At 33.0% G+C, this 69725-nt stretch overlaps 1 protein-coding gene, 1 long non-coding RNA gene and 1 pseudogene across 2 annotated transcripts; 2 read left to right on the plus strand and 1 right to left on the minus strand.

The window, feature by feature from the left end:
- The first annotated feature begins 2957 nt into the window (after positions 1-2957).
- LOC120173565 lies at positions 2958-6043 on the plus strand (annotated as a pseudogene).
- An 11313-nt stretch (positions 6044-17356) lies between these two features.
- LOC120173570 lies at positions 17357-36435 on the minus strand. Its single transcript, XR_005521082.1, has 5 exons — positions 36356-36435; positions 33771-33777; positions 24968-24978; positions 21237-21240; positions 17357-17367 (listed from the first exon to the last, which is right to left on the minus strand). It is a non-coding gene; the product is annotated as an uncharacterized LOC120173570 (long non-coding RNA).
- LOC120173568 (sm-like protein LSM5) lies at positions 36301-37977 on the plus strand. Its single transcript, XM_039180686.1, has 4 exons — positions 36301-36413; positions 36488-36611; positions 37403-37475; positions 37692-37977. The coding sequence occupies exons 1-4, from the start codon at positions 36380-36382 to the stop codon at positions 37722-37724; spliced, it is 264 nt and encodes an 87-aa protein (XP_039036617.1). The 5' UTR covers positions 36301-36379; the 3' UTR covers positions 37725-37977.
- The last annotated feature ends 31748 nt before the right edge of the window (positions 37978-69725 follow it).

Genomic DNA, 69725 nt, shown 5'->3' on the forward strand with positions numbered 1-69725 from the left:
TCCATAACTAAGATAGAGAGATAAGGTAAGAGAGGGTCTCCCTGTCGAAGGCCTTGTGTTAGGATTTTCGGAAGCTCGAAACGACAACCGGAACGATTTGCAAAGAGGGGTCGGAACGGTTTTGTGTTTAGGGAGTAAGGAGATTGAAAGATAGAGAATTGCACAGCGATTTATAGTGGTTCGACTTTCTCAAACAAAGTCTACGTCCACTACCTTAGCTCCTCACCAAGGATTTTCCAACAAATTCACTAATTTGTTCTTTCTTTTGAGGATAAAGAGTAACCTTACAAACTCCCTAGTTTTTCCGGGCTAAACTATAACCTTTCCCTAGCTTTTACACGGGATAAGCTAGAACCTTTCCCCTTTACAAAAGGATAAAATAAGTAAACAAGAAAACCTCTCTAAGGTAGGTGTTTACAAGATTGAGCTCACAAGAACAAAATATTTACAAGAGAAAGATGAAATAAGATTGAAAAACTCTTCTCTTGTGTTTGATTGCTTGGATAGTTGTTCTCTTACTTCTTCAAGTGTCCTTAACTTGTATTTATAGCTTGGAATGAGTTTGAAGTCGTATCTAGCCGTTGGGGATGTTTTGGAGCCGTTTGGGAATGATTTTTCTACTCAAAAAGGCTGCCCAGAATGGGGGGAATCGGTACCCCTTCATAGGGAATCGATACCCCTTCATAATATTCAAATATTATGACCGTTGGGCTGATGAACATTGAGGGAATCGGTACCCCCTTGGGGGGAATCGGTTCCCCTTTTACAAACTGGAATTTTTGAGCCTCGGGTTACTGTTCAAACAGTGATTTACTGTTTAAATAGTAATTTACTGTTCAAATAGTAAATTCTATTCATAAAAACATTTTTGTGCTCAATTTTAAATTAAAAGAACTTTGAATTATTTTTGTAAATTTTGAATAATTCAATTAAGTCCAAAACATTTTGTAAATTCAATTCAAGTCCAAAAACCATTTTGTAAATTCAATTCAAGTCCAAAAACCATTTTGCCTTAAATTGTTATATCGAAACATAGTTCAACACCTTGTTTTGGGTTTATGCTTTCAGTCCTTTCTCCGTTCCATAACGGTTCGATAGTACTTCATCTAATGCAGAACATGATTATATTGACTGTTTCTTTAGGGAGATTAGATTCTTTTAGGGTTTCTTGCAAAAACAGCCAATTCACATTATCATACGCTTTTTGTAAATAAATTTTCATAATTGTAGCTCCTTTACGACCTTGCAAATTCATAAGAGTATAGACAATTTCCTGAACGATCAAAACATTATCAGACGCGTTTCTGCAAGCTAAAAAACTGTTTTGGAACGGCCCTAGCAGTCTCTGCAAAGTAGGTCGAAGACGATTAACAAAATACACTTTTAGAATTTCAGTATCGATTTTCCTCGTACGAAGAGCCTCTCTTACAAACTAAAGTAGAGTGTTCTTCACATTGTCCCGATTAACTTTATAAATGATTCGCTGAATCCCATCTGGCCCGGGGGCTTTCAGGCTTTTCATAGAGAACAGGGCTGCCTTAACTTCCTCCAACGAGACTTCCTGATTTAAATCCTTCTGTTCACTATGAGTCATTCTGGGTCTAAATCTTTAATACGGTTTATCCAAAATAGTGACATCCTTCCGTCTAAATAATCAGTGTAGAAGTCCAAAATATGCTTAATAATATACTGTTTTTCAGATAACTCATTAATAATATTTTTATGTCAGAAATATATTATTAAGAAAATAAATATTATCAATTTTTTTTAACACTTGAAATTTAAGATAATATTTTAATTATTATGATTTACCACAATCACTCATTTAAAATTTAAAATAAAATAATTTAAATAATATATTTATTCTTTTAACCATTCTAAAATAAAAACTAAAAATATATTTTATAAATTTAAAATAAATTATTATTATTAAATATATCAATTTAAACTATAATAAAAATATAAAAATACAAATACAAATGTAATTATAATAAAAATATTTATAATAACTCACTATTAATATTTTAATGTATAAGTCATAGAATTTATTAACTTTTAAGTAATTAAAATAAATCATTAAGCAATAAATTATATTTAAAAGATGTTAGTATTAAATTATTGAAATAAAATGTAAATACATAATTAATAAAGGAAATTGAATTTCAAAGTTCTTTTCTAAGACAAATGAGTAGAACTCGTGTATTAGTAAGGATAAAAATATAAATTTACTTATACAAAATGAAAAAGCTAGAAATCTCAGCTTTTATGGTTATTTTGAAACCATCATTTAAAAAAATCAGTTTTTACTCGTTTGACATTGATTTTGCAGTCAAAATGAGCTTTTTAGTTAAAAGTACTTTTAGACAACATTACCAAACATATCTTCAAACTCAAAAAGTTGAAAAACTTATTTAAGTTTGTTGAAAAAATCGAATAACTCTATTCAATCAACTCGAGTTTTTTTATTTTTATGTAGAATTGAGTTTAATTCATCTATCTATATATATATATATATATATATATATATATATAATTATTATATATTAAAATATATAAATATTTTCTAACATGAAATTTTTTTTTAAAAAAAGAATATTTCCTTTTATCTCTAAGGTCACCCAAAGAATTCATTATCATACTAATAATTAGCTGTTGGAATTATCTAATGATTATAAAAATAAAATTGAAGTAAAATTTGAATTTATAAAGTTAATCATGTTAAGGTACCAATTTAATAATTTAGTCACATATTTCAGTTTCAGAGATGAAGCTCCGTGGGCAGTTGGATAAAGAAAATATGAAAAGAAAATAGAAGTCAAGGAAACACTGCTTCCTTTCTTTCGCAATAAAATCCTTTCAATTTCTTTCCCTCCCTCGAAGCAAAATCCTCGGTTTCATATACATAAAAATTGAAGACATCCAACTGATTCTATCTCCTTCCCAAATTACTTGAAGAGGCCGAACTAAGTGTGATGGGGCAACAATCGCTGATCTACGCCTTCGTGCACGAGGCACGGTGGTGATAGCCGACTACACCGAATTCACCAGTAACTTCCCCGCCATAGCTTCTCAGTGCCTCCAGAAACTTCTTGCTACCAACAGCAAGTTCACTTACAATTGCGATGGCCACACCTTCAACTATCTTGTCGATAACGGCTATAGTAACCTCCTTTCCTACCTCTCTTTATTTTTATTTTTTTTCCTTTAGTTATCTCTCTGATCTGTCTTTTTACTGCTTATTTGATGCAACGGCAAAGCTGTTTCTGTGTTTGTTCTCGTTGTTGCTGATGATAAATATTTATTCGCTGCTTACGCTTTTTTTTACATTTCTGTTGGCTTTTTTGAAGTAATTTGGGAAAGAGATAGTAAATGAAGTACGCATCTATTGTAGTGATATTTGAGTTAGGAAAGTCAATGAAATGTAAAGTGATTGTTTATTTAAATCTGTATTGTGACAAAAGCTTTCTTTGCCATATTTCGAAGCAAAAAGCATTAACCTCATTTTTTTTACACAAAAGCAAATTCATTATATTTTGAATAATAAAATATCAGAATCGAAAGATTTATAACTAACGAAATGCAGATTTATTATTCATATAAACAGTCGTATATGGACATGTTTCACAATGTAATAATCACTTGATCATTCTTATTTTTATAAACAGTATTTTAATTTTTATTGTTTACTTTTGAGGATTAAAAACGTAAATGGTAACCAAGCCTATGCAAAATTCTTTGCTATTGTTTTTCTATTCGTTTTTTACCCCTTTTATCATTTTATAGTATTTATTACAGTTTGCATGACTCTTCACAACTATGATACGCATAAGCTCTAAAGAACCAACATGAACTGAGCTAGAATGTTTAGAAACTTGCTTGTTTTCAATTCATCCTTTAACGTCCATAATTTTCCCTGGATTTCCTTTTTTGCTCAAATTATTCGTTAAAAAACCAATAGTTGTATATCTATTTACTTTGACGGAAAACATTAATTCTAGAACATCCATATTCTTAATTCACTTGCTTCACAAAATCTTGTAGTCATTAACGAGTTCGAACATGTTTTCCATTTTCAATTTCACTCCAGTGCGGGATGGACCAAGGGGGTGGGCGGGGCACCTGAAAATTTCAAATTATCTTATATTTTAGATATTTTCTATTTGTAATCTATTTTTGTCCCCCCTAAAATTTTACAAGTTTTAATGCTCTTTAAATTTTAGAAGTTCATCATCTAACATAAAACCTTGTGTCCGTCCCAATTCTGGTGTATTATTGAATGTTTCCAATATATGTAGATATTAATGGAGGGTTTTTTTACGTGTTATGTAAATGCATCGCTTTAGCAAATGGTTTATGTCCTTTGGTCACACCCCCTGTAATTGTAGAAGAGGCACGGTTAGTCCTTTAACGTTTGCTTGTATATTGAAAGAGTGAAAGCTTAATTGTTCATTTCCTTGTGGTGCCTGTATGATGTTTTTCTATCACAAGTTTTCTGCACCCTCCATTATGAAACAAGGCTATATCATTCCTTTCTTGAATAAAGCCTCCTTCCTTCCTCTTTGCAGCCTACTGCGTCGTTGCTGTCGAGTCTGCTGGCCGACAGGTCCCAATTGCCTTTCTTGAGAGAATTAAGGAGGATTTTACCAAGAGATATGGTGGAGGAAAAGCTGCAACTGCTTCTGCAAACAGCCTGAGCAAGGAGTTTGGGTATTTTCTATTCCTTGACTATTAAATACTTTGCCTTCTTTGTTATCAAGTACACTGATGCTGTGTATGTGTTATCATTGATCTAAGCCAAAATTAAAGGAGCATATGCAGTATTGCATCGATCATCCGGAGGAGATTAGTAAGATTGCCAAAGTGAAAGCTCAAGTTTCAGAAGTAAAAGGAGTAATGATGGAAAACATTGAAAAGGTGGTTATTTTCACAGTTGCCTTACATAAATGATGAGTGCAATTAAAGGGTTTAAGTAGGCTAGGAGTCCACTTTACAAATTTCTTGGGTTCTTTTTATTTAATTTTCTTCATTAACAATTTTATTTTACAGGTTCTGGACCGTGGCGAGAAAATTGAGATTCTGGTAGATAAAACAGAAAACCTTCGCTCTCAGGTCAGCAAAATATTATTACATATTATTCCCTTTATAATATGGGCAATATTATCTAAAACTGCAAAGCTTATAAATGGTTATCTTTTGGACGTGCAGGGGATATATTGGTGAGAGCACTCTAACCTCTGGTAGGAAAATAAATTACAAGCATTTTTCTTCAGATTTTATTTAGAATTGTTAGAATCATGGGCTAACTGCTTTTAGACTTTAGTTTGATCATACGTAGGGCAACATTTGGGCCAGTTATCTGACTAATTTGTAAAGCATTGATTAAATAAAGTACATTTCACGTGAATTGATACTGTTATATGTTAATCTAAACGTGGGATCTTTTCACATATGTTGAATTACCTCTTCATTCAATTGTCCCAATTTTCGTTTCTAAATGCATTAATCAACATGAACTTATTGAATGCTTCATCCCTTGGTTATAAAAGGGAATGTTTTTCTCCCTAAAGGATCTAGGTTCGAGCAGATGTACTTGCATCTGTAGGATGTGAGCATGTTGTCAATAGGCTAAAAAAAGTTCTAAACAGATATTACCTTATAATTACCCCATATGAGAATTTCAAGGGACTAGCTGAATAGTCAAATTCGAAACCCAAAAATTCTCATCGCAGGAATCTCCAACCGTGATTAAAAACGATAGGCAATGGATTTGGGTTGTTTGTCTTAGTTTACAGACCCTTTTATAACATGGATGCTTTTGGTTGGGTATTATAGGCACAGGATTCAGGCAGCAGGGAAGTCGGATGAGGAGGAAGATGTGGTTGCAGAACATGAAGGTAAAGCTGATCGTACTCGGAATCCTGATCGCCTTGATTCTCATCATCGTACTGTCCATCTGCGGTGGCTTCAAATGCTAAAGAAAGAATACCATCATCATCTGCTTTGGTATGGATTCAAATTCCACTTCATGGATCAGTATTGATGCTCGTCTAGTCACACGTTTATTGGTTACACTTGCTTTTTCTATTCTGTTGTATAGATCAGAAGACTGTGGCTGTATATTACAAATTGGATTCGTTTGATTGCATTAAGTACGTTGGTGTGTGGAAAATTAATTGCCCATCTTTTAAAACCCAAGTTTCATCTTAGATATGCTGTATGTGACTGCAAGTTCTTTAAGCATTCACGTTAAGTGTAAATTCTGTTTAATTTGGACATACTAAAGTGAGGGCAAAATCATAGTGTTTATTAAAAAAAATTATTAGAAAAAAGAAGTTTGTAAAAGGACGTGAAAGATAATTAAAACGGTCGTATCTGCTCATTTATTGTGATTATATTTGAGTTAATTATACGAATAAGGACTCTGATTTTAAATTAATTTTAAAATATTATAATAATCTTTAAATTATCATTCCATTCTAAATTGATGTTTAAATTTTAAAATGATCTGTATCAGTTTTTAATTTATCAATATCGTTACATTTTGATCCTTTTATTAATGTGTTATTACTTCTATCGATTTGAGTTTTGAAGATATTGAGAATTAAATTTGATACATAAGAATTTAATATATTTTTGAAATTTCTGAGGATTCAATTTATTTTAGATTTTTTTAAAAAATCACAAGTTTAATTCTCGGGATTTTAAAAAATATCAATTTATTTTACAATTGTTGGGAAAATTGCGTTATTTTCCACACGAACGTAGTTTCAAAATTGATCTAAAACGCCAAGATCAAAATTATCAAAGTTGCACAACTGATAAAACCCGTCAAACTATTAAATATTGAAACACAATAGAAAAACCAATAAAGAACAATAATGAAGAGAACATACCATATTTAAGAGATTCAATGAAATGTCGAATACTCCTCGGACACAACCAACGAATGATAATTTCACTATCAAGAAAACATTACAACAAATAGAATTCCTTAGAATTCCTAAAATATTACAAAGTGGGGGAATGGAAAAAAACAAATGGAGAGATGATTTTTTTGGGATGATTTCAAATAAAAGTGCTTAGGCCTATTTATAGTTGATTTTTAAGAACCAACTTACAAATAACCTAATAGTTTAGGGACCAAATGATAATTTTCCATGTACACTAGTTGACCACTTGCCAACTTGAATCAACTTGCCAATATTTGGTGTCTATCATAGCCACTTGTCAACTTAAATTTATTTTTGTGGTAGTAAATTTGAACATTGATGTTTACCAAATTTGAACATTGAGTTTATGCGTTACAGCTATGAGGACTTGGATTACTCTCACTTCCATAAGTTGCTTTGCTTCCCATCAGTGAATTCCAAATTGAAAACAATCCCACATCGGTAGGTTAATAGCGAGGGAAACCTTGAGTCTATTATAAAAGGCGAGGGGATACGCAGGTTTAAGTCATCTTTGAGCTTGGGGCAATGACGCAACTCATGAGGCCTTTTCAAGCTTCAATCGAGCTCGAGTCTTGAGCTTTAATTGAGCTCGAGTCTCGAGCTTCAATCGAGCTCCTAAAATTTTTTTGAGTTCGAGCTTTTTCGAGTTCGAGTTGAGTTTTAATATTATATTTCGAGTTCGAGCTGAGGTTGATAATTTTTAGCTCGTGAGTTTTCGAGTCGAGTCGAGCTTGCTTTTAAAGTTTTCGAGTTCGAGTCGAGCTCAGCAATACTCAAGCTTGACTCAGCTCTTACACCCCTACTTACAAGTGCCATACACCCGAAGGTGCTTTGAACTTTCAGGATGTTAATCAAGTTTGTTGGGATTTAGATGAAGCTTAATTGAACAATCGAATATTGCCAAGAACTGGTTAATTGACTTTGTGAGTTTATGGAGTAATGAGTATAAAGGATAGAAAAATTTGTACAATGATTTATAGTGGTTCGACTTCTCAACTAAGTCTACATCCACTACCTAAGCTCCTCGCTTGGGATTTTCCAAAAAATACACTAATTTGTTCTTTCTTTTTCAATGATAAAGAGATAACCTTTACAAATTCCCTAGCTTTTCAAAGGCTTAGCTAGAACCAAAATCCCTTTACAAGAGGAAAAGAAAGTAAACAAAGAAACCTCTAAAAATTAGGTGTTTACAAAATTAAAGCTCACAAAAACACAAATATTTACAAGAGAAAGAAAATAAAGAGTGAAAAACATTTCTTGTGTTTGAATGCTTGCTGTTGGGATGATTTGGAGCCATTGGAGATGTTTTTCTGCAAAATAAAACTGTCCAGGACAGGTAATATTTCCTTTGTTATTTTTAAATAAAACTAGTCGTTGGGCCTGACGATATCGATACTACTATGTAAAATAGTATCGATACCCCTTTGGGTATCAGTGCCTATTTTGCATTCTGGAATTTGAGCAAGTTGTTAGTATCGATATACCTTGAGAGTATCGATACTCTTACCTTTGGTATTGATACCCATGAACAGTATTAGTATTATTCATATAGTATCGATACTGTAGGAACAATATCGGTTCTTAGTACTTTGAAATCATTTTATGCTCAAATTCTAGTTTTTTGGATTTTGAATTATTTTTGAAAACGTTGAACAAATTCAATTAAGTCCAAAACTTTTGCCTTAATGTGTTATATCAAAACAAAAATGGTTCACAATCTCCCCTTTTTGATATAACAAACATTTGAAAAATTGTTTTTAGCAAAACTCCCCCTTAAAAAACATTTAATGAAAAAAGATACATATTTGGAAAATGTTAAAGCTCACCATTTTTCATTATTGAAAATGAATTTTTCAAACTCATACTCTCTCTTTTTTGTTATAAAAAATAGTTCAACTTTAAAGTTCAAAAATAACATGGGGAGTAAGTGATAAATTTGACATTAAAATTATTTGAAAAATCAAAGCTCCCCCTCAATAAAAACATTCCAAACAAGAATTTGACTTTAAAAGATTGACAAAAAAAAAATTCAACAAAGATGAACAAACATGTTAGTAGCACATGAAATTCTATATATCGAAGTCTAATAAACTTCTTGTAAACCAATTGTTGAATTTAAGTGCATGTGCATAAAGCTATCCAAAAATGTTATGCATTAAAAATTTGATATCAATGGTTAGAGAGATGTCATTTACAATAAACCACATGTATAAACATTTAAATTATGGTCAAAAATTAAAAATTTGTAAAAAAACAAAGCATTTGAAACATTGATATCAATTGTTAGAGAGATCATTTGCATTTAAAACCAATTTTGACCAAAATTCATTATAATGAACTAAAAATTATGAAAAATCATTAAGACTTTAGAAAATGTTCATCGTGACATATTTTCAACATACATGAGATGAAAAACATAAATTTATTTAAAATCAAAGCTCATGCATGCTTAAACCTAAATGAGCAACCAATTAATCAAGACAAAAGCATTAAGCTTAAAGGTTACCCATTCATTTTCAAGTGTGGCTAGAGCATTTGAACATCTTCATTTTCATCGACATTGCTCCTAGACACCTACAAGAAACATTCATTTAGATTTTGGTATCCAAATTGCTTTAGATCCTTGGACATTAGTTTAGATGCCCCTTGTTCCCTTTGGAACCTATACTTGTTTAATTTTAAAATGTTTTCCTTTCTTTAAAGGACGAGTATGTTCCAAATGACCATGAAAATGACAATGTGAGCATATTGTCATTTTTAACATAGATGATTGTTTTTTTTACTCTCAGATCAAGCTTTGATTCCTTCACATAATAAAAAGCAATGGATCCAAATACATGTAATGAATCATAATATGTAGCAGGTTTTCCAAACTATACCTCCAACAAATTTGTTTATTTGTGATCTCTGAAATATTGTCACTGAAACTTACATTTTCATCACTATTTTTATTTTGTGACGTAAAATTTGATGTCACAACAAACATCACGCTAGGTGTGTCACTAAATGTCAAATGTAACGATTTATATGTTTTCGTCACATATTATTAAGCTTATAATGATGTAAATGTATAACATCACCTTATAATTTGTATTCAACGACAATTAATTATATCATCAAATAACATTAAATTTTGCCACTAATTACTCATATATTCACCAATAATATAGTAATTTAATCGTACTAATCGTCATAGTTTTTATTAAAAAATAAAAATATAAAATTATAATAAAGGCCTAAACTTTTTAGAAATCATATTAAAGGACAAATGTGTTAGGAATTAAAATAAAGGACCAAACTTTTTATAAATTATTATAAAGGACAAAGCTTTTTATAAATTATAATAAGGGACAAGGCTTTTTATAAATTACAATAAAGGCAAAAAAAATTACATAAATTACAATAATGCAAAAAAATTACATAAATTACAATAATGGCATACATATTTTAAAAATTATAATAATGGTACGTACTTTTAAAAATTATAATAATGGCCCAAAATGAAAGTCAAAGGAGCACCATGGTGCTGCTGTTGGGGTGCGTTGTTGGCGCTTGACAGGGTTGGAAGAAGCTCACCGGGTGGGGTGTGTGCGAAAGGTACTTGAGTTCATAAATTGTTGCTGAATGGTGGTTGGTCTAGTGATGAACGAAAGTGGCTCTAGAAGACTAGAGGATGAGCTGTGGCTGGTCGAAAAGGCAAACGACAAACACTACTGCTGACAAATGAAGGTGCACTGCTGCTACATCAGATATCTGTCCAACACTAAATTTAGATTATAGTGAATCTAAATTACAATCAAAATGAAATTAAAAGGAGTACAAACGTTAATGTAGATAAAGCAAATGCATACAAGGCAATTCCTCTCATTACACACTTACCGGTCATTTCTGAATTCTAGAAATTGTTCAAGGTTATCTTCTTCAATTAAAGAAACTTTAAAAGATCCAAAACAAGTTCATAGTGAATTTAGTGGAAGTGGAGATCCTCAGCAGGACATGTCATTACCCCATGGCGGTGGAGCAAACAAGTCTTTGATTTCTTCTGCTTTCAAGCGAGGAAGTTCCATCAACAAACGGGCATTTAACAATCTCCGAGAATGTTAGTTTGTAACTTGCAACCAAGAAACAATATGACAAATCAATAGCTTATTTTAGAAATACCCGCAAACAAATACATTAATCAAACGATTAACTAAAGAAGGAGAATAAATAAGCTATATTAAAATTAGTTTTGAAGCGGCTAATATTTTAAAAGGGTCACATAGAAAATGCTCTAGAAATTTGTCAAAGAAAGGATAAACACATCCTGCACTTACCAACACCATTAACGAAAGCTCCATTTTACGAAAACACTTCACGTTACGAGGCATAGTAATTTCCATTGAATCGAGACGTCATTGGCAACAAGTGTTAGCCTTTTTCCTTTTACATCATCACTTTTAACTGACAAAAAAATACTAACCCTAAGAACAAAAAATACTTACAATCCTCTCTCTAATTTATTTCCTTTCCCTGAATTACCCAAGGAATCAGAAAACAAAAGGATTAAATTAAAAGTGTTAGCTGATTATGAGAACCGCCACCAACACCTATCAGAAAAAAACACAGAATTCAGATCATGATATTTACGAGAAGGGAAAAGGTTTACCATGAAGTGATCGAGTTCTTCCTCTGAATGCGCACGGGCTGTTAAGGAATGGAGGTGTTGCCGCTGCCGTTAAGGACTGGAGGTGTGTTGCTATCGCCACTAAGAATGGAGGTGTTGCTGCTTCCATTAAGGAATGAAGGTGTGCTACTTAAGGACGGGAGGTATGCTGTCGTCACCGCTAAAGAATGGAGGCGTGCTGCTGCTAATAAGGCGACGACGACTAGGGCTTTCTCTTCGAAAACCTAGCCATTTGTTGTAACATAAATATTTATAGGATCATTAATAAAAACTAATTATGCAACAATCAGTTAGTCTATTAGATGAGGTATTAGGTGCATTAAGCAAAGTCAGAAGTTCGATCTTGGCATTTGTAAATGGAGCAGATTGGGTTGGAGGGTCGCCATGGCATTTACAGTACCCAATCTAAATTGATTGATCAAAAATTGAAATCAATGATTAATAAAAATAAAAAATAATTAAAAAAATTGTGATAACAAAGTTTAATTACTTATGTTTGCTAGATGGTTAGGTTACCCATTGCTTGTCATAGGTTATGGGTTCGTGTGGTACTTCAGACCACAATCTGCATTTCTTTTCTCAATATAAGCCAAAAGGGTTAAACTAGAGATTCGATCCTAGATTTGTTTAGACTTCACATTAACGGCACAAAACTTTACAAATTTTCAAATTAATTTGAAACTCAAAATTAATATATTAAAAATCAAATTTAAGCCCAACAAATTCGATAAATCCCGAATTATGTATTTGACATATGATTATCTTATTAGCACTCGATTTTGATATGATTAATTAAAGATTATTTTTAATGGTAAAAGGATAAATTTACACGTACATAAATATATTTAAAAGTTTTTTTATTCAAAAGGGTAAACCAAAGGTTCAGTCGTAGAGCAGTCTATAACTCACAAAATAGCTTAAATTTTCTAAAAAATATGAATTGATTATAAAAACTTTACAAATTTTCTGATTCAATATGAATTTCAGAATTATGGGTTTGTGTCATATATGATTATCTTATTAGAACTCGACTATGGCATGATCAACTAAAGATTATATTTTAATGGTAAAAGGATCATAAATATATACATATACATATAATATACATGTACATATTAACCAAAAAAATCTTAATATGTATACACATAAATATATAGAATACATAAGTTTGAAAATCATCACTATAAATTTCAAAATAGGGGCAAGATTTCTCTATTTTTTTTCATAAAAACTTTTATGTTAATTATTGGCACCAAATATACAGTGACAAAATCTCATGTTGTCTTTAAAATTGCTATATAAAAGACAAGAGATTGTGACAAATAATTATTTTCTTTATGTTAAACCTATTTTTGTGGAATAAAGCCATCTTTTATGTCTAGTAAATATGGCGAAAATATCACAAATAAACCTTATTAGTGACAATTTCAACGTCGTTAATTCAATCAGATCGTCATAATAATAAATTGTCGCACATACTTTAATTCATTAGAGATAATTTACAACATCACCATTTATCTAAATGTCGTTGAAAGGTTCCCACCAATTTTTTTGGAGGTAAATTTTGGCTCAAAAAAAATATTGACAAAAGTAATGACAATTTTAAAATTGTCATAAAAGATATAGTATCAATAATTAAATGTGATGAGCACAAAAAACGTCACCTTTATAGTATATTTTGTGACGTTATATGCAGTGTCATACATAAATTTTGTCATAATTGATAAATTTATTGTGGTGCGTCAAGAATGATCACTTCTATATTCTCCTATTGTCTATCCTAAGTCGTTTGATCTTTCTATCAGTCTGTTCTCGATCATATTTTCCATTTAAGGAAATTGAAGCACTTCATCTTTAGACTTCATGGATACACCCAAATATTTGAAAGTCATCACAGAGTTACAAATAATGTTTTCCTCCAAAGACATGTCTTAGTAGGACCCCATACATCTAAGTGATTATAATCCAAATACCTTTCGTATTATGGATTGTGGTGCCAAACTTCACTCTTTTCTGCTTTCCTAGACAAAATGCTTGTAAAATTTCAATTTGCAAGCCTTTTTTACCTTTTAACAACCCTTGATTTGCCAGAATTTGCAAGGATTCTCTTCAGCATGTCCCAACTACATATGCCACAATGGGTTGTGTCCAAATTGTCACCACCAAAATTGCTTGCAAACTCCAATAATTGTACTACCTTGTTAGTAATACAAATTAGTTTTCCTAATGCTTTCATAATCATAAGTACGCCAGATGTGACTTTCAAAACTTCATCCCTCATAATAACACTGAGCCTTTGGATTCCAAAGCTCCCAACGATATGAGATTTTCTTCAAACTGAGCACGTATGGATATATCAGTCACCTCTAGTTGATCCTATTGATTCTTCAGTCGAATTAAACATATCCCAACAGTTTACAAGCATTGTCATTGCACATATAAATAACTCATGCATTTAGTTCTACTAAATTGGAGAATGACTTTCGATTAGAGGACATATGATAAGTGCAACATGAATATAATATTTACTCATCTAAATGGAATGTTGATGATGAAGCAACCAATGATATGTCAGATTAACTAACATCATGCTTTGTAACACATGCATATGGAGTAGGTTTTTTCTTCTTCAGCTTCGGTAATCTTTCTTCCAATGGAATTTCCATGACAAGGAGAATGACTTTCGATTAGAGGACATATGATAAGGCAACATGAATATAATATTTACTCATCTAAATGAATGTTGATGATGAAGCAACCAATGATATGTCAGATTAACTAACATCATGCTTTGTAACACATGCATATGGAGTAGGTTTCATTTCTTCTTCAGCTTCGGGTAATCTTTCTTCCAATGGAATTTCTCATGACAAAAGGTACATTCATCTTTTCCCAGTTTAGATTCTGACTTTGATCTCACTCTCCTTTTTGGCATTTAGCTTTTTGAGTGACCTCTTGCCACCATGGTCTCCATTGCTTTTTTTTTTTCTCTTTCTTAGTTTTCTTCATGAGCTCATACTATACAAAGCACAATTAATCTTTAAAGGTAATTTTATCCTTACCATGAAGTCATGTCGTCTCAGGTGCTCAAATTCATCTGGAAGAGATGAAAACAACATTAAAGCCAAATCTTCATATTTAAAGGTTTCATCTGTGCCCAATAAATCTGCCATTAGTTCATTTAAGGTTGTGATGTGTTTATTCATATCGATGTCTGGTTGATAATCAAATCTGAACAATTTTTTCATGTAGAGACGATTTTGAGTGTTTTTAAAGAATTTTCCTTCAATACTTTCCATAACTTACTTGAAGAAGTCTCATTCTTGTAGTCATACTCTGCCATAGAAAGACGAGATCGAATCGTGCATGCAAACGATTAATTGCTCCTCATTCTTTCTCCTCTATATATGTGGGTTTCTCTTCCTCAATGACGATGTCTAGGCCTTGCTGGAATAAAGCATCTAACACTTCGTCTTGCCACATGTCGAAATGACTAGATCCATCAACAATTCCACTGAGAAGTTTGCATTTGACTCACCATTTCACCGGTCAGGATGAGAGCTGATGTCTTAACTGATTCGTATTATGTCATTTTTAATACGAACTTGATATTTTCAACAATGGGACTATCGAGATAACCTTAACTGGCTCTGATACCAATTGGGGAAACCGAGTTATTTCTCACACAAACGTAATTTTAAAATTGATCTAAAACATCAAGATCAAACCTACAATATTTAAACACAATGGAAAAACCAATAAAGGTACAATAAAATGCAAACATATTATACAAAGACATGTCAACACACACTATTTATATTAAATATTTGGCACTTGAAGCATTTATGTTTACAAGAGTGACACAAAAATATACAAGTATATTAGGTAAATGATATAACATAAACGATAAATAACGTGTATCACACATTTAAAGTAATTATTTAGAATGAAATTGACATTTTTTTGTTTTTTTTTCTTCTCTCAATTTGTTAATAATTCTTTATACATTTTAAATTTAATTTATTGTTTTATTTAAACTCAATAATTATAATTTATACCATGATATATTTTTCAACAATTTATACCATATTATATTATCATATAATACGAACAAGTAAATTTGGTTAGTTGGTCAAGCTGCTAATCTTTGTTCCCTTATATTCTCTTAGGTCATGAGCTCTAGACCCACTACGAGCACTCTCATTCATTCCCTAGAGCCCTCATTCCCTACTCCTCTAAGTAGAATTAGGATTAGATTTAGAATTTGTCAAAAAAATATTTTTATATAATACACATTAATGTTTACATAATATTTAACAACTTTTATAATGACTTTATTAATATGTGACATGATTATTATATATTGATAGTTTGATGATGAAATTGAAGCATTCAAAAGTTTATAAACCAATTTAGAATAAAAGTAATAGATCAAGGATGAAATTAAAATTTTTAATAGTTTGAGACCAAATTAGAATAAGAATCAAAATTTAAAGATGAAATTAGAATGTTCAAAAGCTTAAATATCAATTTAGAATGAGGATAATAGTTTAAGAAAATGTGGTGCAATTATCTCAAAAGATAAACCTTGATTGAGAAAGAATTCTGAAATTATAATATTTTTAAATAATAAGGTAAAGTATACAAATGATCACTAAACTAAAATAACAAAAAATTAGTGAAAATTTTGAAAGTTACAAAATAGTCATCAAACTTATTAACGGATATAAAATGATCACTACACGTTATAAAATACTAATAAATTTTGATAAGTTTAAGGACCATTTTGTAGTAGTTTGATAAGTTTAATGAATATTTTATGATAGTTTGACAATATTTAATGATAATTTTATAAATATTTTGTAAGTTTTATCATTATTTATAACTTCTGAAATTTTAATGACAAAAAATATAATTTAACATAGCTTAGTGACCATTTATATGTTTTACCCTAAATAATAGGGTAAAGCACAAATGTTTACTAATCTTTGAATAAATTTTTGTTTTTCTTATTGAAGTTTCAAAACAAACATATTGAATTAATGTTATCGACTTATAAAAAATCGATCATTCGACATTAATTGTCATAACGTGAGTAATGAAAATCTTACATTGTTGTTAATTGCTTATTTGGTAACAACCACTACATCAAAAGTGTTCTGTAGCGGGTTTTTAGTGGCGTTTGGAGAGTAAACACCACAAAATTTAAACATATAGCGGTGTTTACAATCCAAATGCCACAAAATGATACTTTAGCGGCGTTTTTCCAACAAACGCCACAATAGAGTGATAATTTAGCGGCGTTTGTAGCACAAACGCCAGAATAGAGTTATTTATAGTGGCTTTTTTCAACAAACGCCACAATAGATTAGTATTTTAGCGGCGTTTTTATACAAATACCGCAACATGGTAGTTTATAGTGGCATTTGTCCACAAACGATGCTATAGAGTAGTAATTTAGCGCGTTTATCAAACAAACACCGCAATAGTGTGTTTATAGGGCACAAACGCCGCTATAGAGTAGTAATTGTGGCGTTTGTTAAAACGCCGCAATATGGTTGTTTATAGTGGCATTTTAGAAAAACGCCACAATCGAGTTCATCAATAGTGGCTTTTTTTATAAAAATGTCGCAAAAACATGTATAGTGGCGTTTGTTTAAAAATACACACAAAAGGGTAAATATATGCTCTACCATTTCTCCTGCCCGATCCCTAAAATCATTTCAACATTGTTATCTTCAAAAGGGATTTCTCTGGTACAACAACGGCCCTCACACGATTCCAGACGACGTCGTCTTTGTCTATCCTGGCGACCAAATCGGCCCTCTTACCGGCAAATAGTTATCTCACGATTGCGGTTTGATCCCTTCTCTCAGTACTGAACTTTTCATTTATTTTTTGTTTGTATTATTAAAATGGGGAAAACCCATAAAACTAACGTAATGGAGAAAAATAATAGCTTTTGAATAGGAAAACATATATACATAGTGTTTTACTGGTTTACTTCTTCGGAGTAGTGTTTTTCTGCTTTCGAATAGAAAAATATAGCTTTCGAATAGGAAATAATAGCTTTTGAAAACATGAACAAATGGTTGTGGTACAAAGAGCAGGTGTTGCCTTGAGTAAGAGAAATTATCGTCGGAATGTCCATGTGGCATATTGCTCTGACGATGGATCAAATTATCGTTGGGGGCTATTGGTCCGTACTTGCCGTCGAAAATCGATGATCACCCGAAAGGAACTCCTATTGCTCCATACCCTTCCATGGACGATCTCCTACTTCAAGGTAATAATCACTAACAGTTTTTGTCGCTATATTTTTATTTTGTACTCTCAAATTTCATAGATCGTACGCTTGTAGGATGTTCGAAGCTTATTGAGAACGATGATAGAAGTGGATAAATACCCAATTTTTAGAACCGAATTTGGTAACTGTGCGTTGAAAAAATATTCAATTGCAAAAGCATTATATATCCTCAATGAAGACGACGTTGCCTCTACTGTTACTCCAAGTAAACGTTTCTATCATCTATTTAAATTTTTTTAATGTTTGATTCAGTTCCCAAGCCACCTCCAATCAAGTTTCATTCTGTAGGTGGAAGGTCGTTATCTGTTTCAAGTGAAGCACTGAAGCGCGCAAGGAGTCTTCTTGGTGACCGGAGGTTGGGGACTTATTTGGTGAAATGGATGAAGAGTTTCTCCATATAGAGTTTACACGGAGGAAAAACTTAACGATACATCATCAAACAAGGAAAACAACTTTCCTACGTCATTTCCCCACGAAGGATAAATGAAGACTAAATTCTAGTGAACAATATGGTGAAGATTGTTTATGCATAACTTCAATGTTTCTAAATTATAATGTATTTTGTTGTTAAGTATTTTTATGCATAACTTTTTCCTTAATTAAAATGTATGGTTGTTGTTAATTAGATAAAAGTACATGATAGTAAATTTAGTTTATGTAGAGCAGAAATGAAATATTTAAAATAAATTAATCTTATATAAATAAAGGTATTTAGTGGCGTTTTCAAAAACGCCACTATATACCTGACTTTTGCGGCGTTTATATCTAAAACAGCCGCAATATGGTTAATCTATAGTGGCGTTTATAACAAACACCGCTATAGAATAGTACATTGCGGCGTTTTTATACAAACGCCGCAATAGGTGTAACATATAGTGCGTTTTTTCAACAAACGCCGCAACATTTGTACTTTAGCAGCGTTTTTATAAAAACGCCGCGAAAGTCATACTTAGTGGCATTTTGAACACATACGCCGCAAAAGATTTGGACAGTAGTGGCATTTATAAAAACACGATATAGATAGTATGTTAGCAACATTTTTTTATACAAACGCCGCAATAGGTGTAATATATAGTGGCGCTTTTCAGCAAACGTCACAACATATTTGTACTTTAGCGACGTTTCAAACACAAACGCCGCAAAAGATTTGGATAGTAGTGACTTTATAACAAACGTCGCGATAGAGTATAACTATAGAGTGAATTTGAAACACACCGCAAATTTTTATTAAAACCCCAAATTAACACGATCCCAAGCCCTAACATCATTTCAGCCAGTAAATCTCTGCCTCACATCGTTTTCATCCGTCGATAGAGAGTACTACTTGATGCTCGTCGATTGTCGAAGATGTCCACACATCCAAGGTTACACCTCCATCGTTCGATTGTTGAAGGGTTTTTTTTGGAAGCCATCATTACTTAGTTTCCAGTACGTTCGACATGCACAACGCCTGACCCGAGAAAAAATAAAAAAATAAGGTACTTCTGGGATTATTATGCTTCCCATTGTGAATAAGGTGTAATGGTTGGTGTTCAAAAATGGGCTGCTTGTTTTTGTGTTTAATCTTTCAAAGCATTTGTTATGTTTGATATAATTTAGTTTAGTTTCATTTTATTTTCACATGCCAGTCAAATGTTTGAGGCAAAATGGAGTGCCTCAACTTAACATAGCTTAAAGGAATTCGTGGGATTCTTTACTCTGAGTTGCTCCGGTTTTGTTCAAAGTACATGTAGAGACAGTAAAGAAAAATGGTGTTCAATCCCGAGAGGTTTAATTTTGTTTTAGCTGTCTGTGTATTAGGTTCGATGAGAAAATCCACTTGGGAGAGAAAGCTTGATGTTTATAATTGAAGATCATGATTCTTTCCGTTAATCACTCAATCATGGAACACAATCACAATTTCTTATGCAGTTTACGCTAATGTGATTGATTTAGGTAGTTTCGTTGCATTTCATCTTCAATCTTCGATGTTACTGCTACCAAGTAAAATAGCTATTTTAGAGCTGATGTTTAAAGAACCACATCGAATAGTTACAACTAACACATCCCCACCATGTGATGGAGAAATGACAAAATAGATAAACAAACAGCTAGGATATCCATATCCTGTTAAACATCTATCCTTAAATCTGATTCGCTACTGCTACAATCCCACCCTTAATATAAGACACTTCCAAGCCAAATTATTACTGATCTAGGATTTCCAAATATGTCATCCATGAATGGTTTGAATAAAAAATACTTTCACTGCTTTTTTTTATTTTTTCATTATGTAACAAATTTTAACTTGTGTTCATCCAGGAAGCTGAGGCAATCTTAGAAGAATTAGTCCATCTCCAGTGCAGGTTCTTGGTTATGGTGTGGTAAGACTCAGGTTCCTTTTATGATATATAAGTTTTAATAGTATATGTACTAGCTAAAAGAAGGGTATTCTTATTATTACACTAGCTTGAGCAATATTCGAAGCATGTTTGATATCTCGTAAGGTGGTCCAATGTCATCATTATCCTCACTTGTAACAAGTTAATTATATCAGTTAAAACCCATAAAATGCTCATGTATCTTTGTGACAGGGTTCTGTAGCAGCAATTTACGCGCTGCTAGGTATGTATCTGTCCTTCCTTGAAACATATCAATTCCTTTTTGTTTTTTTTCTTTAAAAGAAATTGAAAACTGGAAGCATCATTTGTTGTTGGGAGCATAGGCGCACCCATGGCACAGCGGAAACAAAACTTGACGGTCTCACCAGCGATCCAAGTACGAAAAAAACGAAAAATCGGGAGGAAGAGATGCGAATACTTACAGTGGTTCCTTGAAACAACAAGAACAGCAGTGAATACGGTGGTGTAGATCGATTCGAATCGAAAGCCTCCACGAAATCACGTCTCGGCCTCTACTCAGTTCACCGACTGAGAGCAATTTGTTTTTCCCAAACTGTTTTGAGAGAAAACGGCTGAAGGGTTGTGGTGTGTTGCAAAAAACGGCTGCTAGACCTAACCTCCTTTTATAGCCAAGTTACTCTAATCATATAGGGTTTTATTATTTCAAATTAATTAAATCTATATTTAATTAATGGAATTTAATAATCCTCTTATATCCAAGTTACACTAATCATATTGGGGATTTTATTATTTCAAATTAATTAAATCTATATTTAATTAATTGAAATTAAATATTCGGGATTATTAAAACATATATTTAATTAACTTTAGATATATAATTTAGTAACGTACAACAAATTGTACATCTTTGCTCGTTTCAATCCTAGGGTGTGACCTTGTAGGTTCTTATAGTTAGCAGTAATTATTAGAACAATTCTAATATTACAAACAATGAGTGACATCTAGCAATATATCATTGTCACCTAAGTTACAACAAATATGATTCGGCATATCATCTTGGTGATTACTCTTTTATGTATTACATCCTATGTCCTTTATATCTAGAATAGGCACAAGTCTTGGAATAGTCACACTTGTATAGCCCATCTATTGTTTTTAATATCTAGAGTAGACTTTAATTAACGAATAGTTTTGATATCTCATATCAACTTATTCGAGCATGACCATGTGTTCTAGTCTTACTCATCAAGTGGTCTGTGATATATTTCCTATTATGTAGGAAGGACAAATCCTATCTTAACATACACACCACTTATATATTGAGATATATTCAATAACAGTCTTTATAGAGCAACCAGTTACGGAGCTTGTTTAGTTGCATCAAACATACAACAATATATGTTGGGGATAGTATTGATCTCAACTCTGAGGATCATACATATAGTCATCACCATGAGCAATGTTATGACTGTCACATAATAATCCAAGACATATGCATATGGTCGGTCAATCCAATACATTGTTCTCTAACAATCTAATCGTGTATCAATTCTGACATCTCTATGTCAATGACAACTCATTGTCATCAATAAATAACATGTTAGTATTATTAGCAGTATTATTATTGTCCATGCCCATAATAAACTTGACTAGGGATCTTTTAATAATAACAATTATGTCATTATATGGACTTTATTATCTTCTTTATGTTAAACACATATATATAATGAAAATAATAACGGCAATGCCTTTATTCAATAAAATCAGTAAATAAAAGTATTATTACAATCATCATATGATTGGTCTTTGGGTATACTCTAACATAATTGATTGCCATTTATAACAAGTTAGTCTAGCAATATGCATTTTGCAGTTCTTAAAACTTATGAAATGCTCATTTGTTGTGAGTTAGAGAGATTGCTATTTAATATATCTTCAAACATTGCGGTTGAAAGCTTTAGAAAGAATAATTGAATCTTCCATTTTAAAAATCCTGATATTCAAGAGCAACAATGAAATGTGTGTTCACTTGAACACTTTAATTTCCTTATATTTTAAGCGATACAGATATATCTTGCTATAATGTTAGTTTGTGGTCATATTTATGATCTACCATAACCATTTTTCTACATTTTGTTGGTTTGGTTTCTATGGCAATTCAGAAAGAGCTTGACATTCAAGGCATGCCCAACGTTAAGCTTCTATCATGAAGGAAACTGTTGAGCTGAAAATGGTATACTGCAAATTCTTTGAATGTCATTTAGCATGGTTAAAAATATATCAGAAATAGATGCCTCGTCATTGTTGATAAGCTATAGCATCTTCTTCGAGTGCGTAACATTTCATATGCAGTCTGTTTGGATGTTGTTTTGTGTTTCGGGCGAGTCATCCAATTTTAAAGGAGAAAAGGGTTTGCTCTCATGGTTTCTTCTCATTTTATTTTATAGTTGCCTTTTTAATTTAAGCTTTCTCATATTTCCTCTCGAACCTTAAAATGGTGAAACTGAAACTAAAACTGCTTCTCAGCCTAAACGCTTCTTCCCATAACCAGATGTGTCGAACATTAACGTAGGATAACAACATACAAGTTAAATGTCCTTGAAAATAATAACTACAAAAAGTTGGGCGTTAAACATTACTATTTTAAAATGTTTGATTGGTATATAGAACATTGTTGATAAAATTGGGCGTTGAACATCTTTGGAAATAACCATACTGTTATGCATACTTATGTTTGGGCGAATTTATTAAATCAATAATCATTTTCTCTCTTCGTAGGTGCTAATTGAGTAGAACAACTCGATTTTAATAGGTTTGTGAGGAAGTTGTTTGTCAGGAAACAAAGGTAATCTTCTCTCCGTTATACTTTTGGGCTATTCTTTTTCTTTATTTCTTGAACCTTTCGCACATGGAACATAGGCTTTATGTGTAAGTATTTAGTTCTATAGTATGTAGTATTATATAATTCTCGTTATAATTTTTATAAATTAACTGAGATACACTTGCTCCATAAAATTGCATCTATTTAAAAGTTTTATAATTTAGGAGTGATTAGTTTTTACTATGCAACATTATTATGCACTAAATCTTATAGTTAATGCTTATGTTTAGGTTCTAACTTTCGCTATAATATTAGCATTTAACATTTGAAATTGAAACTCTAGAAATACAAAATGGGTAAGACTTGGATGGATTTCTCAAGGGTAAGCGTCGAATATCAAAATGGAGTCGAAAACTTTCTAAATTTAGCTTTTCTAAATGCAAGCCAAGATAATATGATTATTTGCCCTTGTAAGAAGTGTTTAACATTAATTGGCACATTCGTGAAGTTGTGTACGAGCATCTAGTTGTTTTGGATTTGTTCAGGGGTATAGAAAACTAATCTTTCATGGAGAGTTTATATCAGATAGATCTGCTTCCACGAGTTATTCGACTTATCCTGCTCCTTCTCACCATCCAACTGTTAGAGAAGATGACATGGAAGGGATGTTACGAGATGCATTTAATATGCACAATCATCAGCAGTATGTTACAGAAAATTATTGTCAGAATGATGTTAATGATTTCATTGAGATGACAAGAATTGGATGTGATGAAGAGCCAAATGGAGAAGCGGAAAAGTTCTACAAGTTGCTGAATGAAATGAATGAACAACTTTATAAGGGATCAAAGTTTTCAAAGTTTTCTTTCTGCATTCGTCTTTTCCACTTAAAATGCCTGGGAGGGTGGACTAGTAACTCTTTTACGCAATTGTTGGAGTTACTAGGAGAAGTGTTTCCTTTTGCAAAAAACCATCAATCATGCAAAGATATGAAGAAAATGATAAAAAAATATGGGTCTTGGATATGAAAAAATTCATAGTTGTCCGAATGATTGTATGTTGTATTGGGGTGATCAAAAAAATCAGGAGTCTTGTCATGTATGCGAAAAATCTCGATGGATAACTAGGGACGCAGAAAATGTTACTGAGGATGAAGCTCAAGCACGATCAAGAAAGAAACTAGTAAAGATTATGCGATATTTTCCTCTCATTCATAGGCTACAAAGATTGTTTATGTGCTCCAAGACTGCTGAGTCTATGAGGTGGCATCATGATGGCAGAACCGATGACGGATTATTACGGCATCCTGTGGATTCTTTACCTTGGAAGTCATTTGACAAAAAGTATCCAAGTTTTGCGAGAGATCCTCGAAATGTCAGGCTCGGTCTTGCAACTTATGGGTTTAATCCATTCAAAATCATGAGTACTTCTTATAGTACATGGCATGTTATACTTGTTCCATACAATTTACCTCCGTGAATTTGCATGAAACAATCATCTTTCATCTTATCCATGATAATCCCTGGTGAGAAAGGCCCCGAAAATGATATTGATATCTACATGTAGCCGCTAATTGCAGAGTTGAAAAAGTTATGGGAAGGGGTCGAAATATATGATGTGTTTAAGAAGAAGAACTTTAATTTACGCGCGACTTTATTATAAACAATTAATGATTTTCCTGCGTATGCAAATTTATCTGGTTGGAGTACTAAAGATTGTTATGCTTGTCCTTGTTGTGCTGCACAAACATGTTCGAAGTGGTTGATTAATGGAAAGAAGTTCTCTTATATGGGACATCGTCGGTGGTTTCCTAATAATCATAGATTTAGATGTCAAAAGAATGTGTTTGATGGTGATAAAGAGTTTTGAAATGCTCCTGACCAAACAATCGGCTCTGAAATATTCTCCATGTTGAAAAATATCAATTTTTCTTATGGAAAGATAAATCAACCAAGTAGTACACAATCAAAGAAAAAGGCAAAGCAGGTTAATAAAGAGCTTGAAGTTGACCAACAGAGTGATAATGAGTCTGATGAAGAGGATGATCCGAATGAGGTAGACTTGTGGAAAAAGAGGAGTATATTCTTCGAGTTGCCTTATTGGAAGAATCATATTTTCAGACATAATATGGATGTAATGCATATTGAGAAGAATGTTTGTGAGAATATTATCCGGACCATTTTGAATGATGGCAGAAAATCTAAAGATAATCTCAAGAGTTGACTTGACTTAGTCGACATAGGAATTCAGCATGATCTTCATCTGCAATTACATCCTAATGGAAAATATTTCTTGTCGCCTTCTATTTTTCTCTTTTGAAGAAAGAAAAAGAAGTGTTTTGCACGGTCTTGAAGGATATAAAAGATGGGTATGCATAAAATGTATCTCGATGTGTCAGTGTTAAAGATCGAAGACTTTATTCTTTAAAGTCACATGATTATCACATATTAATGCAAGATTTATTGCCAGTAGCTGTACGCGGTTGCATGTCGAGTAAGGTGACGTCTTGTATCATTGAACTTTCCAATATAATGAAAGCCATTTATGGGAAAGTTCTGATGGTTGAAGAACTTGATAAACTACAAGATTGAGCTGCCTTGACTTTATGCAACTTGGAGAAGATATTTCTGCCTTCATTATTCACAATTATGGTGCATCTGCTAATTCATCTTCCTCATGAAGCAAGAGTTAGTGGACCAGTTTTCTATCGATAGATGTACCCTATAGATAGATGCTAATTGAATTATACGTTTCAAATGACTACTGATTAATACCTTTTAATTAAATGTATTTACATTGTACATTGTTTTCTGTATAGGCTATTGGGTAAGTTGAAGTCTTACTGTCGTAATAAGCGTTATCCGGAAGGAAAAATTGCTGAAGGGTATTTGGCAGAGGAATGTATGACATTTTACTCTAGATATTTGGAAGATATTGAAACAAGATGGAATAGATCAAATAGAAATGATGTGTTCAGTACTCATGACTTACCTCAAGATTATTTGTTTGGAAGTTATAGGCAACCAATAGGGAAAGTTGAAATCACACACTTAGATGACACATCTTCGGTACAAGCACACCGATATGTTCTTTTCCATCACGATTTAATAGATCCCTTTCGCACGTAAGTCTTTCAGACCCAATACTAATGAAATTTCTTAATCTTTTATATTTATCATTCTTTAACAACATTATATACTTTATAGTGATTGTAAAGAATTCTTGCTCGTGCACGCTCTCGAAGATTACATCAGTGAGAGATACATAAGTTATTCATAGAAACGTTTCATGAATGGTTAGGCCAGACGATAAGCAACTAAATCATTACACATACTAATAGCTAGTATATGTCTTGCTTTTTATATCAAAATTAACCCTTATATATGCACCATTCATGTGTAATAGGTTTGGAGTGGGAGAGAAGTTAGTGAAGATGTTAAATAGCTTTCTCAAGGTCCGAATAGAATAGTTAAAAGATATAATACCTTCCTCATTAATGGGTTCAGGTCTACACGAAATCTCGTGAAAGATAGGAGGACACAAAATTCTGGAATCGTAATTACTTCTTCAACTACCAGTTATGCTAGTGTCAGGGACAATAATCCGCATGAGGGAGATGTTGATTATTATGGAATTCTTACGGACATTATTGAGTTAGATTATTATGGAAAACGAAAGGTTGTGTTGTTTCAGTGTGATTGGGTTGATGTAAACAGAGGCATAAAAAGCGATAAATTCGGGTTTACAATGGTGAATTTCTCTCGATTAATTCACACTAGTCAACGATTGATGGATGATCCATATGTATTTCTTCTCAAGTGAAACAAGTATTTTACTGTCACGGTCCAATGGATGACAGTTGGAAAGTTGTGCTTCATAATACTCCTAGAGACTTGATAAACATCAGGGATGGAAGTAGAGATAACATTGAAACAAGATCATAATGTTTACCTATAGTAGCACACAAAACTTAGATGAAACTATCAGTAATACAACACAATTTCAATGGGTTCGGGAGGACGTTGATGAAGATATTTATGACAACTAACATTACATAAGAATGTCGTAAGATTTTATATCTTTATTTATTTATTTATAATGTTATAACTTTTAACATGTTGTCTTTCAATATACTCATTAATTAAATCGTTTTCTTATTACAAATGTTTGTTTATTACGGATATCATGCCGAGGAGAAAAATAAGTGATTTACGGGTTGTTCGAGCTTCTAAAGAGCATGAACAAACAAATAATGAGGAATCGAATGTTGCTGACTCTTCCGAAGTTCCTATAACTATTGAAGAAGCTGTAGAAATTTAACGTAATCTTTGAAACTTTATTTAATAGTTTGTTCATTTTCAAAACTTACATTTAATAATTTCTTATATAGTTGAAAATGCTGGAACACGCAAGAGTAGAGGACGTACAACGTTGAAGGAATTATACCAACTTCCTCTTGGGCACCGTGTCAAAGTTTCAAGAAACGATGTCGGTCAACCTATTGGCCTAGAAGCACGTCTTCTATCCGGTTACTTAGGCATAGTTGGACGTAATGCTAATCTTTTACCGATCAATTATGAGTCATGGCGCAAAATGTCTAATAGTAACAAAAATCAGGCGTTGGATTTTGTTAAGGTAATAATGTCATTATAATAGATACTTTATAAAAGTTCAATACTAATTTATACTTACGTTGAACACTTATTTGCTGTGTAGGAGAAATGTTCTTTAGAGGTCTCTGAAGATTATGTGAAGCAAGCGTTAGGGAAGAGATGGAGAGACCACAAGAGCACATTTAAAAAAGAAATACTTCAAGAATGATATCAGCCTTGAAGAGAAGCTACAAACTGTCCCACCTGGAATGCTCAGGTACTAATGAAAAGATATTGTCATATTTTTGGAGTTCACAAAAAGGACATGTATGGTGTATTTTTCAAAAATAATTTTAACAAATTATAAATCATCATTAAAAGTGGTTGTTTGAAATTGTAGGACCGAGAACATGTTGGTACTGCTAGCAGGCAACAACAGAAGTTTACACACACGGCTGGATCGAAGAGCTTTGCTTGTATAGCTAATGAGGAGGTATTATAGATTATTCACATAGTTATTTGTATTCCATGTACATACTAACTCAAACTAAGTATATTATGGTACATTGTAAGAAAATACATCTAGTTCTAAAGTTGGCCGAATCAAACTCTTCGATATGACACATACAAAGAAGAATGACACTCCTATGACTGCTGAAGCTGCAAAAATTATGGTACGCTTATTTGATACATGTTTTGAATTATGTTTTATTTATATCTGTAGCATGAAATTTTTATTTGAATTAATTATTTACTTTATTATTAGGAAACATTGAGGGAGAAAAGGGCATAGTATCAAGCTACGGCTTCGAGTCAAGATCTTGTTAATGAGGATGACATTGAAAACCAAGCTACTAATGGCGTTTTGGGTCCTGAAAGATAAGGTCAGGTGCATTGTAAAGGATCATTCGTTACTCCCACCAAATATTTTGGATCCAGTTCATCTCAGTACATGTCATTACAATCTCAGTCTTCCCAATTGGAAGTTAGTTGTTTAAAACAAAAGTTGGCTGAAATGTATCAACAAATGGCTAACATGAAAGCCGAAAATGAAGCGAGGGAAGCAGAGAGAGAAGCATCGGCATCACAGAGAGAAGCAACATATCAGCAGAAATATCAAGAATTTGAAAAATGACTCGATGCTATGATGCAGATGTTACAAAAAACGCAACCTCAGAATCTACCATCTTAGCCACATTTATGTTATACGCTTTGTTAATGTTACTGGACAATGTTTAACTGAATTGATATTACGTTAATGAAAATTTTATTTATTATACTGGATTTGATGTTGGTTGTTATAGATATAGAGTTTCGTGTTATTGATGTCATGTTTGTTAGATAATGGAACAGGTTGAAAAAAATAGATTTGGGGTAATCGAAGAAAATATTTAAATTGTTTAAATTATGTGTTCTTTAGTGTTGTTTGTAAAAAAATGTCGTTAAATATAAAAAACAATACCGACATTTGTAACAAAAAACGCCGCTATATACCAGACCTTTTGTCGCATTTGTATCCGAAAAATGCCGCTATATACCAGACCTTTTGCGGCGTTTGTACCCAAAAAATGACGTTAAATGTCTATACTTTTTGCGGTGTTTGTGGGGAAAACGCCGCTAAATCACAACACCTATTGCGACGTTTATTCAAGAAACGCCGCGATATCTCTACACCTATGGCAGCGTTTTTTGTTGACAAACGTCACGAACTTTAGCGGTGCTACTTTTCTCGGCGCTTTTTGTAACATTTTTTGTAGTGCCGCATACATTTTTTGTGTTGCTTAAAAACACCGCTATAGGTAAAAAAACACCGCAAATGTACAGTTTTGCTGTAGTGAACGTTGACCGCTCTACCCCATCTTCACTTTATCTGGCACAAAATCTTCTTAAAAAAGTCTTTCCTATCCTCTTACATTTGTCTTTTTACTTCCAAAAGAAACCTATTTTCAGATCATATAGGAGAGGAGAAAATTCTTTTGTTTATTGCTTGGCTCGTGTTCATAGTAGCCTTCCTCTGCAACTTTTTAAAATAGTCAAAAGTTTTGTTTTCCATACTGGTAAAAAATAATTGAGCATGCAATCTTCAAGCGGTGGTGGTCAGGGATTTAAATAGCATTTGTGGTTGTTTTTAGGTCGCGTCACGTTTATCGCAGTTGCAGACATACAGATGCCATCACGGTCACTACGTGTGTCACGATTGTGATTTTTTTTAAATTTTGCACAACATATCCTAAAACATAATAATTATAATTATAATTATGAAGAGTCATTTTTAATGATTTTTAGAATGTTTCTAAGTCAAATGACATATATATATAGTTTAACCATATAAAAGACTTTAAAAATCCGGTGATAGGATAAGATAATTAATTAATGATGACATTTGAATACTAAAAGAAATAAGACTAACAACATGGGAAAATCTTTAAAAATTAAAAATGGATAAAGATAAATTTTGTTATAACTATGAGATAAGAGATTCTTTACCATTTAATCAAAGAGTTATCATTCACAGAAAAACTCAAGAATAATATATATATATATATATAACTAAAGAAAAACAACACATACCAATCACGGAATTACCAAAAGAAACAATCTTCATTAAATCAAAAAGAAAAAATATGATGTACAATAATTAAAATAACACATACCTCATGCAATCTAACTATGTTAAGATGTTCAACAATCTTCATTATGGATGTTAATTTGAAACCAATCGAACAAAGTAAATTAAAATCTAAAAAAATGTTAACTAACTAAATGGCATAGAGAAATGGATTCTTTTGATAGGTAAAAACATACCTTAGAAATGAGTAGTAGTTTCACCAATCAGTGGAATAACGAGGAAGATCATATCCTTCGCCTTCACTTTGATAGTGTTCTTCACTTGATCTCTGTGATCTTTTTTCAAAAAATATATCTAAAAATGTAACACTTTCACCTTGATTTTCAAATAGTTGAGATGGAGGATAAATTTGAGAATGAGGATACATGTGAGGTGGAGGTGGGTGATACATTGATGGTGGAGGGTATATTTGAGGCTGATATGGCACACCATAGTTAGAAAATGATGGATAATAACCATGAAAGTATGAAGATTGTCCCTGTGAATAAATACTATGAGTGCTATTAGATGAATCACTAAACCCAGGATTACTAGAAGTTTATCTCTTACCGGAAGAACAACCTTCAAAAGTATGTTTTTAGTGTCATTTTCCTTTTGATCGAGCTATAGGGTCATTTCTTTCTCTACTAGATGCAACATATATATTTCCTTTGAATTCTGACCTATCATGAAAATGTCCATTACCGGTATAAACATATTCTTCTCTATATAGATCATAAGATCTAATTTCACCTTCATCACCACTTTGTCTATCATCGTCATCAATTGGACTTAAACCACTACCATCGAGCCCATCACCACCCTGACTTGGCATTGCACTAGAACTTGAATGAGCTAAATTTTATTGTTGAGAATTATCATCAACATTCATTTCATCATCTTAAGTATCCACAGGCAACAAACTGACATTTTCACCATCTAACAAAGTATTCTCTTTCTCTTGAAGTCATTTTGATAGTGGATCAACATCTTCAAAGATATAATCAAGGCTAATAGGATTGTAACTAGCGTTTATATCATCAATGCTCATTCTTTTTTGATGCCTCATTTTAAGTCTTATATTATAATAGATAAACACTAGTTTTTCAAGTTTTTTTTACTTCAACTTGTTTCGTGATTTGGTGTGAATATAGTTGAATATACTCCAGTTTCGTTTGTAATTTGATGTAAAAGTTGTTTGACTAAGCACTTTAATTGCTAATCGTTGTAATTCAGGAGTAGATGTGTCATATATCATCCACTACTCAGCTGTATAATATTATTTAAATTTCAAACTAACATCAAAATGTTTAATAAAATTAAATAAATATAATGTAAATAATTTAATTGATTATTTACCCGAATTCATTTGATTTCAAGCTCGTTGAGCTTATGGAGTACCGAATGTCTCGTGTTTACTTTGAAATAGTAACAACTACATGAATAAACGTTTGAATAAAAATGAGAAAAATAATTCAATTTCAAATTATTTAACTAAGTTACAAATGATAGCACTTGAATCTAACTTAACCATTCTGATGTGATTATTGATAGAAGGTTCTAATCATTCAATCACCGATCTTGTACCTTCGAATATTTCTGCCAATACATTCTCATAGTGCTCCACCCCATATTGAAATTGAGAATTGAGGAAATAACATAATCATAATTTATAAGAATATGCTCAAGTGATAATAATATAAATTCTAAAACTTAAAATAATAAAATAAAAAATAACTCTTGAATATATGAAATATTTTATCTTACCAACTGAATGCAAGTCAAAATGTATAACATTCTATCTATTATCAATAATTCTTTCATACTCGGTGGAGTATTGATAAGTTTCCTTAATTTCTCGTTTAACTATATCAATGGCATCATAAATAAAGCTCATTGTTGGTTTTTCATCACCATCCACAAGCATTAACACTTTGACTAGGGGTTCAAAAACTTTTTTTATGCCAACGGTTTTTTTCCAAAAAAAATTCCCAAAACAATTTTTTTGGCTTTATAACCCTGATTTTTGTTGTCCCCATTTTAATTCTTTGAATTCCTAAATTTTTATTAAAAAATCAATAACACAATTAACTTATTTGGGTAATTGTATTAACTAATTATAAAATACTAACCTTTGAGTTAAACATTTCTCAAACCTTGTTTTTGTCATGTTATCTCCTCAAGTTGTATGAAATGAGTAGCAAATTGAGTAAGAGCAGGGCGAAGAATTTGCTTAACGTAAGTATACTTCTTCATCAAATCAAAGGTCCAGATGTAATTATATATGAAGCAAGGCATGACTCTAAGTAGTGGGTTGCACATTAGGTCCAATAAAGATGGTTTCTTTTCAACATTAATCTTTTCCCAGCGGCTTTCATTGTTGTCTCATTGTCAGCCACTATTTGGATAATGTATTTTTCCTCAATTTCTTCAACAATTTTATCTAAAAAATTGTAGTAGAATTCAACATCTCTACTATAAACGCTCAAGATATCCACAGATTTCCAAAAATATGGTTCTTTTACTATAATAAACAAGGAAGTTGATGATGTGCATACGATTTAAACTACTAGTCCAACCATCATACATCAGGGTTACACCCAATTGTTTCCAATGTGTCTTCAGACTATTTACCCATTTACGAACTTGTTCATACTTCGATATCAAATACACATCTAAAATCTTATAAGGTGTTGGGAGCTTTACACATTGTCCAAATTTCATTGATACTTCAATTAAGTTATACAACCAAGGCGAACTTGCTAATTGGAAAGGAAATCGATCTTATATTAAAATTTCGAGACCGTTTCACCTATCTTTTTACGCAATGTCTTTAAAATAAACTCGCTAACCTTTGGCTATCTTGAGTTTTTTCTCTTAACCAATTCAAGTATAGTTCCCTTTAAAGTAAATTCAGTCTCACTTGGGATGGATCTTTTCCATGATATATTTCAGATGATCCATGAGAAGAATATCGTCTTTCTTCATAAACATTACCCCAACCACCCGTACTTCATCTGAATTCTTCTCTTCTATGCCACTTGTGTTGTGATTAGATACTTTTTAGAGTGGCTTGTCTTATAGCGGAAACATCATCTATGAATTCATCAATCTCTTCCCTTAATCGTGATAAGAATTTATTTGTCCTCCTTTTTGTGCATTTTCTTTTCCTTGACTTCTTTAAGTAATTTCATAATACTTTATCTAATGATACATGTAATCAAATAAATATAATTCACACTATTAATTACGTATAATCTTTATTGTTAACATTTAATATAATTATAAATGACCTGTGTCAAAAAATAATTATAAAGTATCACTATCACATACCAGTGACATTAGGGCATGATGTAACTTCATTGGTTTTATGAGCAATGCGCCCTTTAAACCATGTTATTCCTCCTTTCGTAACTTTGCCACAAAGTTTACATACAACATTTTCTTTCGTATTTGGAACTGGATCACCAAAGTGCCAACCTACATCTTTACTCGGGTGCACATTCTAATCCTTCAGTCGGAAACTTTTCAGTACATGGTGGCATGCTTCAATTTCAATAAAAACTGAAATTTGTATATACATAAAGTTAAAAAAAAATCTAATGTATTTTTAAACTTGAATTATTATTTAATTACACTATTCATGATAATAAAAATATAATTAAATACGAAAAATGAAGGTTGAAACGTTGAATGAAATTTGAATAAATTTAAAGAACACAAAATGACTAAATTAAATATAATTAAAATAAAAGTGTAAAATTTAAATGGTACAAATTTAAATTACTGAAATTAGGACTAAATTAAATAAAAATTAAAGTTTTCATTTTAAACTAAGCATTAAATTATAAATTATAAAAGGTGGGAGGGGTGTTAAATTAATATATCCTTTAAAATTATATTTTAAAAATTATTTAAAGAAATAAAAAAAATGGAGTGGAACACGGAACACACCCACAAAACTCATAAAGTTTTAAGAGTTAATAAAGCTCTAGAAGCTTTAATTTTCTCCTCAACTTCCCGACCTTTCATCTTTTTTTTTTACAAAAAAAAAAAGAATCTTTCAAGTTTCATCTTCTACAAAATTAGATTTAAGAATAATATATTTTACCTTCTCAAATGGAAGCCCATTGGTCATTACTGCTTAACTTCTTCATCGGTGGTGAAGCTCGACAAACGCACGTAAGATTTCTCTCAAAACAAATTTGTTTTGCCGGCTTATCCCTTTCCCGATTTAATCTTTGGTGAGTATTGACTCTTGATATGCTCTATTTTTTGTTTTTTTAGAGTTCAAGAGAGGATTTTTTTTAAATGCATTTTTTGAAATTTTGTTGCTGGATTCAATTCAATGTCATTTAAATTGAGTTTGAACTTTAGATTGGTTTTTCTTTTGTACTGTAGTACATGTTTTGGATTTTTTTTATATTTTACCTTTTTTAATTAATTTTTGCTGGGTTTTTACTTTTCCATAGGAATATATTTCTTTCATTTTTTGGGTGATAATTTCAATTTTTTATTTTTGTTTCACAATAACGTGGACAACAGTAATAGCTTCCCATTATCAGCGTTGTACACTATTACCTATTAAATTACGGGCGTGACAGACTTTTATTGATGTGAATCCGTTACTTACCGTTAATTTCATCAATCTCGGTTTCAAGCGCATATTAATGACTACATATGAATATTGTTCAACTATGTATTTATGTATTTATTTATATATGCATTGCATTTTTATTTATATTTTTGATTTTCTGACTGCCGGAGGTCTTCCACGGAAGTTACTCTCAACCTGACGTCGAGGGCAACCTACTACCCTACCTCCCTTTACCCCATTGCATATGGGAATTAGGTTTTGTTGTTATTGTTGTTGTCGGTTTCAAATGATAGTACTAATGTGAAATAGTGGCCGCTATAACGTTTTCGTTATGCTATTTGAATCTCTCGTGCTGGTGATAATGAGTTCGATTCTCTCTTTGACTCGGTCCCACCATTTTTAAACCCACTGACTTTGTTTCAACCTTCACCAAGCCAGTCCATGTTGGGTGCCAAGGACTCAACCAAGTTTCATTTCCATGCTCATCATCGAAAATCGATGCAAACAAAATCGGTTCACGACATTAATGGTGTTATCAAGAACCCCTAGAAGTGAACGGGGGCATCAAGGAAAGCACCCTTCTCACCACTGACCTGACGAATTTTGGAGCCATGGTTCACGAGTTCACTGTAATCCTCACACCACCATTTTGGAGCTCGTCATCGTTTCCTCGAAGGCTCGATCTTTTCGGATCCAGTCACTTGGAACTTTTACATTCCTCAGCTAGAACAGTTCATCTAACTGCAACTCCATTATTGAATATCACTCCTCTAGTTGAAGCTTCTAATATGTTAAACTTGCAGCCTTTGTCCCAGGGAAGTTCGGTTTCAGGTTTAACAATGGCTTCCCTCGATGAGTTGGGCTTCAGCCACGGTGGCAATGGGAGTCTCAGTGACTTACATGGAACATGAGAGAAGGGGCAGTTGGGTTTCCTTTCATGGGGAAATCGACCATGAAATCAGAAAAACCACTCTCGGCCGGAGCTTTGTACAAATATAGGAGAAAAATGGAACATATATGACAACCCAGGGGATTGACGTTCACGGAATCTTCCATCTTCACTTGTAAAGTATTTTTTTGCAGAAGGAGTCCAACATGGAGTCCAACGGGCGGTCAACGCTGCCAAGTAAGCAATTAACGGCCAGATAAGCTTTCCGTCACCCACATTACCGGTTGTTAGTGACCAATATGTTAGTTTCAAAACTTCAAAAGGGGAAACTAAAAATTATTAAAATATTAATGGCAATTTGTGTGGTACCCTAAATAATATTACAGGTTGGTAAATGGCCTTGCAGTGCTGGGTTGAGAGTTTTGAAGTCCAATTGGGTAGATAGATTACCCTCAACACTCTATAAACTCATTTCCTCTCGACATGTCATTAAAAGGGATTGTGCATCCTTTATAAATACGAAAAAAGTTTGGGTTTTTTTAAACCCAAAAAAAGTTGAATTCAAAGGAATTAGGAGCTTTACTTTTTGAGTGAACTCTCCAAAGCAATGGCAAACAATCCCTCGCAGCATCTTCCATCAGGTATTCTTCTTTTTGCTTTCCTTCACTTTCTCGAGAAAGTCGTTTTAAATGCTGATGTGTGTTTGATTTCTCAGAGTTGATAGACAGGTGCATAGGGTCCAAAATATGGGTGATAATGAAAGGTGACAAGGAGCTCGTGGGTACTCTTAGAGGCCTTGATGTCTACGTTAACATGGTCCTTGAAGATGTTACTGAATAGTAAATTTCTCCTTTTTCTCTTTTCGAATCTGTGGATATAGGTTATATATTATATATCGGCTTAAACTGTCCCTGCAAAGTTTCGAGTTTCCTTTTGTATGTTAGGGTTTTATGTAGAATAGGGTTAGTAAAGTTATGGAAAAGATTTCAATTTGGGGTTTTGATTTATGGATGTTAGCCACGTTGCCTATATTTTAGGATGGACAAAAGTAAATTATCAATAGAAAATATAAAAAAATATAAAATATATGATAATTTAGAGCCCGGAACCAAACCGGAAATACTGAGATGGCTTATAAGTTTGTTTTGATGGAGTGTGGTATAGAACTATTTCTTCACAAAAGTGACATCTTCAATTGGAGTTCACGTTTCTCACCAAACTTTTAATAAGTGATAACTTTGAATCGTCATTACACAAGGAACATTTAAGAACTAGCAATATATGTAGACCAAAAGTTCGTTTAGGCTGGGTTTCTGTTCACTTAGCCGACTACACTTGTATTTTTTACATTGTTTCCAAATATTCATCACTTGATTGTTCGTCTTCACATTTCTTTTATCATGTGAAGGGTTTTTTTCTTCTGAGAAATACAAGTTGTTTGATTCTTTTTACTCACATGCCTGAAAAGAATATTGATATATGATAAGATGTGTACTTGCGATTGACTCTTTTCGCTTTGCAACATATCTGTCCCATGCTTATATTGTATGCGTGTATAAGTAATTGGAGAATGTTTGTCCCTATTTTTTGTTGATCTTGATTGCTTTTTATGTTTCGTTGCATATCACAGTGAGATCACTTCTGAAGGAAGACGGCTCACAAAGCTTGATCAAATTCTGTTTAATGGAAACAACATTGCCATTGTAAGATTTAATGGTTCCTGATTTAGTTAATGCACTTCTGCTTAGGACTAGGCTTTACCTGGGATTGGCATATATTTATTGGGGATTACAGTATATGATTAAGCGTGCTAAAAGTAGCCATTTGAATAGGGGAAACCAAATGTTGCCCGACATAAAGAACTACGATGAATTTCAGCATCGAAATTTCTCATGATAATTCTTTTGTGTACATTGCAGCTGGTCCCGGGAGGCTCACCTGATCCAGAATGAGGTTGTAAGCTACTTCCTGTTTCGATGGTATTGATTCCATATCGAGTTCCCAGTTTTAATGAGAAAGTTGGCGTAGAAGGAAACCTCTTCTTGTTATTCAACCTTCCTCAATGTAAGATTCCCAAGTTCGATTATAGGACAGAGTTGGGCCAGTCGGCTACGATTACTGTAATGGTTAATGATTCGATCATGCTTATCATAACTTTGATATTTTTTTCTCTAATTTGATTATAGCTGCATCATCATATATGATAGGTTGAATACTTTTGCTTCATAGAAACTGATGTTGGTTCAAGTAACCAGGCAATTATCGTCAATCATGCCACAGTTTTGGTGCGCCTTTTTCGGAGGCAAAATTTATGAACTTGTATTGTACTACCATCTTCTTCAACCTCTCCAATCCCATTAAGTAAGAATAGGTAGGTTCGAGTCGATGTGGTTTTAGTTCCTCCAGAACCCTACTCTGATGAAAATTGTTTTCATGATTTGCCACCCTTATCCTATGCTAAGAAAGCTTTGCGCAAGCAAATAAAGTTATATAATAAGCAAAACTTAGTACACCTGAGGCATTGAGATTACTCCGAAGGGTATGACTAGGTTTTCAAACTTTACTAGGTCGGTTCGCTACGTTTACACAGACCTTACAGACATTGAGTTTTACCAATTCTTTTGTTTTCCATATTTATGTGGAGGGAGAAAAACATATAGGCAGTGAGATTGCTCCAAAGCGACAATTCTTCCCGTGATGCTCTGGAGATCGCCATCACATCCATGCTTAGCCTCTGGAAAAATTGGAACGGGTAGGCTGGTATATGTTCACTTCCATGCAAACACATTTGTCCAGTCAAACTGGGAACTTACAACTTAGTTGATTTATGGCCTATGGCAAACACATTTGTAGTGATAGTCACTATTGATCGGGTCGTTTCCTTCAACTGGAACTTGCTGAGCTGTACATTTGTATTTGCATCCTCTACGTTCATTATAAGTTCTGGTAGGCGCTGTGGATCCAATCATCAATCTCCTTGAACTTTTGTTCATTCTTCTTTATTGCTGCTGGCACGTATTGAGATAAAAGAAGAAAAAGAAATGAGAAAACGGACCTAAACTGAATTCGGAACACTTTTACCTGCAATTTTAATGGGGGAAATGAGAGGCCACATGTTGGAGAGTAAGCAACACTTGAGTTCTAGATACTGCCAAAATGTAACAATCAAAATCGAATGCAACTATGTTTAGTAAGCAAATGGAAGAAAAACCCTGTTTTATTCTTACAATTTAAGAACATATTCATAATCAAAAGGGAAGTTTTAGCTGTGGAGGGAATCATGTGTGTTTGGTCTACAGTTGGGAAGCATATGCATATATTGTAGGATAGTACAGAATAATTGATTCCCTGATTTATGTTAGGGTAAACTACACATTTAGTGTTTAAGCTATTATTTTTACTCCATTTTGGTATTTAAGCTTTATTTTCTTTTAAAATCATATCCAACGTTTAGTTGTTGTTTTATTTTAGTACATGTTAAAAACTTAATGGTGACGTTAATGTGTTATGTAAGGTAATGCCAAGTCATCATTGAAAAAATGTCACGTCAGTAATTTTATTAATTTTTGGCAAAAGGGCACCCGAGGTCCTTGAACTTAAAAAAACCAATTTGGCCCTCGTCATTTTTTCTCGATCAATATGATCTTCCAACTCGAAAAATGACCTAATGTGACCCTTTGACCAACGTTTTCCGTCGTTGACCAACGACACTGTTACTTTTAGTTGATGTGGCGCGTTAACTTAGAAATTGGGTAAATTACATAATTTATCATTTTAACTATCTTCTCTCTTTTATTTTGGTCACTAAACTTTAAAAAAATTCAATTTAATCACTGAATTTTGAGTTACTCATTTTTTTATTCACCATAACTTATTTTATTATTATTATTTATGTATGACATGGCATTTAATATTATTTTATTAATATATGATTAAAATAATATTGATCAAATTAAAATTTCAAAATTATATTTAAATCAAAAAAGTATTTGGGAAAACCCTAAATTACAACCCCAGTTAACCTTTTGCCACCCCTCTCACTTTCTCTTTCTCGTCTGATCATGATGGCTGCATTCTCGCTATTGCTATTAGAGTTTGTTGGGTTACTGTTTTTGGTTTCTCGACACCGGAATCTTGCACCATTTTGTTGGGTTCTTGGATCGGAAAGGGTTTGTTGGGTTTTAAGAGAAAAACACCATCAGCACAACAAGCGCCTGTTCTCCCTGATTTTACTGAGTTAATTGATTTGGAAGATGATTTCGTCCAGGAGATTCACATTGTTGAATCGGAATCCATTTGCGCAGGTGAAGCGGAAATAGAAGTAGATGAGATGGAGACAACGGAAAAGAGCGAGCTTAGCCGGAGTGGAAGAATTAAAAGGCATATGATTAAGAAATTAGTGCCAAAGAAGGGATACCAAGGGTTCTGCTTTTGTGGTAGTTGGTGGCTTTCTTGAGTTGTCCGACTGTGAAGATTTTAGCTGTTTCGCCGTACTTGAAAAGGTGTTCACGCAACAAGATTCCACCATTTCGCCGAAAGTTTTGGTGTTTCAGTTTAGTGAACTTTCTTAGCTTGAGCCCCAAATACATACACCCATGAGGAACACAAGAGAGAAGACATAATAAGACTTATGCCTATACCTGTTATCACGAAGCAAAAACATTGGTTGAAGATTGTTAGTTGGTTATTTTGCAAAACTACGGAAAATAGGAGCAGTTTTGAAATTTTAATTTATTTAATATTAATTTAATCACATATTAATAAAATAAAAATAATAAATATCACATCATATATAAATATTAATAAAATAAGTCATGATAACTAAAATATGAGAGTGATTAAATTGAATTTTTTAAGGTTTAGTGATTAAAATGAGAGAAAAAAAAGATACTTGAATGATAAATGATGAATGATGTAATTTTCTCGTTTATAACAACATTAAACAGACAATCAAAGGGTTGCATTGAGTTTTTTTTTAGTTGGAGGGCCACTTTGAGAGAAAAATATGACGAGGGTCGCATTGGCGTGCTACATCAACAAAAAATAACGGAATTGTAAGTCAACGACGGAAACCGTTGGTAAAAGGGATATATTAGGTTCTTTTTGCAAGTTGAAGGACCACATTGAACTGAAAAAAAAAAAGATGAGTACTAAATTGATTTTTCTTTTAATGTACATATACCTTGAGTGCCTTTTTGCCCTAATTTTTTAACAACAGAATATCAAATTAAAATCTAGACGTTAAGTATGATTTTAAAAAAATATAAAATCTAGATATTAAAAAAGAATAAAATAATATTTTAGATATTAAACATGTAATTTACTCTTTATGTTATTATGACATTGACCTCAAACTCAAGGTGCTACTCAACATTTTCAAGGTAGGGGGTACAAATCTCGACAAACCAAAAGTTAAAAAAAATATGTTGTTCGCTGGATCGGTCTGAAGGATCATTTAGGGGCAGATAAAAAAGAGAAAATAACATCAGTGACCAAAAATCTCATATAATATACGATTTTAACCAACTTTTTCCGGATTTGCCAAAATGACCAACAAAATCGCAATGCGATCGCTAATTCGCAACGCGATCTCCATTATCGCAAATCAGTTTCCATATTCGCAACGCGATTATGACTATCGCAATGCGATTTTCCAATTTCGCGTTGCGATTTTCCCAATTCGCAATGCGAATAAGTAAATCGCAATGCGAATTTGGAAAATCGCAATGCGATACTGACTATCGCAATGCAATTTTCCTAATTCGCATTGCGATTTACGTATTCGCGTTGCGATTTTCATAATTTGCAATGCGAATACGTAAATCGCAACGCGATTAAGTAAATCGCAATGCGAATTAGGAAAATCGCAATGCGAATACGTAAATCGCAATGCGAATCTTACTATCGCAATGTGATTTACATAGCGCCATTCGTATTAACGCGTATTTTTTTTTTCAAATTCCAAACACGATTTTTTCTTAATAAATCGGAAACTGAACCGTCCACAGTAATCGCAACTCATAACCTCAAACCTAAAATCACAACACTCATTCCCATCTCCATCTCTCACTCTCTACGGCGAAACCCGTCCCCATCTCCGAAGATTTCCGTCCCCATCGCCGGCGAAATCCCTCACAACCATTCACAGTCAAAAATCCCTCACAATCATTCAGAAATGGAAAATCAACCTCCGAGGGTTAGTTTTTTTTATTTTTATTTTGAAATTTTTGCATTATTTTAGGTTTTTCATATTGAGATTGATGATAAGTTTACTGGTAATTTCAATAATAGATTAACCATTTCACTTAGATTTCTTATTAAATTCATTCGATTGCTGCCAATACTGCTAAACTGTTTAGCCTGTGAAGTTAGTATTTGTCTTTGTTTTGTCTTTTGGTTGAAGTAATGCAGAAGAAGAATAGTTTCGAGAATGAAAATCGCAACGCGGAAATAACTATCGCAACAAGAGAATCGCAACGCGAAATAAAAATCGCAACGCGAAACCAAAATCGCATTGCGATTTTCATTTCGCGTTGCGATTCTCTCGTTGCGATAGTCATTTCGCGTTGCGATTCTCTCGTTGCGATAGTCATTTCAACCAAAAGACAAAACAGTGTTGCAAAATTTTAGTTTCAAGAATAAACTACTATTTATGTTTATTGTTTTTTGGTATATCTTGACAGTGTAGTTTTTGGTATATCTAACTTGGTATGTTTATTATTTTTGTAGAAATTTTTTTCGGCTTCATTGACATTAAGGAATAAAGTTAGCCTAGCCACTATAATTGCTTCGAAGCTTTCACCTGCACAAAGAAATTTGTTTGAGGAAACCTGCTTCGGGCCATGGCTGAGAGTACAGCATCCAGGTGGAGATGCTAATTTGACCCATTTGTGGCTTCAGACCATGACTAGCGATCTACCCGACAGTATACAACGTGGTGAGGAAGAGATATGGTTTCATTTTCCACCGGCGTATACTTGTTTTGGGCGGAAGGAGTTCTGCTTAATCACTGGTCTACGATTCGGACACGATGATGTAGGCCGGTACACTCGTCATATCACCCACCCATCATGGTTATCCAGGGTTTTTCCTGATGAGTCAATAGAGAAGCCGAACTTACACGTCGACGACATGAAGAAATTGTTTAATAAGAAAGATGGTTTTACTCGGATGAATGACGTCGATGTTGTTCGAGTATGCCTTCTACTACTTTTGTATGCCGGCTTTTTAGGCAGAGAGGCCAGACAACCTATTCCTCAGGAGCTAATATTATTGGTAGAGGACCTAAATGCATGGAATCTGTTTCCGTGGGGTTCGTATATATGGAAAGCTACCTGGACTAAGTTGTCGTCTGCCTTTGATGACCGTAAAAGTTTGCGGGGCGATGGGTCGAAATACACTTTGTCAGGCTTTGTTTGGGCCTTTAAGGTAAGAATTTCTATATAATGTTTTCAAAATTATAATTAATTATTTAACAATTACTAATGTTTGTTATTATATTGTTTGTAGATTTGGATATTCGAGGCCTTTCCCGCCATGAAGACATATGCAATAAAAACTTCAAATGATATTCCCAGGGCTATTTCCTGGAAGAGAAAACGTCTGTTGGATTGGGAAGACTTAATACCATATGCAACAATAAATAATGTAAGTTAACACAAATACTATCATATATAAACAAGTTATTAATAATAGACGTTTAACTTTGTTTGAGTTTTTATATTTTTAGGAGGCCAACATTCCATTAATGAGACTGACACCCACGGAGGCTGAGCTTGCCACTGATTGGTGGCAAGCTAGTCAGCGTTTTCTTGATGGCACGAATGATGAGCAGCCTCCACTTCCTCCACTTCGAGAGCCATCACCTCACCCAGAGCCATCACCTGATCGACCCGACTATACACCTCTACAACGAGAGCCATCACCTATCCCGTCACATCATCGAGCCTCTTCTCCACCATCACCTCATGATAGGCGACCGGCAAAGATGCCACGACTTCTATCTCCCTGTTCTCCACCTTCACGGGATGAGTCAAGGGAGTTACGTGATGAGGTCAATGCCTTGCGTGAGGAGATCGGTACTCTATGCGATAACGATGGTGCATGGCGTGTGGAGGTGTCTACTTTACGTGGTGAGGTTGCCGCTCTACGTGAGATGGTAGTATCGTTGCAGAATGAGGTTCATACTCTACGCAACGAGGTAAGTTTAAGATTTTCCATATTTAACTTGATGATAAATTTACTCGTAATTTCACTTAAATTAACCATTTCACTTAGATTGCTTAGTAAATTTATTCGGTTGCTGGCAATACTGCTAAACTATTTATTAACACTGTGAAGTTAGTATTTGTCTTTTTGTTTTGTCTTTTGGTTGAAGTAAATTTATTCGGTTGCTGCCAATTCTGCTAAACTGTGTATTCTTTAACACTGTGAAGTTAGTATTTGTCTTTGTTTTGTCTTTTGGTTGAAAGTTTGAAATATATTTGTCTTTGTTTTCACTATTTAAATATCATGTCTGTTTATTTACTGATATTTGTATTTAATTATTTAGCGGACCGATAAGGTGGATGCTTTACGTCGGGTTTTTCTTGCACGGCAGAGTTCACGCATCAGACGACGTGCACGTGCTATTAAGTCTCCGTATACCCCAATAGTGCAAAGACACCGCAAGAAGAAGCCTGACTCGCCTGTCATCCCTCAAGAGTCCACTCCTATCGTTGAAGAGGCCCCTATCATTCCTCGAGAGTCCCCTCCCACCGTTCAAGAGGCCACTGTCATCGTTGAAGAGGTCCCTCCCACCATTCAAGAGCCCGATTCACATGGCGTCATATGTAGGATTCTTGAGAAACCCTCTGACGTGCCGGACATGATGGATTCAAGTTGGCTCTCATATGAGTTACCGGCCAGTACCATACCGGTATCTGAAGTGGAGAGGAAATAACTACCGGACACAATTCTGGATAACACCCTTTGGGCTAAGACCGCAGTTGATTTTTATCTACATGAGCGGAGCCAGAGGTGTTTCACTGACATATGCAAGCTCAACGATGATATCTATTTGTTGCTTGATCGGTCTTGGTGGGGCGTATTATTAGGGGTCGAAGACAATGGCTATTTTGATGGAGGGGTAAGTCTTATATTTTTCTTATATTTTAATTTGATTATTTTTTTTAAATTTATGTAAGTTACTAATATATGTCTTTTTTGTAAAACAGCATATCGATGCGTGGGTGTCACGTCTTTTAATAATTAGGAAACTTAAGGAAAATAAAAGAAATACACGATATACAATTATGCCGACGTCTTTTAACGCCGTTCACTTGAAGAATCAACGAGATGAATCATTTGCGTTGGGCAATGGACAAGCTAAACTTTATCTTGCATGATGGGAGGTCGATAAGGTTAGTGTTTATTTTAGATTGAGTTTAAAGGTATTCATAAATAAGTGCGCAAATGAATGAATTATTACTTATGATTGCAGGTGTTTATCCCTGTTTTGGAACGTAAACATTAGCTTCTCGTCGAGCTTCAGATCCCATCCCTTAAGGCAATAGTATATGACAACATGATAAATTACATATCATTGGCTGATTTAAGAGATATTATTAAGGGATGGAGCTCTTATTTGGCTAAATTCTTGGATGCGATAAATTATTGGACTCGTTCTGGAAACAAGAAGCCAAAGAAGCTCAATATTACAGTTAGTAGAGACGAGACCGCACCACAACAAACGAAAGGACCCAGAGGGGATTGTGGTCCTCTCGTATGCTTGGTGTTGGACCGTTTGATCACAGGAAGTATAAAGTATCTACCTCCCACTGATAGAGATAGAGCTGCAGTAGGCTTGTGGTTTCGGCATTATATGGCTAGATCGATATATACGAGACGCTGCCTACCTGCATCCGCATTATAAAAATGTCCATAAACAATTGGTATGTTTATAGGCTTGTGGTTTGAAAATATTTGGTTAAGTACCTAGAATTCAATAATTTGATGTTTGTAGGTTTTAGATGTGTAGAAAGTGTTGTTTGAGCAAATGTTTGGTTTATGCAGGTTAATCTCAGAAGTGAGCTGCGTGAAAATGATGTATGGCTGCAAAAGTTGATTTAATAGTAGATGAGGAAATAAGAATTATTGCTTATTTTTTGATTGTTTAATTGATTTGTAAAAGGTGATTTGTAAAAGTTGATTTGTTTAATTGATGTTAACATAATTCTTATTTGTGCTTGTTTAATTGATTGAAATGTAATGGTTGATTTTGTTGATTTCAATCTGCATTATGTTAAAGGCAAAAAGTACTATCGCAATGCGAAATGAAAATCGCAACGAGAGAATCGCAACGCGAAATGAAAATCGCAACGAGAGAATCGCAACGTGAAATTAAATTCGCATTGTGATTTTCATTTCGCATTGCGATTCTCTCGTTGCGATTTTCATTTCGCATTGCGATAGTAATTTCCGCGTTGCGATAGAAATTAAGATGATTGCCTATTAAGTGATAACAACTGAACAGATCATAGCAATTTTCAAACTCAAGTTACTAATACATGCCTAACTGAAAATGTTAAAAGTTCACACATAAAATGTACATAATACAACGTTTGCATTTAAAAATCACCTAAGTTAACAGTCCCAAAAGGTGAAGCCAGTTGTGATTGGAATTTTAAAGATGATTGCGATTTTGATTGCCTTTTTCTTGACACCATATGAGCTTTGGATTTTGATGATGATTCATATTTTGGTAGAGGAAAAGATGATTGTGATGGCACTGGTGATCCACATGTCAACCTTGTATGACCACTTTCCTTGCACCGACTACATGTCGATCTCTTCTTCTCTTCACCCTTAGACGGTATACGATCGTGACTTTTTGGTCGGCCAGGTAGCCTTCTGTCCATGGCTGGTGGCAAAACTGTTTGTAAGTCATCTGGTATGTCCCACTCAGAAGGATGTGGAATAGGGTAGACAATCTCGGCATAAGTCTGTCGATATACTTCTGTAGTGTAGCAATCCATAGCGTATGTGCTTGAATCATCTTGGTTTAGATGAAGAGCAACTTTTATAACATGGCCACACGGATAACCAGATGTTTGCCATTTCATACAACTACACGTCTTTGCATTTAGATCGACAAGCCCATTTAAGTTATTATCCAGTACTTCAAACAAAGTGTTTGAACATGGTTCAACTCTCCATGACGTTGACTTCACAAAACGTTTCGTTATCTTTTTTTCAGTCCATGGTGTAACACGATGTTCCAATGTTCCTGTAAATTTAAATAAATAATACTTAGTAAAATATATGATAAGTTACGAATTCAAAGAAATAATACCTGCATGGTTTCTTTTCTTGTAGTACCACTGTTGAATAGAGGCTCGAAAAAACTCCATTAACATAGTAATGGGTAATTTCTGGGAATGACGACTTAGAGCGTTGATTGATTCTGCACTATTAGACGTCATGAAACCATATCTTGCTCCAAGTTGATGTACTCTTGACCATCTTTCAAACCCGACATCTTCTAGTGTTTGAGCACACTGAGGCAAAACACGTCTTAAACTGTTTATATGCTTATTGAAATCTACTTCCCGATAAGCTTTTACAGCCTTCCAGTATGTCCATTTGTGCTTTTTTATACCAGCAGACCTTGATTTTAGATTTCTATACAAATGAACACCACAAAGTCCATGAAAAGCATCTGGGAAACACCTTCTAACAGCATTGTCAATTGAGTTTGCCCTATCGGATATGATTGTCAGATTGCTAATAGGACCTATGCAATCCCTAAGATGCCCCATAAACCATGTCTATGAATCATAGGTTTCAGATTTGCCAACCCCGTAAGCTATTGGCAATATCCCATTGTTAGCATCCATGGCTACTGCTAATAAGTTTACTCCAAGGTATCGACCTTTCAAATGTGCTCTGTCAACTATAATAACTGGGCGCATGCAAGTAATAAACGAACGAATCTACAAAATATACACAAGAAATAATCATTTAAATGTGAAATGCATGGAACTAACAAAAATGAGTCAACAGAATTATATTGATTTACTAACCGCAGCACCAATGGCGATAAACAGCAACTCAAAGCGTCCATCTCTATCTGTTTTGATATGAGTTACCGACCCAGGATTTTTCAGCTTTAAATTGTGACAATAAGCCGGCAGTTGGGCAAACGATGCTTCTGGCGACCCCCTCAACAATTCCAAGGCATAACATTTGGCTCTCCAAGCTTGAGAATATGATATACTAATCTTGAACCGAGCATTCATGTCAGTCATAATTTCATGTCCCCGATATACCCTGCCATTCAAAAACATTAACTCAGCCAGAAAACCACCCAACACCTTTTTGTTTGCCTGTCTATGGTGAGGAAAAACTTGGGTTCTTGAACATGTATGTTTATCAATAAAAGTCCTAACTTGAAACATTTTGCAATCTTTTATCCTCTTTGCAATCATACGCCATGTACAGTTTTTTGTCAATCATACACCTTGTTTCGAAACGATCTTTGCTTGATTTGTTAACTTTTAGTTGATAGCCATCTTCCACACATTTCGTATACAAAGCTATCTTCAAGTCTTCCTTTGTATCAAAACAATCATCTTTCTTGATACGAATAACTTTTGTGTAACAATCAACTGCTTTCTTTACCAACTCTTCTTCCGGTATCTGAAGTAATTCTGGAATATTCCAGTTATACTCCCGTGGCATTTTCTTTTCTTAGGGGACTTTTTCTTCTTGTTTTTCTTCTTCAGGATTATATGAATTATAGAATGGATGTTCAACATGTTCATTCACAGTCGTAACTTCCTCCTCATTATCATCAACAACATCTTCCTCGGCAACGGTTGTTTCATCATCAAAATTCGGGTATTGACCAATATCAAAATCATTACACGCAGGGTCTGTTTCTTCTTCTGAAACATCATCAAAATCCGAGTATTGACCAATATCAAAGTCCGGGTATTGACCAAGATCAAATTTCGAATACTGTCTAGTACTCACAATTTTTTCTGTTGGCTTATCATCGTCTAATTGGTCAATACGAAAACCGAAAATTTGGTGCTGAAAGTTGATTAGGATTTGGATTAGAGAAAGGTTGTGGGTTTTGAGAAAAACTTAGTTGATTACTACCCGCTACTGACCCAACAATACTACTTCTAGGTTCAACAACATATAATGTAACATCATCACTTGAAACACTAATGTAAGAAATGAATCGTTCAACATCTTCATTGTCGGTTAACAAATAAACTTTACCATTTCTCTGATAAGATAGCCTAAATCCACTTAGGGGCTCTAAATTCAATTTCTTTGAAACACGTAACATTAGAGTTTCATAAGTTAACTTTTTTAATGACAGTTTTAGTTGAAGATTCATGGGTAAAGGCATGTATTGTAAAACACCATGAACATTCTCCCATGATCCTCCAAAACACAAATCTATCCAAACATGATCAACATTAAATGATTTCATGGTTGTAAATTAATTTACTAAACAAACGAGCTGCGAAACTAAGACATGTTGCCGGATGGTGAAGGATGTAGGAACGGATATAGGAACGGATGTCGTCGGAGAGAGTGATAGATGGAGATGGAATGAGTTGCGATTTAGGGATTTAGGTTATGATTTGTTGCTTCTGCGTAGATATATACACAAAAAATTTGTGTTGCGAAACTAAAACCTATTGCGAACTTTGAAAATCGCATTGCGATTCTGTATTATCTCGTTGCGAAAGTAAGTATCGCGTTGCGATTTTCCTAATTCGCAATGCGAATAAGTAAATCGCCATGCGAATTTGGAAAATCGCAATGCGATACTGACTATCGCAACGAGATAATACAAAATCGCAACGAGATTCTGACTTTCGCAACGAGATTCTGAAAATCGCAATCATCTTCAAAATCCCAATCACAACCGGCTTCACCTTTTGGGACTGTTAACTTAGGTGATTTTTAAATGCAAACGTTGTATTATGTGTATTTTATGTGTGCACTTTTAACATTTTCAGTTAGGCATGTATTAGTAACTTGAGTTTGAACATTGCTATGATCTGTTCAGTTGTTATCACTTATTAGACATTCATTTGACTATCGCAACGGGGAAATCGCAACGCGAAAATGGCTATCGCAATTCGAAATGAAAAATCGCAACACGAAAATGGCTATCGCAACTAGAAAATCGCAATGCAAAATGAAAATCGCATTGCAATTTTCTCGTTGTGATTTTCATTTCGCATTGCGATTTTCATTTCGCATTGCGATTTTCTCGTTGCGATAGTCAGTTTCGTGTTGCGATACTCTGTTTTGCCTTCAACATAATGCAGATTGAAAATCAACAAATCAACTATTACATTTCAATCAATTAAACAAGCACAAATAAGAATTATGTACACACCAATTAAACAAATCAACATTTACAAATCATTTTTTACAAATCAATTAAACAATCAAAAAAAAATAATAATTCTTATTTCCTCATCAATTATTGAATCAATGAATCAACTTTTGCACCCGTACATCCATTTCACGCAGCTCACTTAAGGATTAACCTGCAAAAACAAAACATTTGCTCAAACAAGACTTCCTACACATCTAAAACCTACAAACAGCAAATTATTGAATTATAGGTACTTAACCAAACATTTTCAAACCAAAAGGAGTATATATGTTAACAAAACTTGCATTTGACTTACCAATTAACAATGGATACTTTCATAACGCGGATGCAGGTAGGCAACGTCTAGAATATATCGCTCTAGCCATATAATGCTGAAACCACAAGCCTACTGCAGCTCTATCTCTATCGGTGGGAGGTAGAAACTCTGTGCTTCCCGTCGTCAAACGCGCCAAGCACATGCATATGAGAGGACCACAATCCCCTCTGGCTCCCGGTGATTGTTGTGGCACGGTCTCGTCTCTAACAACTGTGACATTGAACTTCATTGGCTTCTTGTGTCCAGAATGAGTCCAATAATTAATCCCATCCAAGAATTTAGCCAAATGAGAGCTCCATCCCTTGATAATATCTCTCAAATCAGACAGTGATATGTAATTTATCATGTTGTCATATACTATTATCTTCAGGGATGGGAGCTGAAGTTGGACGAGAAGCCAATGACGACGTTCCAAAACAGGGATAAACACCTGCAATCATAAGTAATAATTCATTTATTTGCACACTTATTTATGAACACCTTTAAAAAATTTAAAAAATAAACACTAACCTTATCGACCTCCCAACATGCAGAATAAAGTTTAGCTTGTCCGTTGCCCAACGAAAATGATTCATCTCGTTGATTCTTCAAGTGAACTGCGTGAAAAGTCGCCGGTATTATTGTATATCGTAATTTTTTTTTTCCTAAGCTTCCTTATTATTAGAAGACGTGACACCCACGCATCGATATGCTGTTTTACAAAAAAAAAAGACATATATTAGTGAATTACATTAATTTTTAAAAAAATTAATCAAAATCATATATAAGTCAAGTATAAGACTTACCTCCCCATCGAAATAGCCACTGTCTTCAACCCCTAATAACACACCCCGCCAAGACCGATTAAGCAACAAATACATCTCATCGTTGAGTTTGCTTATGTCAGTGTAACACCCTTGGCTCCACTCATGTAGATAAAAATCAACTGTGGTCTTAGCCCAAAGGGTATTATCCAGAATTGTTTCCGGTAGTTGTCTCCTCTCCACTTCAGATACCGGAAGGGTACTAGCCGGTAACTCATACGAGAGCCAACTCTCATCCATCATGTCCGGCAACGGTGGGGGTTTCTCAATAATTCGATATATTACCCCATGTGAATCGGGCTCTGGAATGGTGGGAGGGACCTCTTCAACGATGACAGTGGCCTCTTGAACGGTGGGGGGGACTCTTGAGGGATGATAGGGGCCTCTTGAACGATTGGAGGGGACTCTTGAGGAATGACAGGTGAGTCGGACTTCTTCTTGCGAAGTCTTCGCACCATTGGGGTGAACGGGGATGTAATAGCACGTGCACGCCGTCTGATGCGTGAACTCCGTCGTGCAAGGAAAACCCGACGTAAAGCATCCACCTTATCGGGCCGCTAAAAAAAATTAATACATAAATCAGTAAATAAACAGACATGATATTAAACAAAGACAAATATGTTTCAAACTTGCATTGTATTCACCCAAGTCATTATTCTATCATAGTTCACAAAATGCATTAGATAACATTCCACAAGTAAGCACTTATATAAACATTTAAAAGGACAACATATATAAACATTCAAGAAGAAGAATAGTTTACTTTCGTAACACGAAACTTACTTTCGCAACGCGAAAATGACTATCGCAACGCGGAAATGACTATCGCAACGCGGAAATGGCTATCGTAGTGCGAAATGAAAAGCGCAACGACAAAATCGCAACACGAAACACAAATCGCATTGCGATTTTCATTTCACGTTGCGATTTTGTCGTTGCGATTTTCATTTCGCATTGCGATTTTGTCGTTGCGATTTTCATTTCGCATTGCGATAGCCATTTCCGCATTGCGATAGTCATTTTCGTGTTGCGAAAGTAAACTATTCTTCTTCTGCAAATTGAAACTTGAATGGATTGCATTACTTCAACCAAAAGACAAAAACAAAATCAAAAACAAATACTAACAAAAACAGTTTAGCAGTATTGGCAGCAACCGAATGAATTTATTAAGCAATCTAAGTGAAATGGTTAATCTAAGTGAAATTACGAGTAAATTTATCATCAAGTTAAATATGAAAAATCTTAAACTTACCTCGTTGCGTAGAGTATGAACCTCATTCTGCAACGATGCTACCATCTCACGTAGAGCGGCTACCTCACCGCGTAAAGTAGACACCTCAACACGCCATGCACCTTCGTCTTTGCGTAAAGTACCGACCTCCTCACGCAAGGCATTGACCTCATCACGTAACTCTCCTAACTCATCCCGTGGAGGTGGAGATGGAGGTAGAGAACAGGGAGATAAACGTCGTGGCATCTTTGCCGATCGCCTATCATGCGGTGATGGTGGAGAAGAGGCTCGATGATGTGATAGAATAGGTGATGGCTGTCGTTGTGGAGGTGTATAGTCGGGTCGATCAGGTGATGGCTCTGGGTGAGGTGATAGCTCTGGGTGAGGTGATGGCTCCCGAAGTGGAGGCTGCTCATCATCCGTGCCATCAAAAAACGCTTACTAGCTTGCCACCAATCAGTGGCAAGCTCAGCTTCCGTGGGTGTCAGCCTCTGTAATGGAGTGTTGGCCTCCTAACAATATAAAAGCTCAAACAAAGTTAAACGTGTACTAGTAATAACTTGTTTATAAACATATGGTAGTATTTATGTTAACTTACATTATTTATTGTCGTATACCGTAGTAAATCTTCCCATTGCAAGGTCCGTTTCCTCTTCCAGGAAATAGCCCTGGGAATATCATTTGAAGTTTTTATTGCATATGTCTTCATGGCAGGAAAGGCCTCAAATATCCAAATATACAAACAATATAATAACAAACATTAGTAATTGTTAAATAATTACTTATAATTTTGGAAACATTATATAAAAATTCTTACCTTAAAGGCCCAAATAAAGCCTGTCAAAGTGTATTTGGAACCATCGCCATGCAAACTTTTTCGATCATCCAAGGCAGATGATAACTTATTCCATGTAGCTTTCCATAAATACGAGCCCCATGGAAACAGGTTCCACGCATTTAGGTCTTCTACCAATTTGATTAGATCATTCGGAATAGGTTGTCTGGCCTCTCTGCCTAAAAAGCCGGCATGCAAAAGTATTAGAAGGCATACTCGGACAACATCGACGTCATCCATCCGAGTAAAACCATCTTTCTTATTCAATAATATCGTCAGGTCTTCCACGTGTAGATTCGGCCTCTCCAGCTCAGGAAAAACCCGGGATAACCATGATGGGCGGGTAATGTGTCTAGTGTACCGACCTACATCATCGTGTCCGAAGCGTAGACCGGTGATTAAGCAAAACTCCTCCCGCCCAAAACACGTATACGCCGGTGGAAAATCAAACCATATCTCTTCATCACGACGTTGTATAGTATCTGGTAGATCCCTAGTCATGGTTTGAAGAAACAGGTGTGTCAACATCGCATCTCCACCGGGATGTTGTACTTTCAGCCATGGCCCGAAGCAAGTATCCTCAAACATTTTTCTTTGTGCAGGTGAAAGCTTCGACGCAATTGTTTTGGCCAGGCTGACTTTATTTCTTAAGGTCAATTGAGCCGAATAAAAGTTCTACAAAAACAATAAACATACTAAGTTAGATATACCAAAAACTACACTGTGAAGATATACCAAAAACAATAATAAAACATAAAGAGTAGTAGTTTATTCTTCAAACTTAAATTTGCAGCACTGTGAATTTCTTATTTGCCTTTGTTTTTTGGTTGAAGTAATGCAATTCATTCAAGTTTCAATTTGCAGAAGAAGAATAGTTTCTGAAAATGAAAATCGCAACACGAAAATGAAAACCGCAACACGAATTTGACTATCGCAACGAGAGAATAAAATCGCGTTGCGCTTTTGTCGTTGCGATTTTCATTTCGCGTTGCGATTCTCGGTTGATTTAATAAGCAATCTAAGTGAAATGGTTAATCTATTATTGCAATTACCAGTAAACTTATCATCAATTTCAATATGAAAAACCTAATAATAATGCAAAAAATTTCAAAAAGAAAATAATTAAAAAAACTAACACTCGGTGGTTGATTTGGTTGATTTTCCATTTCTGATTGTGAGGGTGGCTCTGAGAGATAGAGATAGACGGATTTCGCCGGAGATGGGGACGGATTTCGTCGGAGATGGGTGAGAGAGTGAGAGATGGAGATGGGACTGAGTTGTGATTTTAGGTTTTAGGTGAGTTGCGATTACGGGATATACTGTGGACGGTTCAGTGTTCCAATATATTAATATCCGTGTTTGGAATTTGAAAATAAAATACGCTTTGCGATACTAATGGCGCTTTGAAAATCGCATTGCGATTATGTATTATCTCGTTGCGAAAGTCAGTATTGAGTTGCGAAATTAAGTATCGAGTTGCGAAAGTAAGTATCGCGTTGCGATTTTGTATTATCGCATTGCGATAGTCAGTACCGCGTTGCGATTTTCCAAATTCGCATTGCGATAGTCAGTATCGCATTGCGATTTTCCAAATTCGCATTGCAAATTGGGAAAATTGCAATGCGAATTGGGAAAATCGCAACGCGAAATTGGAAAATCGCATTGCGATAGTCATAATCGCGTTGCGAATCTGGAAACTGATTTGCGATAATGGAGATCGCGTTGCGAATTAGCGATCGCATTGCGATTTTGTTGGTCATTTTGGCAAATCCGGAAAAAGTTGGTTAAAATCGTATATTATATGGGATTTTTAGTCACTGAGGTTATTTTCTCGATAAAAAAATGCCGGCTCCTCCATCTCTAATAGGGTAAATTACACGTTTATTCATTGAATTTTATTCTCTCTCCTATTTCACACATTTTACTTTTAATTTTTTAATTTACTCACTAAATTTTAGACATTAAAATTTTTTGTCACTCAATCGTTTACTCAGTAACAGGGTGTCGACATGGCTTATTTTAATACCACACGTTTACTCACGGAACTTTACTCTCTCTCCTACTTACTCATTGTACTTTTAATTTTTTTTAATTTTAATTTAACAGCGTTAGAAATTTTACAGTCAAGTGACCCAAAAAGTTAAATGTCTAAAATTCAGTGAGCAAATTGATAAAATTGAAGTACGATGAGTAAAATAAGAAAGAGAGTAAAATTTAATGAGTAAACGTGTAATGTACTCCTCTAAATATGAAACCACTTTAGAATTTTGCACACTACTCAATTTCATTGTTTGCCGGTGCATGTCAAGTGTTAGAGGATTCTGAGGAGGCTCTAATCAGAGATGGGAAAAGAACTCCAATGAAAGTTTTAAATTTTTATATTTTAAATATTTTTTTGTATTCTATTAATAATTTGTTTTCTTTCTTAAAGTCTTATAAATTTATTTTTTAACAAAAAATTATACATTCGTCCGTACCTCTACCTTTTGATGGCTTGAATATATCATAGTTTTTGTTAAGAGTGAGCGTTCGATTGAGTCTGCAATACACCAAAAATTTGACTAGTGACTAAAATGTAAATTTTAAAAGTTTGGTGACCAAAGTATAAAGTTATAAAAGTTTAGAGATCAAAGTATAATTTTAAAAGTTATACATTTTGGGCCCGTAAATGGAGAGTTCACCCCCAAGAATGAGGTTTTCATGGGTTTCATATTTTTTATCCATGTTTTGTATAAAATTCATTTAAACAATAAAATTCGGTAAAATATTCAGATAACCAGATCGAATCGAAAGTTCATACAAATTTCAAGGAGTGTAGTTTGAGGTTAGAAATATTATTTTGATATTTATAAACAGTGAAATTTAACATGGAACAGTGGAATAAGTGGATTTTTCATGTTAAAGTGAGAAAGTTGAAATTTAGTGACTAAATTGAATTTTTGAAAAATTGGAAGCGCAAAGATGGAAATTAGTAAATGAAATTTTATATTTATTTAATGTTATTAAAATGGATATAAAAGGATGATATGAAGGTAATTATCAAGATTCATTAAGTGAAAATTTGACTTTTGGGCTAAGGGTCTGTTTGTTTTCCTGTAATTGGTTTTTCGAAAAAATATTTTCCTTATTTTTCATTGTTTGGTTGGAAAAAAATAAATTGTCAATGAAATTCATTTTCTGGGTCAACTGAATTTCCTTTACACTTTCTGGAAAATGACTTATCATCTGATTTTTCGTAAGTCATTTACGAATTTTTCACTTCAAATTATAAACACTTAAAACATTATTATTTTATATATGTAATATTAATATATTATTTCATATCATTTTAATAAAAATATTAATTATTAAATTATATTTATTGATAATTTTAATAATATAATATTTTATTTTATTGTTATAATTATATTATTATAATGTATTATATTATACTTTTTTTAATAATATATAATAAATTATTAATAAAATTAATATTATTTATTAATTTCATAAAAACAAAATTATTTATTTGTTGAATATTTAAAATATAATCTTTAAAATATAATTTATAATAATTTTATTTATAAATTGTAGATAAAATATTTTAATAATAATATTGACATAAATAATATTAAATAAAATTATTTTAAAATTAAAAAATATTATTATTGTTATATTAATAAATAATATTATTCATTGTATTTGATGTTTATAATAAAGAATTTTTAAAAAATTTACCAACAAGTGGAAAACGAGTTACACAACATCATCCAAACACTGTAAAATATTTTCCATAAAATGTAATTCATTTTACAGAATTCATTTTTCGGAATCTTTTACGTGAAACAAATAGACCCTAAAATGAATTTTAAATTCATTTTAAAATTAGATTTAAGCTATGTGTATCAATATTTTTTTTAAAGAAAACTCAAGAATTCTGTTCTTCATCCTTGGGTGGCCGTGAACTTCATAGCAAAGGTAAGGGAGTTTTTGAGTTTGATTTTTGAGCCAATTTAGTTGATTTTTGGACTAAAGTGTGAAATAGAAAAATTACCACACTAAATTCTCTACAAGTCGTTATAATTATTTCACGTTTTCATGCTTGGTTTGTGGATTTCATGATTATAGTGGAGGAAGAGGAGATTAGAATTTAATGAAATAATATTGGTTTTGATGCTAATAGTGTTGTGGAATTATAATCAAGCATGAAAATTGATTGGAAACAATTAGAGGGGCTTGTTTAAAAATTTCGATTACTATAGGGGTTTTGAAGAATTTTTGAATTTGAGTTGTTCTTGATATGGAAATGATTTAGAATTATTGGAATTGAATGGAAATGAGTTAAAGATGGTGAATTCATGCTTGAATCAAAGTAGAGATCAAGGGAAATTTATGCTTTAAGGTTCGACCATGGTGATATTATTGTGAAAAATTTTGTAAAAATTTCCTAAGGGCTTATAATGGATGTTAGAGTGATCTTGTATGCTTGGATTTTTGTAATACCCCCAAAATATTGGTTAGTGACTAAAATGCAAATTTTGAAAGGTTGATGGCTAAAGAAAAAAATTAGGAAAAGTTTAAGGACCTAATTAGTAATTTTCATAAAAATAATTTTTATTCCATAAATGGATAGATTAATCTTGAGAGTGGGTTTTATTGAAATCATATTCTTGATCTGGAAATTATGTTAAAAACTAGAAAGTGTTAAAGTCTGGTAAAAATTCGATAGATCGGATCAAATAGAAATTTTGAGAAAATTTGAAGGATGATAAATTAATCTTAGAAATATTATTTCCACATTTTAAAATAATGGAAAATAATATGGATCATTGGATTTGAAGATTTATTTCCATGTTTAATTTACACCGTTGGATCAAAGTGGCAAGATTGCAATTTTTGGAAAATTGCTTGGTAAAATTGGAAAAGGGTAAAATATTTTGTTCATCTTTGACTTTGGAAAGATGATAAGGTTTTTTGGCTTGGTATTATTGTAGATATCAAGTTTCATTAATGTCAAAATGGGCATTTCTCATTAAATGAATATTTTATTCATTTAAGCTTAAATAAAGGTTAAATTAACATGAAATTCATTAGAAATTTCATGAAAATTTAGCCATTTTCAGCCAACATGTTGTTCTCCCCATGAACAAGGTAAGAGAATTTTTATTTTTTCATTTTTAAGCAATTTTCTTTGGATTTTGGATCATGTTGTGAAATAAAAAATTATTTTATATGAAAAACGCTATCATTTGGTATCATTATTGTTTGCTAATTTGGTTTGTGTTCAAAGATCCCAAATTATAGGGTTTATGTTCACATTAAGATTTATGGAATTGATGAAAGATTTTGATGTTATTGAGGTTGTAGAATCATTTCCAAGCATTATTGATGATTAAAATCACTTGTACATGATCATATGAACATAGGAAGTTTTGGCCTAACCCTAATCTTCAGAGAAAGATATGTTTTGATGAAATTAAGTTAGGGTTTTGATTGTAGATATTTTATAAGGTTGAATCGAAGTTGATTTCATGCTTGAGTTAAATCAAAATCGAGTAAAATCATGAAAACCCTAATCTTGAACATACAAAGCATTCGACCTTGACTATAGAGGATGAGAAAAATTATGGAAAAATTATGTAGGGGCTGGAAAAGATGTAGGAAGTATTCTACAAGCCTTAGAAAAATTTGGGGACCATTATGTAATTTTATGAAAGTTTGGGGACCTAATCAACAATTTTGGAAAATTTGTTGATTCTTGTGTAATTGTTAAATAGTTGATGTGATATTCTGGAAATTAATGTTTGAGTGTTAAAATTGAAGTTAGGATGTGAAATTGGGATTATTTTGGAAAGCTTGTAAAAGTTGAGGTTTAAATCATAAATATGGAGAGGTTAGGAGATAAAGTGAAAATGTTATGTGAAGTTGGGATAAAAAGGAACTTGAATGTTCAATTAGAAGTATTAAGGTCAACATTTATGCTGTGACATGGAAATTGTATCGAATAAGCGTCGAAAAATTTGTTAGGAATTTATTTTCCAAAGTATTCCTATATTAGTAAGATTATAACATTTGGTTTGAATTTTTATATGTTTGGTAATGATTTTCATCTAGAGATTGATTGCTTGAAATCAAGATCAAATATTATTAAAGCTAAGGAGAAGCTTAAGGATGAAATGGGAAATTCCAAGGAATGTTGCAAGCTAAGGAAATCAGGTGAGTGCAAATTTAATTTATACTTATGTTATCGAACAAACATTGGCTGGCGATGAGCCAATGACGAAGTTACTATGGTAAGGAGTGACTCCTAAAATGTTATGTGATTTGTGATGCATGCATATATGTGCATTTGGTGATCTAATAGAATTAGTGAACAAGTTGAAAATGCAAATTAGTGAAATCTGCTTAGAATTTATGTTCTGGATAGTAAGTTTAAAAAATTGCCATAAATTCTAAAAAAATGATTAGATGACGATTTTTATATTGTTGGATTAGTATACTAGTATAGTTTTGTTTATAACAAACGGAAACTGATTTTGAGGTATATAAAAATATGAATTTTTAACTGATGATAGGTTAGAAAACGGTGCAGCAGATTCTGCTCAAAACAGATTATGTCGGTCAACTTTAAAAATTTACCATAAATTGTACAAATTAAACTATAAGAAGTGTCGTATATGGATAGATTTTTATTTGAGTATAGTTTCCATTGGTATAAACGGAATAATTTTTAAAGGTGAAATTAATAAGAATAATATTTCTTTAAAGATAGTTCAAACTGCCAGAATATGAAAATATGACAAATTTTTGGATTTAACATAATTAGAAGCAAAGGATCAAGTTAAAGCTTATATTTTGATTTGTATATAATGTCAAAGTGAGTGCAATGCATACATAACATTATACATGGATGTTTTATACATCATTGGGTAGAACTTGCGATAAGTCTACCTTGTTTATATTGGCATGATATTTATGTCATATATATCATATATTTGACATATTCTAAATATGTCAAAGGTTGAATATAAAATGCATTGATCACTAATCGTTACATATGATGTTTATCATGAACATATATGATATTTAACATGGATGGTATGAACTGCCCAACGTTAAATTATGATAATATACTTTGCCATGGATGGATCAAATAAAATAGATTGTATGCCCAATTAAGTCATTGAAGGACAGAGTGTAATTGGCGTGCCATAGAGTCTAGCAGCTGCATAATCGAATTAGCACTAATGTGTAAAGACATTTAGTGCAACACTATAGTTTGTAAGGGCATTAAATGCATATGGTGGGCATGACCTTATGTGTATTATGGTGGGCACTACCTTATGTGTATTAGCACTTTGGTGCATATTTGACTTGAATACACAGGGTATTCATAGATTTACGCTTGGGCTATGGTTTATTGATTAATAAATGATGAACAAGAAAATAAGCTTATGAGCTTATGGGATAAATAACAAGTATATTGGTAAAATACTTTATATCCAGTTATGTCATGTTAATTTATGGTAAGATGGTTGTAATGCAGGTAAAGTGATCACATTGCATTGAATATTATTACTCATTTATAGTTATATGTTGTATTGCTTTGAATATTTATACGATTGCCTCACTAAGTGTTTAGTTAGCATGTGATGATTTTCATGCGTAGGAAAAAAGGAAGAAAATGAGTAACCAAGGAAATATTTATAGGTAACAATGATGCCATCCTACAGTGCTCTAAAAGTTATAGTTGGCATTTATACGAGAATGAAATGTTTGCAATTTCTTAATATAGTTAGTATTAAATATAATTAATAGTATGAATAAATATTATGATATTAAACTATGCTTAAATAAAATTAATTTGGGTTTTAAATAAAAGGTAGTGGACAACCGTATTTATTTTATGAAACATAACATAACTATCTATCACTGCTTGAAACTGGTTTTGAATTGGTAACCAACAATACTATATTACGATTTTTCTTTGAATAATTAATTTTATAATAATTATTCAAGTTATGAAACTTGAGATGTTTGAATGAATCAAAATTTTACTCAATTCACTTAAAGAAATGTTTTTGAATTTCTGATGTGACATTTGTAACTCGTATTGGTTCGCGTATACGGGTTATGGGTGTTACAATTTGTGTTTTGGATTAAATTGAGCATCAGTTGAGTTGTTAGGGACCTTTTTGTAAGACTTGATAATTTGAAAGATTAATAGGTAATTGTTGGAAATTAGTGTACTATGCTAGAAATTTTGGTTAGAATGATAGAATGTTGGTTTTGGATTAATGTGTAAGATTTAGATAACGTTGAGGACTAATTTTAAAGATTTAGTAAGTTGATTATGAAATTTGCAAAAGTGTAATGTTGAAGTACTAATTTGGAAGCAATGTGAAAGTGGTGAAAAATTATGATTGAAAAGGATTAAAGTGAATGTCAAAGGAATATTTGAATATTTTTGAAATATTGGGTTTGAGTTTTAAATAAAAGTTGAATGGTGGCTAAGTGTGAAGTATTGAAAGATCAAGTGCATAAATGACAATTTAGGGGACTTGAAAGGTTATATTGGATAGGATTAAAGTAAGTTTTAGATTGGGTGATAGAAATTTTATCGAACATACGTTGATAGCATTTTTATAATTTATATTCGAATTTGAGTTTATTATACTAGTTAAAGTACTAATATATGTTTGAAATTGTACATGTCGGGAAAATGATGACGTGCAGAACGTGATTGAAATCAAGCTCAAAGCAAACTAAAAGAAAAGGATAAAGCCCGAGAGTGAAGTGATCGTAGTATTAAAGCGTAGTGACGCAACAGGTGAGTGCAACTAAACTTTTTATTAAAGATAATACGAGGAAGACTTGCGAGGAGTCAACCTCGACCGATTCTTATAGAAAATGTTTTAAAATAATATTTTGAAATATACATTTTATTAATTTATTTTATTTCATAGTATACGACTGTTTTGGGTATGAACTACCCAATATAGTATTTTTGACATCTTATTATATTCGAATGTATGATTTTTTTATATGCAAAATAGAATATGATTTTCGAATAAAGCCCATTGTATGAAACTTGAGAGTAAGTGGTCCAATTGGCATGCTATTAGGTGAAGTGTTATTGATCGATCGCATAGAGGTACATTATGTACATCATAGTTACCAGTTACATTTATATATTCGAGATTCATAAGTATAATGTTGTTGTGTTCTACAATACTTGTACATTCACAGGGCACCTATGGTGCAATTAAAGGCATTAAATGTGCAACATAGTAATATACAATTGTATTGCACTTAGCATAGAACACTCAATCATAGACTCACGTACCATATATTCTCATGATAATACAGTGGGCGATAATATGAATTAAAATAAAATAGTATAAATTTGGCACATGTTTTAAAGTAAAGAATTTTGATAATTATTCCCATTTTATATGTGCTTTATTTTAATAACGTTTTTATATAATATGATTTATTTTATATGTTATTTATTTTATTATGTTGTCTCACTAAGTGAAAAACTTAGCGTGTGATTGCACATGTAGGTAAAGCAAAGTCAGCGGAGTAGGTAGTCAGGCAGGACATCCTACATTTTACAGATCGGTTCAGACATCCAGAATTAGTATGACATCCTCCCAATGTTTTTGATATTCTTAGTTGGCATGTATATATTTATAATTTGATGCTCTGATTCAAACATGTCTAAACTACTTTTTGATTAAATTATATATGAATAGTATTTTATTTCTATATAGTTAAATTTTATATTACAGTTTTAATGTGATTATTATTATAGTGTTTTAAATAGAATGGTCGGTTTTTAAAAAGAATTATGATTTTCAAACAATATATGTTTTATAATATTGATGTGACAGTCTTAGCTCATATTCGGGGACATATACAGGATAGGGGTGTTATAGAGTCGAGTAAAAAATTTTAGAGTTATTCGAGTTGACGAGTCCTATTTTACAACTCGAAGTTGATTTGAATTTTTTTCGAGTTGAGTCGAGTCAAGTCGAATTTTTGAGTTTCTGTTTAAATTTAATTATAAATATTTATAATATTATGATATTATTTGATTCTAGTTTAAATGATTTTTTATAACCATATACAATACATGTATTTCTTTATATTTTTTTTATGTGATATACATTTATGATACAGAATCGAGTAACTCAACTCGAACTTGAAAATCATTCCATTAATTACTAAAAATTCCGAGTTACTCAAGTTACTATTCGAGTTATTCAAGTTTTATTTTACAACTCAGTTTGAACTTGAAATTTTTTCGAGTTGAATCGAGTTTACGAAATTACAACTCGAATTAATTCGAGTCTAAAAAATCAAATTTTCGAATCAAATTTTACTCACCCCTATTTTTTTTGTCACGAAAGAAACAAGTTATACAATACCATCCTTTCTGTTAGGATCGAAGAGGCTCAAATCAAACAATCGAAAAATGTGCAAGGGGGTGAATTGATAAATATTTGTTTAGGGAGTAAGGAAAGTAAAAGATAAGACAATAGACACAAGGATTTATAGTGGTTCAACTTCTCAACTAAGTCTACCTCCACTACCTTAGCTCTTCACAAAATATTTTTTAACAAATTCACTAATTTGTTCTTTCTTTTTCAAGGATCAAGAGTAACCTTTACAACTCCCTATCTTTTCAATTGGCTAAGATAGAATCAATTCCCTTTAACAAAAGGTAAAAAAAGTAAACAATAAAACCTCTAAAAGGTATGGTGTTTACAAATTTTAAGGTCACTAAAACACAATATTTACTAGAGAATAGAAAAATAAGAATGAAAAATTCTTCTCTTGTGTTTGATTTCTTGGATAGGTGTTCTAACCCTTCTTTAAGTGTCTTAAACTTGTATTTATATGTTGGAAAGAAGTTGTGGCCGTTTCTAGCCGTTGGGGATGATTTATAGCCGTTTGGGGATGAAAACTCTGCAAAATAAAACTGCACATGACAGAGGGTATTGGTACTCCTAAAGTGAGTATCGGTACTACCTTTGTTATTTTTAAATCAACTAGTCGTTACTAGCCGTTGGGGCCTGATGGTATCGATACTATGTATATGGTATCGATACTATTATACAAAGTAGTATCAGTACCCCTTTGGGTATCTGTACTATTTTTGCATTCTGGAATTTGAGCAATGCTGGTAGTATCGATACTACCCAGTGAGTATTGATACTTCCCTTACCTTAGTATCGGTACCATATGAACAATATCGGTATTGTTTATGAGGTATCGATACTATAAGAACAGTATCAGTACTGCTTGTCCAGAAAATTGTTTTGTGCTCAATTCCAAGTTTTAAGAACTTTGAATTATTTTTGAAAACTTTGAAAATATTTGAATAAATTCAATTCAAGTCCAAAAATATTTTGCCTTAATTGTTATATCAAAATATAGTTCAACAATCTTCTCCTTTTTGATATTACAAAACATTTAAAAATTTGTTTTTGGCAAAACTCCCCTTAATAAAATATTTAATGAAAAAGATATCAATTGTTGGAAAATATGTCAAAATGTTCAGCTCCCTTTTTTTTCAAACCATACTTCTCCCACTTTTTTTATATAAAAAATAATTCAACATTAAAGTTCTAAAATAACTTTGGAGAGTAAGTGATAAATTTAACATTAAAAACATTTGAAAAATCAAAGCTCCCCCTCAAAAGTTGCATTCCAAACAAAAATTGATTTTAAAAGATTGACACTCAAACAAAATTGAATTTTAACAAAAAATAACAAACATGTTAGTAGCACATGAAATTCAATATATCCAAGTCTAAAATACTTTATGCAATACCAAATGTTGAAATTAAGTGCATATGCATAAAGCATTCCAAAAATGTTATGCAATTGAAAATTTTGATATCAATTGTTAGAGAGTTATCATTTTCATTTTAATCACATGCATAAACATTTAAATTTAGGCCAACAATTAAAATTTATAAAATAAAAGTATTTGAAAAAATTGATATCAATTGTTAGAGAGATATCATTAGCATTTAAAACCAATTTTGACCAAAATTCATTATGATGAACTAAAAATTATGAAGAATCATTAAAACTTTAAAATGTTAATCATAAAACTTTTTCAAAATACAGGAGATGAAAAACAAAACATAATCATTTAAGATCAAAACTCATGCATGCCTAAAACTAAATGAGCAACCAAATAATCAAAATCAAAAGCATTAAGCTTAGAGGTTACCCATTCCTTTTCAAGTGTGGCTAGAACATTTGAATATCTTCATTTTCATCACCATTGCTCCCACACACCAATAAGAGACATTTAAGTAGATTTTGGTATCTAAATTGCTTTGGATCCTTGGACGTTAATTTCAATGCCCCTTGTTCCTTTCGGAACCCATACTTGTCTAATTTTAAAAGATTTTCTTTTCTCTATGAGACAAGTATGTTCCATATGACCATGAAAATGGAAATGTGAGCATTTTCCATTTTCAAACATAATGAGTTGATTTTAGAAATTGATTCTTTTGCTAAGCTCTCAAGTTTAACTTTCAAATCAAAATTTTCTTTTTCTATATCATTGATTTTGACTTTTGAAAGTTCTAAATCTTTTTTCAAAATTTCATTTTGATTCTCAAAATCAACTTTTGCTTTCAAAACCAAATCATTTTCAACTTAAGTTTTGAAATCAATTTTTTATATTTGGAATTGATGGTCTCAAATTCCAAATAGAACTCATTATAAGCATCTTGTAACTCATCAAAAGAATGTGAATTTAAATAATTTGATTTAGAATATACCATTGAATCTTCTTCGATGGCCATGAGGCATATGTTGGCTACTTCATCTTCATCATTGGAGTCATCTTCATCACTCCAAGCTTCCACAAATGTTTTTTTCTTGCTAAATCCCTTCTTCTTTAGAAGAGGAAATTCATACTTGACATGCCATGTTCTTTGACAATTTAAGCACACCGGGGGACTCTTCTTTTTGCTCGATTCATGCTTTACTTCCTTGGAAGTCATGAATCTCTTGAATCTTTTGAAGAGCTTGACCATCTCTTCTTCTTTATAATCATCTTCATCCACTTCATCATTTGAATCTTGATAGCTCTCATTAGTGGATTTGAAGGCAATGCCTATCTCATTCTTCTTTTCTTTCTTTTTCTTGTCCTTTTTTTCTTTATCATATTCCTCTTCCTTCACCATCAACTTATGAGTGAGAAGAGAACCAATAAGCTCGTCGAGAGCGAGAGACTTTAGGTCTTTAGCTTCGATAATCGCCGTTTTCTTTGATTGCCAAGACTTTGGAAGAGAGTATATCATCTTCCTCACAAGCTTCTCATTAGGGATTACTTCTCTAAATCCCTTGAGACCGTTGACAATCATGGAAAATCTATTCGTCATAGTTTTGACTTCTTCATCAGGTTTCATCTTAAAGTTCTCGTAGCTATGGTTGAGAAAACTTATCTTGGTTTCCCTCACTTCATCGGTTCCTTCATGAGTGACTTGGAGCTTATCCCATATCTCATTGCCATTGGAACAATAGGAGACTCTTTCATATTCATCCGAGCCTAATGCACAAAAGAGGATGTGCATAACCTTAGCATTGAGCTTGAACTTTTTCTTCTCTATCACTTTAATTGTCCATTTCACCGGGTGGAGTAGAGTAACCCTTCATGATTGAGTTCCAATATAACACCCCAACCCGTACCTGACCTGAATACAAGTCTGAGGTGTCACATTGACTTTTCAACTTTGACTCTTAAAGAAAATCAAATAAATTTTTAAAACTTTCATTACAATAAAAATTGTTGACTTACAAAAGTTTGACCAGAACCATACAAAATAGATCAGAGCATTCGTAATTAACAAATTGATTACATGCCAACACACTAAATACAACAAAACACACACTTTTCAATTATTTCTGATTTAATCTTCTAGTAATGATGATGTTCTTGTCACCCCTATTTTTGATCTTCTTGTTTCTTGGTACCTACGTGTAAATCACTTACACGCTAAGTTACAGACTTAGTGAGGCATAATATGAACACATAATAATAATAAAATCATGAACATTTACTACTATCAATTCATTATGACATTGCAATGTACATGTATATACTATACTATGACATATATAAATATGATATGCACAAATGAACATTAACGTCTTATAAGTGTTTTCATTCAATTTATCTTTGGATGCCCATGTACATTATTGAGAACAGGAGGTATGTGAATACACTGAGGTTGTGCACAATGCTGTCACCACAACCCCAATAATTCCCACTAGGGGCACTAAATATTTGTCTTGAAGGATCACTATGTCCCAAAGGACCACTGATAATCCCTTGACTCTTGACATGCCAATTATACCTACAGCTCTCATATCATATAACATGGGCTTAATTATAAGTATCTGTCACATTTCAAATCACTTCTATCTTTCTCATATAAACACATCACATGCACATATATGATTCTTTATCTTTTCATACATAGCTTAGAATTATCCTTTGATGATATCATTCATAACACATATTGTCATATTATAACATGGATGACTTATGTATATAATTACTATAACCAATATGTATATATATATATATGTATACATGTACATGAATATGAAATCATGAACTTAACTATAAGAGATAGACTTAATGTAAGTCTTATCTCTATACCCTTTATCTAGGATGTGCACTCACCTTAGCCTTGCTTGCTTTGACTTGATCCTAATTCTTTAATTGTTCCGGAACAGGATTACGTTCTATATCTACATAATAAAACATTGATACATATCAGTATTTTAATTGGTATATTCTAATCTTCCATTTCTTAAACTAAAAGAAAGACTACTTTCATATCTTATTTAAGGTAGGTATCGATACACCGATACACCCTCTAGTGTATCGGTACATCCCTTGACGGATGTATTGATACACTACCTGTGTATCGTACCCAAATTACATTCGAAGTTTTCATTTTAAGGGGGTATCGATACACTCGTGAAGGTATCGATACCCCTTTAAATATTTTTTTCTGCATTTTACTCTTGATATATCGGTACCTGTTGAATGGGTACCGATACACCCTAGCCCAGAATTATATTTTGAGCACGAAAATCACTTCCTTCTAGCTCAATTATGTCATATTTCAACCCCTTTCATATCCTCAACTTACCTACACCTACTTAAACCAATTAATACTCATTCAATACATCTTTAACTTCAATCCATCCTCCACGTAGCATTCAAGAATACACTCAAATTTTAACATGTTTTAAATCTAATTCTAACACTTCATATTCCTTAATTAGATTGATGACAAGTCAAATCCAACTAATAATTCTAATTATGAACTCTATTTCAAGATTTCATTCAAGAACTCTTAATCTTTAACCCCTCCTAACTCCACTATCTTTTGATTTTAAGGTAACTTAAGCTTTCCTTAAGCTTAGTTATCATCTAATGATCATAAAACCAACCTTGAATTCAATAAGAAACCAACTAACCAGAAAACTCACCTTTGTTTTCGCTCTCACGTATTAAGGAAGAAGAAGAGGTAGAGAGAACTTTGGAAGCTTGTTTTGCTTCTTTCACCTCCACGTGGTTAATATATAACCATAACCCGATTAAATTATTTACTTGCCAATTACCATATTGTCTTTCAATTCCATTTTCCTTGCAATTAAATCCTATACCAAATTTACAATATAAGTCCTTACTCTATTCAATTATTATACTTTAGTCACCAAATTCTGAAGTTTAACAATTTAGTTACTAACCCGATATTGAGGATGTTACAAATATCCCCCTTAAAAAAATTGTCCTCAAATTTTCAATGAGTAAAGAGATGGGGGTATTGATTCCTCATATCCTCTTCACGTTCCCATGTTGCTTCCTCTATTTTATGATTCCTCCACAACACTTTGACCAATAGAATAATTTTATTCCTTTGTTGCTTAACCTCGTGAGCTAAGACTTGGACATGTTCTTCCTCATAAGTCAAATCCGTTTGAACCTCGATCTCTTTTGGAGTCACGATATGGGAGGGATCAGATCGATACTTCCGAAGCATTGAGACAGAAAAACATCATGAATCTTCTCTATTTTAGGTGGTAAAGCTAGCTGATATGCCACGGGTCTCACTTTCTTAATGATCTCATAAGGTCCGATGAACATGGGACTAAGCTTTCCCTTCCGTCCAAACCTCAAAACTTTCTTCCATGGAGATACTTTTAGAAACACTTTGTCTCCAATTTGATATTCTATCTCTTTTCTCTTCAAGTCTACATATGATTTCTGTCTATCAGCTGTTGCTTTGAGGTTACTCTGAATCACTTGGAACTTTTCTTCCACCTCC

The sequence above is a fragment of the Hibiscus syriacus genome, unplaced genomic scaffold (assembly GCF_006381635.1).
Source record: "Hibiscus syriacus cultivar Baekdansim isolate YM2019G1 unplaced genomic scaffold, ASM638163v2 tig00111959_pilon, whole genome shotgun sequence".
In the NCBI taxonomy this organism is placed as follows: Eukaryota; Viridiplantae; Streptophyta; class Magnoliopsida; order Malvales; family Malvaceae; genus Hibiscus; species Hibiscus syriacus.

Coding starts and splice junctions, on each gene's coding strand:
- LOC120173568 (XM_039180686.1), top strand. CDS start 36,380: ATGGCAAACAATCCCTCGCAGCATCTTCCATCAG. Junction 36,414..36,487: donor CTCGCAGCATCTTCCATCAG/GTATTCTTCTTT, acceptor TTGATTTCTCAG/AGTTGATAGACAGGTGCATA. Junction 37,476..37,691: donor ATGGAAACAACATTGCCATT/GTAAGATTTAAT, acceptor TGTACATTGCAG/CTGGTCCCGGGAGGCTCACC.